Source organism: Mustela lutreola, chromosome 4, assembly GCF_030435805.1.
Source record: "Mustela lutreola isolate mMusLut2 chromosome 4, mMusLut2.pri, whole genome shotgun sequence".
NCBI lineage: Eukaryota > Metazoa > Chordata > Mammalia > Carnivora > Mustelidae > Mustela > Mustela lutreola.
In genome coordinates this window covers 179,115,921-179,186,221 of record NC_081293.1, presented here as the reverse complement: position 1 = coordinate 179,186,221, position 70,301 = coordinate 179,115,921, and the positions used below count along the sequence as shown (strand labels likewise).

General features: G+C 49.7%; 1 protein-coding gene and 2 long non-coding RNA genes across 5 annotated transcripts; all 3 read right to left on the bottom strand.

Moving 5' to 3' along the window:
* Nucleotides 1–25,834: 25,834 nt before the first annotated feature.
* Nucleotides 25,835–30,598, bottom strand: LEP (leptin). The gene is made up of 2 exons (XM_059171773.1): nucleotides 30,440–30,598; nucleotides 25,835–28,577 (listed from the first exon to the last, which is right to left on the bottom strand). The coding sequence occupies exons 1-2, from the start codon at nucleotides 30,581–30,583 to the stop codon at nucleotides 28,221–28,223; spliced, it is 501 nt and encodes a 166-aa protein (XP_059027756.1). The 5' UTR covers nucleotides 30,584–30,598; the 3' UTR covers nucleotides 25,835–28,220.
* Nucleotides 30,599–43,554: 12,956 nt separating this feature from the next.
* On the bottom strand, nucleotides 43,555–45,629 carry LOC131830441 (uncharacterized). The gene is made up of 4 exons (XR_009353168.1): nucleotides 45,446–45,629; nucleotides 45,099–45,358; nucleotides 44,509–44,655; nucleotides 43,555–43,699 (listed from the first exon to the last, which is right to left on the bottom strand). It is a non-coding gene; the product is annotated as an uncharacterized LOC131830441 (long non-coding RNA).
* Nucleotides 45,630–47,138: 1,509 nt separating this feature from the next.
* LOC131830440 (uncharacterized) lies at nucleotides 47,139–51,139 on the bottom strand. Of its 3 annotated transcripts, none has more exons than XR_009353166.1 (5): nucleotides 51,057–51,125; nucleotides 48,999–49,184; nucleotides 48,308–48,388; nucleotides 47,723–47,912; nucleotides 47,139–47,250 (listed from the first exon to the last, which is right to left on the bottom strand). It is a non-coding gene; the product is annotated as an uncharacterized LOC131830440 (long non-coding RNA). The 3 variants fall into 3 exon arrangements; XR_009353167.1 differs by lacking the exon at nucleotides 47,139–47,250 and adding an exon at nucleotides 47,324–47,546 and having other exon boundaries at nucleotides 48,999–49,125; nucleotides 51,057–51,139; XR_009353165.1 differs by lacking the exon at nucleotides 47,139–47,250 and adding an exon at nucleotides 47,324–47,546.
* Nucleotides 51,140–70,301: the final 19,162 nt, after the last annotated feature.

Sequence of the window (70,301 nt, the reverse complement as noted above, 5' to 3'; positions counted from 1 at the left end):
CTCCCAGCTGATTCTCTGCTCAGGAATCCCTTCTTTCTGGAAAGCGTTCTCCTCTCCACCCTCGGCATCCACCACACGTGCTGGACTGGGCACCCCTCCTTCCTTGTCTGTTCCTTCAAGTGGACCGTGACCTCCTGGGAGGCAGGCAGTAGCAAAATCTTCTTTGTGCTTCCAGCATGATACCAATTAAAAATAATACTGATAATAAAATTACTAACAACAGCTAACACTCTCTGAGTCCCAAGCCAGACACTGTTCTTTTTTTTTTTTTTTTTTTTTTTTAAGATTTATTGTATTTATTGTAGAGCGAGAGCACAAGAAAAGGTGGGGGTAGAGCATAGGGAGAGAATCTACAAGCAGACTCCGCACCGAGCACAGAGTCTGCAGGGGGGAGTGGAAGGGGTGAGGGGGAGTGGGGGGTGTGTGCTCCTCACAGGGTTTGATCTCACCACACTGAGATCACGACCTGAGCTGAAACCAAGAGTCGGATGCTTAACTGACAGTGCCCCCAACATGCTCCAACCAGACCCTGCTTTAAATCCTTTCCACACATTCACTCATTGAATCCTCACCCTAAGAGATGAATGATATCCCCCACGCTGGGCTTACAGATGAGGAAAGGGAAGCAGGGCGTTACGTCACCTACCCGAGCCCTCTCAACTGATCACGGGCAGAGCCAAGACCTGGGCCCAGAGTTTGCTGCAGAGTCTGGGTCCTTAGCTGTATACCACGGGCACTCAGTGCTTCGTTTTGTTTTGTTGTTGTTGTTGCTTGTTTTTTATTTTAATTCCAGTGTGGTCAGCATACCATGTTGCGTTAATCTCAGGTGTACAATACAGCGATTCTACAATTCTACGTATCACTCAGTACTCACTGTGGTGAGGGCACCCTTAACCCCATCACCTCTTTCAGCCACCCCCTCCCCTCTGGTAACTCTCTGTTTGTTCTCTGTAGTTAAGAGTCTGTTTTTTGGTTTGTCTCTCTCTTTTCCCCTTTGTTTCAATGCCTCATTTTGAACAAATACATGGGTAGATATATGATACAGCTTTTACCTTAGTTGGGGTTCTCCAGAGAAGAGAGTGATTGATTGATCGATCGATCTTCTGTCTATTGAGACTTATGAAGAATCAGTTCATTTGATTATGGAGGCTGAGATGTCCCACAGTCTGCCATCGGTGAGCTGGACACCCAGAAAAGCCAGTTGTCTCCTTCAGTCTGAGTGCAGAGGCCTGAGGACCAGTGGGGCCCATTGTGTAAGCTGAGGCTAGGAGAAGTCTGAGGCTAGGAGAAGATGGGGTAGGTCTCCTCCTTTGGGGAGGCAGAGAGAGGGGCCCTCAGTGGACTGGATGAGGCCCAGGCACCTTCTGGAGGACAGTTGACCCGACAGAGTCCACTGATTCGGATGCCAGTCTCATCTGGAAACCCCCTCACTGATACACCCAGGAGTAACATTTAATCTGGGCGACCCATGGCCCAGCCGGGTGACCTGTGGCCCAGCCAAGCGGACACATAAAATTAAGTCGACCATCCCATACAGGCTTTAAAACAACATCCTGAAGGGTTTGAACCCCTAGGGAACAGCTTATCCCCTACTGTTAAGGGAAACAAGCTACGTGAAGGAAGCGAGCCAAGAAGGCAGTCAACGAAGTGTGACTAGTGTTTGCTTCTGCATTATGGACCACGAGTCATTGTTTTTATAGTTCTTTCTATTTTTCTGCACTTTTCATATTTTTGGCAATGCACACGAATCACTGTGACAAGGAAAAGACTTAAGGAAGCAAACCCTAAGGGCTCAGAAGTAGTGGCATCTCTTCGCTGCCCAGAAGATTCATTTTGGGGTGGGTGTGCTCCCCACCTTGTGGCCATGACCTTGTGGCTGGCCTCTTCCTGTAAACCCTCAGCTGGGCCGGGGGCCGCACCCTGTCCTCCTTGTGGAGCAACCCCCTAAGAGGAGAATCCAACTGCTGCATGGCGGGAATTCTGTCTGGGACTAGGGTGCTGGGGGGTCCTCTTGTGGGTGAGACCAAATGGAGGGATGTGGGGGAAAGGGCAGGCACAAGAGCACTGGGTCTTGTGTCCCTCGGTGCCACTTCTTTTCTGCTCTTCTCCATACACAGCCCGAGGAAACTGCCAGGAGCTGCCAGGTCCCCTCTGTGAAAGCACCTGAGGACACAGGGAGGGAACACCCCTGTCCTGTCCTCCTGGGGTGGGCCGGGGAAGAGCAGAGAGAGAGGCCTGGAGACTGGGGTGCAGGGGTGGGGCAGAAAGTATTGCTGACCCCACAGGAGAACCACAGGCAGCAAGGGAGGCTCTGCCAAGGTCTCTTCTGCTTGCAGGTGGTTTTCAGAGAGGCCCTTGACTGTGGCAGGTACCTGTGACCGTGGCCACTGCACCAAGGTCCACGCTTCTTCCATCTCCTGGAGTCTCCCTGGGTAGCCAAGATGAGCTGCCAAGGGAAAACCACAGGCCACAGGACTTCCTGGCTGCCCAGGAGAAAGCCCAACAGATAAACTCTAAATAAAACAGAACTCCACACTCTCTCCTTTCCAAATCCCCAAACAGAGCTAAAAACCAAATAGCTGAGAGGGCCTGGCCGGCTCAATCGGTGGAGCACGCGAGTCTTGGCGTCGGGGTTGTGGGTTCGAGATGACTTAAATACAACGCTAAAAACCAAAACCAAAACCAAAACCAAATACCCCTTGGCTGCAAACATCCACCATGACCAAAAATATGCATGGGCAATTTTAATGTTACCTGGTCCCCGGGCTCTTATCAGTGATTAAGAGTAGAGATGGTTTTCTAGCCAAAGGGCCGGTCAGATCGGAAAGATCACTGCCCAGGTCTTCTCTTGGCCCAGTTCTGGCCCTGAGGCTGGTGAGAGTGAGCTGGCTTCCAGGCCTGGAAGAAGGATTCACACTCAGACAGAGCTTTGCTGTCCCTGCCCTAGATCCAAGAGGCACAGAGAGGCCTCTGGCCTCCCAGGGAAGTGAAACAATACTTCTCTCCCTTTCCCTTCCAAACTGCCATCTGTCTAATGTCCTTCTCCAGGGGCTACTCAGACAATGGGCCTGCGGCCTCAAGACTGCTGTTCTTTTTACAAACATTACTGGTTTTCTTTAGGCCTAAATCTGTTGGAGTAATAATACCAGAATTTTCTGTCTGCAGTTCAGGCTTCGGTTACTATAGTATTTCGTGGCCATAGTCCGCAGTGGCCCTCGTATTTGGTATCTATCCCAGATAGCGGTCACATTATTGAGTGGCTACAGAATCCGGTGACCTCCTGGAATCCAGTGATGAAGAATGTGCTCCGAGTTCCCTCTGCCGCCCCCGGACAAACCGCGTTCCCAGCAGTTCTTCTGTCTGCCCTGTCAGTTCAGCTGCTCCCTGGGCCCATGTCCTCTGCTCATAAGCAATTTTTCAGTCCCCTGGCACAGCTTCATGGAAAAATGCACTCCTCTGCAGCGCCCGAGAGATTTTTCTGCTGTTTTTCAAAGTTCAGCTGTTTCTGAATCATTTCCTAGCCTTTCTCCTTCCATTTCTCCCTTGCCCCCGTATTGAAGTTCTTTTCCAAGTGGAGTCTGGATTTTTCCGTCCCTTGCCTCTACCTGCGGAGCAAGAATGTGATTTGGCACAGTCTTTGGGACCACACTGAGCAGGTGTCTGTCCCAAGGGGTCACGGAGCTGGTGAGAAGAGGGCTACTTGCCCTGACCTCAGTCGCAGGGTCTGCGGGGGAGGGGCGCGGCTGTGGGCTCAGGCTGGGAGGGCAGGTGGAGGTTCCTGGCCCAGACCCGCCCTGCGGCCAGTCAGCCAGGGCTCTCATAGAACAAGAGGGTCCTGACCGCCACAGTGGACGGAACAACTGTCCCTTCCACGGGATCGGCTCCTTGGAAAGTCCTCAGGTCCGTGGCCCGGACTCAATCGCTGCGGATGAGAGCCGTGACCACAAGCAAGGTTACCTGACCTGGAACAGCAGTGTCCCTTGGGACAATTTGAGGAGCAAAGGGAAGGCTCTTCCCACCTTTTCTTCCCCAGCAAGAAAACCTTCCACTGAGAGCCGGCAGTCCACCATCGGAGAGCTAACTGTGCTCGTATTTCCTTTCCTCTCCTATCTTAAATTTAAAATCCCGCTGGAAGGGAAACGTAGCAGGCTCAACCCTTCCACTGAAACTCTCTCTCTCTCTTCAAGTAAATTCTGTTTAATTCTATAAACACTTGCTGAGCACCCACTAACCTACTGTATGCTTGACACTGGGCTCAGTAGCACAAATACATACGTGAGTAAGAAAGACATGGTTTCTGCAATTTGAAAATCCCCACCATCCTTACACTCCTAGGGATGTGAACAGGGGTTTTCCTGGGTCCCCATTTGGGTCCTTGCAGGAATCAAACTTGCTCAGCTCAGATCTGGTCCCACCTCCTGCCTTCGGGTTGATGCACGCTCCTTTGCCTTTGAAGCCTCCTCCCTTGGACTAGCCCAGGAGGCAGCCACTCTGGCCTGGGAGCGGCTGTCTGGGCTGGAGGGGTGGTCCAATGGACTGACAGGAGACTTTCGTTTTCTTGGTGACAGTTTGTCCTGTGCTTTGGGTTACACTCTGAAGCATCTGATAAATTCAGACTCTTCTGACAATTTTAAGAATCGCAGAGGCAGGAGTTTAGTCTGGCCCCTGGGGCAACTGAGATTCTTAGCCCAACCCCTTTAGCCCTTTTGATTAAAATGCAGGCATTTGGGTGCCTGGGTGGCTCAGGGGGTTAAGCTGCTGCCTTCGGCTCAGGTCATGATCTCAGGGTCCTGGGATCGAGTCCCGTATCGGGCTCTCTGCTCAGCAGGGAGCCGGCTTCCTCCTCTCTCTCTGCCTGCCTCTCTGCCTACTTGTGATCTCTCTCTGTCAAATAAATAAATAAAATCTTTAAAAAAAAAATAAAATAAAATGCAGGCATTTAATATCATTAAACGGTGCTCCTAAACAGCCTCCAGCTTTACAAGTTAATTCCTCCTTCTTGTCTCTGCTAAGAAGGCTTTTCTTTTTTTCTCTCTTGGTCCTTTTCTCCCTCCCTGATATCCCCTGATTCTCCCAGTCCTCCCCCAACCCCCACTCCAAGCCTTCTGCCGTCCCTGGAGACACCAGCCTCCGTGGAAATGGCCAGCTTCTGGCCTTTCACATCCTGGGCTCCTCGTGCTCAGGGCCCTGCCCTCCATTCCAGCCCATACCTGTGGCCAGGCTGTGTCCTGGAACCCACTGGGTCTAGACTGTGGATCTCTGCCCCCCATGACCGTGCCCGCGGAGGTTGTGCCCCCTGACGGCAGCCGCCACAGTTGCCCTGAGTCCCTTGTAACAACCCTGCTCCTCAGGCGTCTGGGGACCCCTGGCTTACAGATGCCTCCACACCGTCCCCATCAACCAGTCTCCGCTGCCTGCACATAGCTCCCTTCCCAGCTCAGGGTCCACGTTCCAGCTTCAAGCACCGATGGTCTCTATCCTAGACTCCTTCTCTCCCTCCTGCCCTGGCAGAACCCCTGGCAAAATCCCGTCCTCAATAAAAGCAGGTAGCAGCTTTCCACAGTTCTAGGAAGACTGGGCCACCTTGAAGTTCTGGTCTCCACCTCAATTGAGCACACAGCAGCATCCAGCAACCCAGCGACCCTGTGTCTCTAGACAACTTTTGATTATGGGCCCTGGAAAGACAGCTCCACTTGCTCAGACTCCCAACAAGCTGACCGGCCTGTGGTGGTGAGCTGGTGGTTTTAACAGTTTATCTGGCTGAGTCGCCAAGGCATCCCTTTAATGTATTTTTATTTTTTTTTTAAAAGATTTTATTTACTTGTTAGAGAGAGAGAGAGAGAACACAGGCAGACAGAGTGGAAGGCAGAGGCAGAGGGAGAAGCAGGCTCCCTGCTGAGCAAGGAGCCCAATGTGGGACTCGATCCCAGTACGCTGGGATCATGACCTGAGCCAAAGGCAGCCGCTTAACCAACCGAGCCACCCAGGCGTCCCTTTTTTTTTTTTTTTTAAGATTTTATTTATTTATTTGACAGACGGAGATCATAGAGAAGCAGGCAGAGAGAGAGGAGGAAGCAGGCTCCCCGCTGAGCAGAGAGCCCGATGTGGGGCTCAATCCCAGAACCCTGGGATCATGACCCGAGCTGAAGGCAGAGGCTTTAACCCACTAAGCCACCCAGGCGCCCCCAGGCGTCCCTTTAATGTATTTTTAAAGTAAACTTTATTTTGAGATCATTATAAATTCACACGGAGTTCTAATGATACAGATATCTGTACCTCTATCCACTTTCGCTCAGGTGCGATAGTATAACGTCACAGCCAGGACACTAATGTCGACACAGTCAAGATACAAAACACCTCCATTACCACAAGGATCACTTCTGTCATCCTTTCACAGAGACCCGCGTTCTTCCTCATTCCATCCCTGATACCTGGCAACCCTCATCTGTTCTCTACTTCTATCATTTTGTCATTTTGAGAGTGTTCTATAAGAGGACTCATAAAGGGAGGCTGGGTTGGCTCAGTTGGTTGGGCATCTGCCTTCGGCTCAGGTCATGATCCAGGGTCCATGATCCATGATCAAGCCCTGCATCCGGCTCCCTGCTCAGCGGGGAGCCTGCTTCTCCCTCTGCCTGCCACTCTCCCTGCTTATGCTCTCCTTCTCTCTGACAAATAAATAAATAAAACCACTAAAAAAATAAATGGATGCCTAGAGTACAATATCTTTTGGAATGGGATTTTTTTCTTCCCCTACACAGGACATTATGTTGAGTAAATTAAAAAAAATACGGTTCCAAAAGAGCCTATACTGTGTGATCCAAGTTGCTATACATATCAAGGGTTTGTTCCTTTTTCTTGTTGGTTAGCATTTCATGGTAGGGATGCACCATTCACCCATTCACCCACTGAAGGATATCTGGGCTGTCTCTAGGTTTTTTACCGTGACAAGCCGCTATGAACATTGCTGTGCAGATTTTTGTATGAATGTCAGTTTTCATTTCTCTGGGATAAATGCCCAAGAGCACAACTGCTGGGTTGGATTGTAGGCACATGTTTCGTTTTGTAAGAAACTTCCCATGATCTTGTCCAAGGTGACTTTACCAGTTTGCATTCTCAGAAGGAATGTATAAGTGATTCAGTCTCTCCATAACCTTACCAGCATTTGCTGTTATTATAACTTTTAGTTTCAGCCATTCTGGTAGGTGTGCCATGTTATCTTATTGTGGTTTGAATTTGATTTCCCAAGATGTTTAATGATCTTGAACGTGTTTTCACGTGCTATTCACCATCTGTATCTCCTTTTCAGTGAAACTTCCATTCATACCTTTTGCCCATTTTTCTAACTGAATTGTTTGTTTTTTGCACAGCTGAGTTTTGAGAGTTCTTTATGTATTTTAGATATTGGTCCTTCGTCAGATATGTAGTTTGCAAGTATTTTCTCCCAGTCTGTAGCTTGTCTTCTGATTCTCACAGAGCAAAAGCTTTTCATTCTGATGTGGTCCAATTGCAACCACTCATTGAAAAAGCAAAGTGCTTTTGCATATTTTTAAAAATATTTTATTTATTTATTTGAGAGAGAGAGTGAGAGAGAGAAAGCAGGAGAATGGGGAGTGTCAGAGGGAGAAACGGACTCCCTGCTGAGCAAGGAGCCCAAGGATGGTCTTGATCCCGGGACCCTGGGATCATGACCTGAGCTGAAGGCAGATGCTTAACCAACTGAGCCACCCAGGTGCCCTGCTTTTGCATCTTTATAAAAAAAATAGTTGAGCATTTTTGTGTGGATTTACTACAATTTAATTTTAATAATAGCTCTGTTTAATAATTGGCTCACAAAATCCTTGGAAACTTCACAGTAGGTTCTCTGAGCCATTACAGGCATATGCCAGGCCAGCCCCCCACCCCCCATTTTGCCTACAGCCTCAGTATTTGACCTTGATCCCTACTTCAGTGACTAAAAAGAAGTTGTGTGCAAATTCCCTTCCCTCATCTCTAGACTTACAAACCCTGGTACTGCCCAACTCAGCCCTGCCCATTCTTCTTTCTCCTCCTAAGAAGAAAGGGGTCTATCCCTCCTCCCATGGGGCCAGGTCTCCTGGCTGCTAATTCTGGCTCCACCCACTTCTTTAGAACCTCCCCCCCACACACAACATTTAGCCCCTCCTGCCTGGGCTCTCCGAATTAAAACAAATTGCTTCCCTCTCAGCCTTGAGCCCTCCCAGCCTGCCAGCCTAACCCCCCTACTGCTTCTCCCTGAACGAACTTGTTCCAAGAATCAGTTTCTGCTTCTTCCTCCTCCTTTTCTCTTCCTCCTCCTCAATCTACCCCAGTATCCCTTCAGTCAAGCCCTATCCCCTCAGGGTCACTAGTGACTGACCTGTCCCTGAATCCGGGGGACACCTGTGTGTCCCCACCTGCCTGACTCCCTATGGCATTCCACATGGTGGATCACACCATTTTGCTCAAGACACATCCAGTCATCCCCAGTTCTGTCATTCAGCCTGTCTGTCCCCTGAATCCTGCCTTTCTCTTCCCCCGTTGCCTGGTTCTGGTCCCTGTGATCCCTCATCCAGATATGGCAGCAGCCTCCTAACTGGTCTGTCCCATCCTCCTTTTGATGCATCCTTCCCACTGCAGCCAGAGAGATCTTTCTAGTAATCTTTTAAAAAATTATTTCTCTATTTGACAGAGAGAGAGATCACAAGTAGGCAGAAAGGTAGGCAGCGAGAGGGGGGAATCAGGCTCCTTGCCGAGCAGAGAGCCCAATGTGGGGCTCCATCCCAGGACACTGAGATCACGACCTGAGCCAAAGGCAGAGGCTTTAACCCACTGAGCCACCCAGGTGCCCTGAGAGATCTTTCTAAAGTGCCAGTCAGGGTATCTGGGTGGCTCAGGGGGTTAAGCCTCTGCCTTCGGCTCAGGTCGTGATCTCAGGGTCCTGGGATCGAGTCCCACATCAGGCTCTCTGCTCGGCAGGGAGCCTGATTCCCCTCTCTCTCTCTCTCTCTGCCTGACTCTCAGCCTACTTGTGATCTCTGTCTGTGTGTCAAATAAATAAATAAAATCTTAAAAAAAAAAAAATAAAGTGCCAATCGGACCATGGGGCTCAGCTTCAAAGCTCCCCCTGGTTTTCACAGCTCCCAGGTCCAGTCCATCTGAGGTGGTCCAGCATGAACTGGCCTGGCTGACTCTCTTTTTTGTCCCATATGCTCTGGGCTTCATTCAGGTGCTCATTGGGCCTCCCACCCCCCCACCCCCCCCTTTGTAAAAAATGGAGATGTCGTTCACAGACCATACAATTCACTATTTTAAGGCGTAAAAGGAAAATTCGTCAGTTTTAGGGTATTCGCAAGGTTGTGCAACCATCACCACTAGCTAACATTTTTATCCCCAAAAGAAACGCAGTCCCTTTAGCAGTCACTCTTTATTTGTCCCCTCCCAGCCCTGACAACCTTAATCTCCTTTCTTTATGCACTGACAGATTCTGAACGTTTTGTATAAATAGAATCATACCACATAGGGCCTTTTGTGTCTGGCTGTTTTCCCTTGGCATCACGTTTCCAAGGTTCCAAAGCCTCTCTCTTGCTTTGGGGACTTCAGAAACACTGTTACTCTCACCCCAAGCCACCTCCTGCGTCCCCTCTACCTGGAGAACTTCTGCTCAGCCTCTGGGTTTTTAGCTCACCTCTTCTTTTGGGGGTCCTTTCCTGCTGTAGTCCTCTGGCCACTGGGCGCTGCTGGGACCCCTGCTGTAGGTTTTCTCCCAGCAGAAACCCCCATCACAAGATGTAACTTCCCTAGTAATTTGTTTTCCTGCTAGACATAATGCTCCATCAGGACAAGGCCCCATGCTTGACTCTCCTTCACTCCAGTCCCTAGCTGGGGCCTGGTGCCTAAGCACGTGCAGCTTGAAAAAAATCAGTCCACTGGCCTTCTGGCAGGGTCCCCTGGTAATTCAGCAGAAACATCTCAAAGCCTCGTTGCTTGTCCTCCTGTTCTTTTCTGCCTTTCTCCTCTCTGGCATCAGGATGGCATTAGGGGTGTGTAGGGAAGGGTTCTGGACAAGGCCCTCTATCCTTCTGTAGCATGTGAGGGGGCTAGCTATGGGGCAATCTGCTTCCCCTGGCAAGGGTGGGGTGAGGCCTTGTGAATTTGGGAAGAGACTGTAGAGCTGGGGAGAGAGGGAAGAAGAGATCCTGGTGAGTGTAATCAGCAGAAGGGAAAGGAAATAGGAGTGACCTGGGCTCCCCACCCCCACCCACAGCTGGGGTCCTGGCATTTCTAGGTAGGTGAAGCCTCTGTGCAGGCTTGGGGCAGGGTCCATAAGGCTAGGATTGCCAAACTTAGCAAAGAAAAATACAGGGCACTAGTTAAATCTGAATTGTAGCAGCGATGAATCCTTTTTTTAGTACAAGTATATCCCAGACGAGCAACAGAGCAATTCTGCATGGGACACGCTTCTCCTAAATACATACACTGGTAAGCTTCGGGACCTGAGTGTGGGGTGATATTTCTGTGGGTAGGGACCTTTCGAATATCCCTTCAAATCTTCATGCAAAGACGAAAAATTGCTGGTTTGCTCTACTCTGATTATTATATTATGATTGCTCGGTTTGGCTGCTGACAGCAACAGTGTGGGATAATAACAGATCAGGCACAGACTGGTGGTGAGATTGAAATGAGCTCAAGGTAAAGCACTAATTAAAGGGTCTGGACTCTCCGAGGTTCGCAGAGCTGAGGAGAAAGGAGGAGCCTTTGCGGGGGAAGGAGCTGCAGGCAGGCAGGGTTCTGACCCGGACAACGCAGGTGACTGGCGCCCGCCTTCCCGGCCAGTACCCTCCGACCGGTCCTGGAGTTGGCGGACATTTGAGTTCCTCCCGCATCCGCAGCGCGGAGCCGGCCCGCTTGGACTAGGTGGGACCCGGGGGCGCCGGGGCGCCTCTAGCCCCCTTCACCCCATCTGCTTCGCTGGACTCCGTGTTGCTGACTCCAGGGAAGAAAAGATGAAGAGAAAGAAGGGGAAAAGCCAACAGACAAAACCAACAATAAAGGCAAATTTGCTGAGCCGGTGGAATTCTCTCCCCAGACGCAGCAAGTGAGCGCGCGTCTGGGAATCAGCCGGCCAGGCGGCGGCGCGCTTCTCACCCGCGCCGCACCCGCGCCTCCCCAGGCCAGGAGCGGGGATCGGCATGGGGATCGGGAGGAAGACCTGTACCGGAAGAGGACTGAGTCCCTCGGGGACCGGCTCAGCGGGCGGGCAACTGCCACCCGCTTCCCGCCATCTGGCCCGAGAAAGGGGTAGAGGGTGCGGGCAGCAAAGGCATTTCTGGAAATGATAAATCTCCAGGATAAAAAGACGAGGGAAGGAGCAACTTAGCTGTTCCACGAGGATTTGGGGGTGGGCTGTCTCCTCTCACTCGCTTCTATCCTGTTGAGATTCCTAATCACTTTTCCGGGGAGAAACAGAGAAAACAGCCAGCGTGATCACTGGGTTGAGAAGGAGATAATGTAACAGGGCAGGTGCCTGTGCTAGCATATCTCCTTCCAGGACCCTCCCAGACCCACCAAAGACAGCTCTGGCCATCTTCCTGGAGCATTGGTTATGTGCCTGATCCCGCGCAAAGATTTTGGGGGCATTATCTCATCCATCATCACAAATAGCCCAGAGCTGGGAGAGATTAAGTAATTTGCCCAAATCATGCAGCTCATAAATGGAGGGCTGTCTGCGTCTGAGCCCATTTTTTTTTTTTAAGATTTTATTTATTTATTTGACAGAGAGAGAGAGTGCACAGGAACAGGGGGAGCAGCAGGCGGAGGGGGACTGGAGAAACAGGCTCCCTGCTGAGCAGAGAACCAGGATGTATGCGGGACTGGATCCTGGGATCATGACCTGAGCCCAAGGCAGACACTTAACTGACTGAGCCACCCAGGTACCCCCTGAACCTAGCTTTTAACCCTAAACCATCCTGTCTCTTGCTGTACTGAGAGAAGACTTCAGATTCCTTCTCAACACAGCACTCCAGATAGCCACTGGTCACAGACCCAAGTTGGTGCATGAAATAAAACTTGTTTTCCAAATGCCTTATGTTGGTGTGTGGGCTCAAGCAAATAATTGTGGCTGTTGGATGACTTGACTGGGTGTCTTCCCACCTGATACATTTATTTACAGGATTGCATAATAGTAAATCTAGAACAGACGTAAGAAATGGAGTCCATGGGGCGCCTGGGTGGCTCAGTGGGTTAAAGCCTCTGCCTTCAACTCAGGTCATGATCCTGGGGTCCTGGGATCGAGCCCCACATCGGGCTCTCTGCTCGGCAGGGAGCCTGCTTCCCCCCTCTCTCTCTGCTTGCCTCTCTGCCTACTTGTGATCTCTGTCAAATAAATAAATAAAATCTTAAAAAAAAAAAAAAAGAAAAGAAAAAAAGAAATGGAGTCCAGGATGCAGATATGCAGATAAGGAATCTGAGGCCCAGAGAAGTGAACACACGTGCCCAGGGCTACCCAGCTTCAGGATTAGAATCCCTGTGTCTGCGTCCCAGCACAAGACCCTTGTTAGCCCTCCTACATGGCTTTGTTTCTCTCCCTAAGACCAGGCTGCGTACCTGAACCCCAGACTTAGGCTACTGCCTGACCTCCCCCTTCAGATGGGCTTGGAAGCCCAGAGGCCGACCAGGTCCCCGGGGCAACTCAGTTCCCATCTCACCTGTTTTAGATGGCCCCGAGGCTGTTTTTTCAGATGCTTGATGCATGGTCACGAAATGTAGCAATCACAAAGATATCCCACTTACACACACACACACACACACACACACACACACACACCCCTTTTTGTTTACCCTCATTAAATATTGTATTATTTCAACAACTATTTGTATATAAATGAGTGTGAACAGTGCTGAGTATAAAACTCAGCAGCAGGGCACCTGGGGGATTCATTTGGAAGAGCTCAGGTTCCTAAGTTTGAGCCCCATGTTGGGTATAGAGAGCACTTAGAATAAATAAATAACATTTAAAAGCCAACAGGAAGGGCTCCCCCAGGTGGGACCTGCCGGGGCTGCCCCAGGTTCTGTGCGTCTCCCTTTCCTCTCCCACCTGTCTTACCATCTAAACAGCACAGAGACTCGAGAGGGTTGACTAGAGAGCTTCGGTGACTTGTCCCACTCACCCTGCTGGAGTGACAAGACATGGATCAAACCCCAGGTGTCCTGACTCAGGCCAGTGTGTGATTTATTGAAGACGATCCCCCAAATTCCTCCCCCTCTACAGATCTGTCAGGATTCCTGAAAAATTGCCATTAGAGTTCCCCAACCCCCTTACTATTGGAGGGTTTGCGGAGGGGGGGGCTTCAAGAACATCCCTTTAAAGAAATCATGGTGGAAGGAGCCTTTCATTAGCACTGTGACTGGACAAGGATTTGGGCTCCTACAGAGGTGAAGGCGTCAGGGAAGGCATGGCAGGGCATCAAGGACCTCAACGGCCACCTCTGCGTGCTTCCCACAGCTCCGGGAACCCCTGTTCCTTGGTGCAGCTGTCTGCTCCACTCGCTTCTCTTTTTGCTCCTTTTCGCTTTCTCCAGAGTCCGGCATATAGTAGGCACTCAAGAAATGTTTCCAGCTATCTTTACCCCAGCTCCGCCTATGCCCGGTTTTAAAGGGCCTGATCAGAACCTGCCAGGAGTAGCCAAAGGGCCGCCCTTTGCGCTCCTCCTCCAACCCTCCCACCCACACGCAGCCTGAAGATGAGCACAGCGACTAGGAGGCCACAGGATTCCTCTAGAAATGTTTTTCATAATCGAGGCTCCAGCAAGGGACTTGGGAATTCCTTAAACAGCCAGTGTGCATTTGGGCATAAACACTTGGCCTGCCAGCTCCCCAGCATGTCTATTAAAGGCATCAATCAACCAGCCCTCCTGGGCAGGCAGCGCTGAGCAGGGCAGCTCCAGACCTCCAGGATGATGCTGCCCCAAGCCCCCTGGGGCTGCCGGTTCTGGGCCAGTGCCTCCTTCTTCGCCCTGGGCCCCCTGCAGCCCACAGCTGGCCCCAGAGACAGCAGCTGCTCATCCTCCCTCCCAGGCTGGGGACACATCTGCGCTTGGCAGCGCCCAGATTAATCCCTATTACCTTCCCCGCTGACTGTGCAGGAGCAGAGCCGTGCCTCGCATTCCCACCCCTGTCTCCTGGGAAAACAAAGCCGAATGTTCCCGCAGCCAATGTCCTCGCTAACCAAGGAGATTATGACTGCATCCTGTTCTCGGAAGAGCGAGGCCAGAGTGTGTTCTGGGCAGGCAGGCACCGAGGGATCTCGGAGCTCCCCAAACAGGGCAAGTGGAGCTAGGCTGCGAGACTGAGTGATGCAACACTGGCGAGTGGAGACGGGAGAAAATTCAAGAGAGAAAGGGGTGAGGGAGGAGGAGGAAAGGCTCTTTTGTGGGAGATTTTATTTATTTTAATTATCTTGGAAGTCAGATTGCAAGTAGCATCAGGAGTGGAAAAGCAATAGAGAAGCAGGGAATGGAAAAAGTTGAGATCTCGGGCAGCTGGTGCGTGCCTTGGGGAACCTGTGGGGTTGGGGGGGTTTGCTGCGTGTCCAACCCCATACCAAAGGCAGAATGCCAGGAGTCACCCACCCTGGACACAGACAGGTGACCATGAGAGAGGAACTTCCTGCCCGCATTTTGCTAGGAGACAATAATGTCCTGGAGAGGAAGGATCACGGCACTCTGGTTCATTTCTATAGCTAATACGCCAGCTACAGAGCCTGGTATAGAGTAATTGCTCAATAAATAAGAGCTACGTGCTAGGAGCTCCTTGAAGCGCTTTGCACAGGTTAACCCATTTTATCCTTTCACAAAGTTATGAGATAAATACTATCATCTTCATTTTTCAGAAGTGGAAGGACAGAAAGGTTAAGTTACTTGCTCAAGGTCACAGAGTTAGAAAACAGCAGAGCTTGGATGTGAACCCAGATCGGTTTGAGAGATGGTGCTTTTACTGTGCTCTACAGACTCTTGAAAGGAAGAGAGCAGAAAGAAAGAAAAATATCTTTGCCGTGGAGCTGAAAGAGACCTGGATGTCATTTAGAGGCAACTCTTTGCTTTATCAGCTAAGAATTAAAGAGGAGAAGAGACTGGTCCAAGAGCCTTGGCACCAGCCAGCAACTGGCAGAGCTCTGATTAAAACCCACATCTCCCTGGGCCTCCTTTCTATCCCACCTGCTTGTCTTGGAAAAGAACAACCAGCGCCCTCTAGTGTTCTTGCAAACTGGCCTTTTAATAGCTTTCGTGCTGGGCACCTGGGTGGCTCAGTTGGTTAGGTGTTTGCCTTTGTCTGAGGTCATGATCCCAGGGTCCTGGGATTGAGTCTTGCATCAGGATCCCTGCTCAGTGGAGAGTCTGCTTCTCCTTTTCCCTCTGCTCCTCCTTTCTGCTTTGTGCTCTCTCCCTCTCTCAAATAAATAAAATCTTAAAAAAAATAAAAAATAGCATTGGTGTCCACCAGGCTTGGGCCTCTTTCCTCTCTCCCCAACCCCCCACCCCCACCCCGCTCCAGGCTGTTTTCATGTGAGGTCTTCAGGCCTCGGCAGCCCAGCTGAGCAAGAAGACAGCGATGCCAGGGAGGTGAGCATGAGGAGTCGCTGTGGGAAGCCAGCCAGGCTGGTCCACAGCAACCAGGGCTCTAAGCTGTCTGAGGTGCCTGGCCTTCTTTGGCCGGGCCTGGGGCGTGTGGGTGTCCAGGGTGGACGTTCTGTTCTCACGCTGAGGCATCAATTACCAGTTCTTTGGCCACCTGAATACTTAAAATTTTCAGGGTAATTTTTCTCCCAAGGCATTTGTTCTGGATCGCTAATGTCTGATATGGAGGATATCATTTTTGATTTAACATGTTTAAAACTCATTTTTCCCCTAGACAAGACAAATTGAATTTGTATCTTCCCATATGGAGCTTTTCAAAAAGATCAGTGCTGGGATGCACTGGGTTCCCAGAGTGATGTCATTTGATTAGTCCTGACATTCTTTTTCCACTTATGGGGGGGTGAGTAATTGCAGACGTTCCAACTGGGAGAAGTGTGATTGGGTTTTTTTCTCCTATGGTGGAAATCCTTTCAGATGGATAAGTTTCTGGCATCTGATATTTTCCTCTGCCACCTGGCGGAAACTTCTAGAATAGAAGCGTCCCAACATCACATAACCTGATCATCTAGGGAAGGCTTCAGCTAGGTCAGGGAAGGCATAGTTAGCTGTCTAGACTCCTTCTCTTCTGGCCCATGCAGGTTTTGATAAGTCCTGTCCCATTCACCTCAGACAATGCCAGAAAAGGGCTCTGATCTACTAACCGCCCATCTTTGTGGGGCCTGGGGCCAACACAGTAGGTTTTCCAGAGTGCTCTTGGGCTGGGTCATTTCCTCTCTGGCCTGTTTGTCCTGCTGAGTGGAGGGACAGGACTGGAAGGGTGGGGACAGCGCCTACTTTTGTAGGGGGCACCATTTACCTCTTCACTCTGGCTTTCTCTGGATACTGGCAGAATGTTGGGATGAGAGGATGGCATGGAAGTTTCCAGGGACAGGACAAGGAATGGAAGGCTCCCCAGAAGCTTTCCTCCTGTGAAAGGGACTCTATCTCTTCTAGTTCCTCTGGATCCATTCTTCGTTTGGTAGCGAGCAGAATTTGTGAGTTGTGTGGAAACCAAACCAACGAGGACCGCCAGGCAGCTCTCTGACTGGGCATTTCAGTACAGAGGACAGGCCCAGAGGGGAAAGGCAAGGAGGTGGGTAAGGAAGAGCTGAGTCCTCAGAAGGGAAGCCCTCAGCCTCTCAGGGTGGGGTTTCTACCCAGGCCTGCAATTTCCCCAGCATTCCAGGCCCTTCCAGACTTGTCACTTCCCTGTCTGTAGGCCAAAGTCTCAATTCCATGCGGCCCAGCCGCCAGCTTCTCTGAGGAGAGAAGGAGCTAGGGAGGAGTGCAGGGCTTCCCCAGCACTCCTGAAGCATAGACGTGGGCTCCTGGGTGCTTGTCCTGTACCTAGAATTGCTCTCCAGGGGACCGGGCTGGGACTGCCTCTCTTGGACTTGCTCATGGGTGAGTCCAAGGGCAGACAGGCTGGGCTGGGCTCCAGTCATACCTGTTGGTGCCTCTGTGACCCTGTGTTCATGTTTGGGTCCTTCTGACCTACCATGGTTTACATACTGCAAAATAGCTCTTTTGGGAATTTAGCTCTGATTAGCTTTGCAGCAATAAAGTCTAATCTTGGTTAAATAGACGAAACCTAGAATAAATGTCTGTCTAATCCTTGCCAATATTTTCCTTCTACCCAAGGCAGCATAGCTCTGTGACCTTCAGTCAGTCACTTAACTTCTTGAGTCTATTTCTATATCTAAAGAAAATGAGGGTAATACCATACTCCTCCAGCCTGGTTATTGGGGGGATCAAATACAGTAATGTGTGCGAACAGCCTTTCTAGATGGCAAGGTGTTAGTCCATTGTAAGGGGTCATTATGGTCGTCATACTTATTGCAAAGCCCACAGAACAGCCATGCCTTCTAAGATAAAGTCTTGGCTGCATGACCTCCATTGTAAGGGAGGAAAAAAAGGAACCAATTTTCTCAATGGAAAAGAGTGACCCTGGACAGAGCAGAGAGACCAATCCAATAACTCGAACGAAAGCAATGACAATTTGGCTGATTTCATAGCAAGGCCCAGTCCAGTATAACCAATAACGAAAATGGTCTCCATTCTTATCAGAAATTCTCAGAGCCAAGGACGATTGCTTCACCTTCTTCAAAGCCGAAGGTCAAACATCATTTTTTATTTGATGCCGTGTGGTTGAAGTTAAGAGCCAACTGAAATTGGTTCTGGTTCTCCAGACAAGAAAGTATAGGATCAAAGTGAGAGCCTCCTGTCTTCACTCTCCTTGAAAGAGATCATATGGGAACAAGGCTCTGGAAGGCTGTCAAGAATCAGAGAAGCAGGGTGCCTGGGTGTCTCAGTGGGTTAAAGCCTCTGCCTTCAGCTCAGGTCATGATCCCATGGTCCTGGGGTGGAGCCCCGCATCGGGCTCTCTGCTCTGCGGGGAGCCTGCTTCCCCCTCTCTCTCTGCCTGCCTCTCTGCCTACTTGTGATCTCTGTCTGTCAAATAAATAAATAAAATCTTTAAAAAAAAAAAAAAGAATCAGAGAGGCAGAACGGAGAGGCTCAGAGCATTGCTAGAGACATTGTCTGTTGTTTCTGCCTCCCCAGAATAAACTCCTTTTTCTTTTTGGTAATGGAACCCTTTTTTCCTTTGGAAAATTACCCCTTACACTTCTCATTCCAACTGGGACTGAGCCCTTCCCCAGTTTCTGGGATGACTCAAACCTCTCCCAGCAGAGGCCACTGTGACCGGCTCAGCGAGAGGCATGTGATCCAAACTAGGCCAGTGAGAGCCAGCCCTGAGACTTTGGCTGGAACAATCAGCAATCCAGTGTCCACAGTCCCCCAAATGGCAAAGCATCAGACAGTCCAGATAATTTAAAACGTGCTTCATACAGTGGGGATGGTTGCAGCTCCTCTCCACTTGGTTGCTCATCCTCTGGGAGGCTAGTCTGGGCTGGCTCTGGGATGGCTGAAGGCTTTCCAGCAATGAGAGAGGACAAGCCTCAGAGTGCAAGCACTTTTCCAGTCTCGTATAAAGCATGCCATTGTGCCATTGGACAAAACAGGTCACATGGTCAAGCCCCGAGTCACGTGACAAGAGACTGCCTAAGGAGATGGAAACCAGAAGGACTCATGGGAGTCATCACTGCCATAGTCCACCCAGACCCCTATGGTAGGACAGCTCCCCCTGTGAGATTAAGCCCAAGTTTGCCTTCTGCAGAATTCTACCTGTTGATCTCCAAACTTCCTCCAGTCTTGTCCACATGGCAAGGCTTCAGCAACTGTATCTGGCTTGGGATCATCTAAGCAGACAGACTGCCCAGAATTCTGCCTCCCCTCATGGGACTTCTTTTGCTTCTACACTTAACGGCCCAGATGCAAATATCTATGGGTGGCTCAGCTCTTGAAGTCAGGTGCTTATTCAGCCAACAAATAGCTCTTTTGTAGTACTCTGTGCCAGGATCTGGTCAAGGTGCTAGCGATATGGTAGAAAATAAAACAGACCCGGAGACCATCCTTGCCTATGAGGAGCTGACACATGTTGACTGGGGGCGGTGGGCAGTAGAGAGGGAAATGTGAATGAAAAAATGTCCAGTAGGGGCGCCTGGGTGGCTCAGTGGATTAAGCCTCTGCCTTCCGCTCAGATCATGATTCCAGGGTCCTGGGATAAGCCCCACATCGGGCTATCTGCTCAGCAGGGAGCCTGCTTCCCTTCCTCTCTCTCTGCCTGCCTCTCTGCCTATTTGTGGTCTCTGTCTGTCAAATAAATAAATTTTTAAAAATCTAAAAAAAATGTCCAGTAAAATATAGGCAAGCAAGAGAAGCTGGATGGGTGAGGGTTGGTTTCCTGATCTGTGATTTAAAGAGTTCCTCACCCAAGAAAAGTAGCAGGAGAGTTGACTAATTCAGGGATCTTCAAGAGTGCTGATGGGGAAGGTAAGCAGACCTATGAGTGAACCCTGGAGTCAGCTGTGTAGGCATCTGTTTCCATGACACGTGTGTGTATGTGTGTGTGTCTGTGTGTGTGTGTGTGTAAAAACAGCCCACACCACAAGCTCCTCAGCACCAGGACAGTGACACGGCCAGCCAGCTTTTCCAAACGGCTGTCTCGCTGATGGAGAGAGGTGGTGACGGGACAAACTGGAAATCCATATGTGTGTTCCATATGTATCCAGCCTGGCCATATATACCCAGCCTGGGTATTGCAAAGCTGAAGGCTCAGGTTCTAATCCTCAGATAGGAGTCTCGAGCAAGTCTTGTTGAGATCTCTAGGCCATCATCCAATGCATGGGTAAGTCACAAACACCCCGACTTGCTCCTCCAAGGGGCAAAGGGAGGGGACTGGTTCTGGGCCCTTACCGTGAGCTCCAAATCATTACAGGGCTGTGAAGACCACTTCCAGATTTTGAGGCAGGTGCAAGGTCCAAGCCCAAGTGTGGAAGGGAAGGAAGCAGAGGTTTCCCCTGCCGTCAGGGTCTCAGGCCTGGCAGGGTGGGGGTGGGGAGCTCCACTCCGGCTACACCGGCCAGTGTTCCCTCAGGTAAATCCACACATTTTATGAACAGAGAAAGGGAAGCCGTGACAGTTGGTATTTCCTCAGGAATGATGGCCAAAAAGAGGGTAGGAGGGTGAAGGCAACTTCAGGGTTGGTTTTCTGGTCTGTGAATCTCCCTGGGGACAGCCGCCTCAGATGAAACCCTGGCCATTGACAGGAAGGCCCCGTCTGAGGTTCCACAGTGTTCTGTGCCAAGGGAAGCCTCGCTGACCTCTGAGTCGGTCCGTTGGCTCGCCCTCCTCTGCACTCTCAGGTGTACTGAAGTGTGTGGAGGGGGTGTGCGGGGCTAGGTAGAGGTGCACCATGATTTGCTCCTGCACTCGGCGGGCTCTGACGTAAGCCAGCAGAGAAATGGGAGAGCCCGCTGTGGGTTGCAGCCCGAGGCAGAGCCCAGGGACAAGGTTTTGAAGGTCAGGATGAAGTACCTTTTTATTACAATGTCTGAAGTGGGAAAATGAGACAGGAATCCCATTTTCCTTCACAAGTGGTCCCAGGGCTCCTCACCCTGTAGAGTCTATTTAATATGGAGGGATAACCATGGAGACGCTGGACACCACGACGCCCCCCTTGCAGAGGGAGAAGGGGAGTTCTGTGGCCTCCACAGGGCACCCCGCGGCCCAGCAGGGCTAAGACAATGCCAGAGGCTCTCATTTCCACTCTTTTGGCTTTTTCTTCTAAGCATCAGGACTCGCCTTTCCAGTATCTCGCAGCTGGTTCTTACCACTGTCTCCTTGTTTGATTTGTCAAATCTGTCTTAGTTCAGTTTCACACCCACTGTGACAGGCTGTCGCCCCCTCCCCTCCTCCCTGCCCCGGGACATCTGCCAGGCAGTAAGAGCAAATGTGAAGTTAAACACAAGTCGGTCCCACATCCTGTTCTCCTTCTTTCTCTTCCCTGCACCGCTCCCCCCTCCCCTACCCTGAACACACAACACCCAGGTGGCCGGGGGGCTGGGGTAGACTGCACTTTACCCCAAAATGTTTCTTCTGGAAATTCAGCCCCAAAGTAGAGGGTTTGCTGTAATAAAATCTTATGTCCCTGTCACCCCATTTTAACAATTACCAACATTTTACTTTATTTTTTAAGATTTTATTTATTTATTTGAGAAAGAGAGAGAGAGAGCATAGGGAGAAGCAGACTCCCCGCTGAGCAGGCAGTCCAACCTTGGCTTCCGTTCCAGGACCCTGTGATCATGACCTGAGCTGAGGGCAGACACTTAATTGACTGCGCCACCCAGGTGCCCAATTACCAACATTTTACTGAGCTTGTTTATCTACCCTCTTACATATATATTTTTTTTTCTGAAATATTTTAAGGTAAATCCAAGACATCATTGCATTTCATCCTAAGTGAGTTCAGTTTGAATTTCTAATAAGGAAGCATTTAAAAATAGAGGTACCTGGCTGGCTCAGTTGGTAGAGCATGTGACTCTTGATCTCTGTGTTGTGGGTTTGAGCCCCAAATTGGGTGGAGAGGCTAAAGACAAAATCTTTAAAAATAAAAAAAATAAATAAATAGGGGCACCTGAGTGGCTGAATCTGTTAAGAGTCCGACTTTGGCTCAGGTCATGATCTCGGGATCCTGGGATCAAGCCCTGGGGCTCCCGGCTCAGTGTGGAGTCTGCTCTCACCCTCTCCCTCTGCCCCTCCCCGCACTTGTGCAATCTCTGTGTCAAATAAAATCTTTTTTAAAATTCTTTTTTTTTTTTAAGATTTTTTTTTTTTTTTTTGTCTGTTTGACAAAGAGAGCACAAGCTGAGGGAGCGACAGGCAGAAGGATAGGGAGTGGCAGGCTCCCGGCTGAACAGAGAGCCAGATTCTGGGGCTGGGCTCAATCCCGGGACCCTGAGATCATGACCGGAGCTGAAGGCAGCCACTTTAACTGACTGAGTCACCCAGGTGCCCCCTAAATAAAATCTTTTTTAAAAATAAAATTAAAAAAAATTAAAATAATGACCATGCCATCACCCCAGCTAACACAATTAGTAACAACTCCTTTCATCATCTAACACAGAATCCATACTCAACTTTCCATCACTGTCTCAACGCCGTCTTTTACAGTTGGTTTGGGCATATATCTTTGAACTAAAAAGGAAGAGGTTTGCTGAGCAAGTTAAGAGTGACCAGAATTTTAAGAAGTTTAACCTTTAATGGTCTGGACAGCGTTCAGGCTTTTGACTGAATTAGCAGACATGATAAAATGGGCTTGGTAATGATACAGGAGTCTCCCTTCCTTTGGTCACCCTGCGACAGTGGAAGGGCTGCGCTGGGCGGGACACAGCAGCCAGGCGCTCGGAGAGGGGTGGGGAGGCGGGGTGGGGGAGGGGGGTTGTTGGTGGGGGCGGGGCGAGGGCAGGGCGATTCTGCCCGCACAGTGTCCCAGCCGTGCAGGGAAGGGTACAGTGCTCAGTGACCAGGGGCCCTGGGAGTTCAGTGGAAGGAAGAAATGCTAATAGAGGTCCCTTTCTTGTAAAAAGACATCTGAGGTAGGTAGTAGTCAGTGATCGAGACTCCCTTGATTTGGCCTCATCTTTCCTCTAATCGGTGATCATAGAGTGATGCCCTAGAGTGAATGTGTTACCCCAAAATTCATATGTTAAATCTTAACCTCCAAGGTTACGTATTCAGAGGTGGGGCCTTTGGGAGGTGATTACTGTTATTTTAAGTAATAATTGTATATATAATAATAATCAACGATGAGATTAGTGCCCTTGTAAAAAAGACCCCAGACAGCTCACCTGCCCCTTTTGCCAGGTGAGGACATAGTGACACATGTGGTCTATGTACCAGGAAGCAGGTGCTCACCAGACAGGGGATCTGCTGGCCCCTTGATCTTGGATTTCGAGCCTCCAAAAGTGTGAGAAATAAATTTCTGTTGTCTATAAGCGCCCAAGACCTCTTTATTCAGTAATAGCAACCCAAGGCAGTAAGGCGATATTAAATTTATATGTATGTCTTCTCTTTCCATCGACCCCTCCTTCCTTCCTCCCTCCTTCCGCTTTCCTCCGTCCCTCCCTTCCTTATTAATCTTGTCATTATTACAATTCGTAGACTCCTCGTCCTGTCCTGTTGTCATTCCCATGTCAAGCTTTCCTGTAGTGGATTCCCCCTCAGGAGGCCTCTCTTCTTTTCTTTTCTTTCTTTTTTTTTTTTTTTTTAAGATTTTATTTATTTATTTGACAGACAGAGATCACAAGTAGGCAGAGTAGCAGGCAGAGAGAGAGAGGGGAAGCAGGCTCCCCGTAGAGCAGAGAGCCCGATGCGGGGCTCGATCCCAGGACCCTGGAATCATGACCTGAGCTGAAGGCAGAGGCTTTAACCCACTGAGCCACCCAGGTGCCCCTCTCTTCTTTTCTATTAGGCCTGCCTCTTGGGGACGGTTGTGAGTTTTGCTGTGTGGTGCCTACCCCTCTCAGGAATCTGGCTTCACAGTTCTCCCCGAATCCAAGCCCATCTCCGCTTGCCTTGCCGTTTTCTTACTCTGTGTTCCTCCATGAGCAGCACCAGAGACAAGGGTTCAAGTGCAGTAGGTGTATTTGGGACGTGACCCCAGGAAGCAGGAGTGAGGAGCAGGGAGAGTGGGAACGAGGAGGAGGAGACCCAGTCAGGAGTGCCCCCACGGACATGATGCCTGTGGGCACCCAGGGCTCAGACCTACAAAATGCACCTTTGAATTGCTCCTGTGGGGAGGATGGGAGGCAAAAGCATTTATCCACAGACCTTTATTCTCCGCTGGTTGAGATTTGCCCCTCTGGGAACTTCTCCCTCCTCCTCCCCTTCTGCCCTGTGTGGGCTGAGAGGCTCTCTAAGGAGCCAAGGGGAGCAGTGCAGGGAGTCCAGTTCCCCGGGCGTCCACACCACAGCTGTGGCTATCTCATGGAGGACTGTCCGGTACAGCAAGTCTCACTCCTTTGGCTCCTCTGACACTTTAGTACCAATAACAACATCATTTATTGACTGCTTTTTTGTATATCAGTCATTGGGCGAACAGCTTTCCAAATATTTTATCTTCTAATCTTCTAAAGACTTGAGATGAAGAGGGCTATTATATGCCCATTGTACAGATGACAAAACAAGGCTCCGAGTGGTTAAATAACTCAATTAAGGGTTCAGCCTCCTCTTCGCTGGGAGCTGGGTTGAGATGAGGGCTGGGCACGGAGGCTCCCTTACGATATTAACATCCTTGACTCTACCATCTTCAGGTCTGAGAGGGTGTGTTCCCGGGGTAAGGACACCGGAGGGCTGAGGACGTCAGTGTGCCCGTGAGCTTCACCCAGGTGGATGTGTTTGTCAGACAGCACCAGACTCAGATCCTGTTGGTAAAAGCCTGGAATTACTTCTCCCTGTTCTTTTTGGGAAAGTGGGGTCTAACATTTTGGTCATGTGCTATTGTGCAGAAATCTGGGATGGGTTCTTTGGAAATAACCTGCTGGACTGACCTGACTTCTTTCTCCCTAGACTCTGCAGAAGTCCTGCCTTCGGAGGTTGGACATGGTCAGAAGCTGCCCCCAGGGTCTACCCGCTGTTTGGGAGATGTGAGCTCTGCCTCAGGGGAGAGCAAGAGAATGCCCAAGGATGGAAAAGTTTCTGGAAGGATAACTTAGAGAACATGCACTTCCACTGTGACCCTGGCAGTCACCTCCCAGAGCGGGCTGACTTCTGGAGCCACCTGGGGATTGTGGGGGAGGGGGAGCTTCCTCGTGCCTGCTCAAAACAAGGCATCTCCTGCAGTCCCAGTCCCGGACAGCTGAGGGGCAAACACATTGTCCCCAAGCCCTCTTCCCCATCTTAGGCTGGCAGAGACTGGGGTGGGTCATGGCACGGGTACCTTTCTAGGTCCTTGGGGATGTGTGCAGAGAAAGTCTTCTAAGGGACGGACCATGACCTAGACTTCTCAGCAATGTGGGCCAAAAATTCTTTATTATTTAAGTTGGTTTGCATTGGATTTCTGTCGTTTGCAGCTGAAGAATCCTTGACTGGTACAGAGGCCAGCCACTTCCCTGAGCTGCCAAGTGGCCCACTTAGGCGGTTCCAGCCAGATCTGAAAAACCCCCACCCCCACCCCAGCCTGCTGCGGATTCCCCTTCTTCAGGAGTTCTGCCTCCCTGTCCTCCACCACTTAAACGAGTGCTCAGGAAAGGGTTGGCAACTGTTAACTATCCTTCAAGATCACCCATGGAAGTGACTGCTTGATGGGTCAGCCCCGCCACCCCCACCCCCCACCCTGCCCCCAGTCCTCTCCAGAACTTGGGTTGAAACTGTCAGGTTCTAATTGCACTGCAGAGATGACTGTCTCTGCTCTGCGCCTGCAATGAGATAAGTCTTGTCTTTTCGAGAATCTATGGCCCTGGTTAGGTCTGCTATTGGGCTGCATGTTGTTGTTTGTGGGTTTTTGTTGTTGTTCTTTTTTGTTTGAAAAATTATTTGGTGTTTCTCAAGGCTGATTTGCAGACCCGCACAGACTCTGGTGCAGAATGTGCTCGTTTTGCCAGCTCTGTGCTTTGGGGGAATCCTTTAGCCTGGATAACTGGTGGCCGGCTGTGGCCAAGCCTGGGCAGAGCTGATGCCAGTGAGGGATGGAGGCCAGCCAGGCCTTGCCCTGTCACACACAAATAGCTCTTCTAAAGTCCCTCCAGAAAGGGTGACAAAACAAAGACCAGGCGGCAAAGTTAATTTATTTGGATTTTTTTTTTAACAATAACAAATTTTTTTTTTTAAGTTACAAAAGAAGATAATCATTTACATTTTAGAACTTTCACACTCTGAGAATAAGCCCTGGTACCAGGTTTTGGAAAGTGAGAGGCTTAAAAAATCCCAGCCTGACTGGGTGGTCATGATTGATGGTAATCATTACCTAGGTCCTAGTCTCCAGAAGGGGTCTGACTCGGCCCATCTCATGAATCTCTGTTCTGGAACTAACGACATTAATACTTTTGATATCAAACTTCTTTGCACCCGAAAGCCTCTTCAACACATCCCTTTCCCTCCTGTCTTGTCTTTCCTTTGTCTGACTTTCTTTGTAACCACATACCTTCACCCCGGTCTCAGCACAAACAAAACAACCCCCTCCCTCCAGACAATTCACATCCCTTGCCTCCTGCAAAGTCGCAAAGTCACCTCCAACTCCTTTCTCACGGTAAGCAATCCTGGTCCACCCTGCCCAACGCTGTTGGCACCTCCCGGGAGCATAACCTCGCTCCAGAACACTCTGGGAGTCAGAGGACCTGAACTCTAATCTGAGCCCTGCCACCTGTCGGAGGTTATGGTCTTAGGTTATGTTCTTATTTTTTAAATTGTCAGCTGCGCTGCTTCAAAGGGAGGTGGCTGCGCAGGAGGAAAAGCTGGTGTGCCCTGCAAAGCAAAAATGCTACCACAGGCAAGCAGGGCTGGCCTGGGGGCCCCTGATCACTGGCATCCTCAGCTCCGTGTTTCCTGCCTGCTGAACAGGATGCTGGTTCACCTGCTCTGTTGCCATGGTGAAAAGACCAGCCTTTGCATCCTGGTGTGTAAACTTTTTACCATCTGGAATTCAAGGTCCCTGAGGGTAAGACTATTTTAACGTTTACTTGGTGAGCTTCTCTAGCCCATAGCACCCATCGGGCCGAGCGCCAAAGAGGTGCTCAGTCTCCAAGCTGATAGCTTTGATTCAAATCTCCTTGGACAGATCCACCGCCGAGAGTGTGATGGCCTTATCACAGCGGCAGGATGGTGGAAAACCCAAGCCTCGTAGTTTGTCACCCCCAGACATGATCTCCAGTGGGAAGGGCACTCCTGGAGGCCTGGCCTGGCAGTCTGGCACCAAGTGGTGTTGGCCCAGGTCCTGGGACTGCCCACAAAGGCCCACAGACCTTCCCACTGGAATCAAAATCCACTCTGAAGGAGTGGGAAACACGGTCTTGCTTTAGGGGAGCCAGTCAGATGAGAGCCACAAGTCAGTAGGTACATCCCAAGTAGGGCTCCTGCCGTGTAACAAGTCCAGTGTGGGATCATCTCTAGACCATTCCAAGGCCCCTACCAAGGACCCCTGCTCCGGGGATCGCCGTCTCCGGGGATCGCCGTCTCCAGAGAGTGAGCGTCACCCCAGTAAGAAAGACCTCCCTCCAGTAATGGGAGAAGACCGGAGCTCACAACTGCCCCAAGAGACAGTCTTCAGTGCCACTCCCTCCATGCGTGGCTGGCAAAGCCCCCAATGACCTCCCTGAAGGAGTCATCTTTTCATGAAAACCACACCAAGTGGTTGCAGAGATGAGAAATGACCCCCCCAATCCCAAGAGCCCATTGCACAAATGTGATTCAGAAAACACACTCCCGCTAACATGTGCACATTATCTATATATCACAGATGACAAAATTCATCTTCTTTTTGAAATGACCTGGTCCTTGGAAATCCGCTCAGGGCAATGCCATTGCAAAATACTGTAATTTCACATCTGTCACGGTAGAAACAAAGCCAGGTACCAAAGAACTAACTCGAGAGCCCTCAAGTCACTAGGAATGGGTTTGCTTTAGTCAGGCCCATTGGTGGGATTGGAACCAGCATCCTTAGCTCCGGCTGGCCCCAGAGAGCCTAGAAAAGCTGATGTTTTGCTTCCAATCCTTCCAGAATAAAAGGCATAATAAATAATGCATTGCCAGGGAGTTGGCAGCTCTGTGGACGTAGCCTTCACCAGAATTCTCAGACAGAACCTTGCTCGATGGTCCAAAGGCTCGGTGGGCGCCTCCTGAAATCACCCCAGGTCACGCTAAAGCATGCAGTGAGGGGGAAGGTGGCACAGAAGGGAAGGTTCTCTTTGGCGAGAATCCCAGATCCAGTTCACTCTTTGCCGGCTGGGCCCCCTTTCCGGTGAGCATGGAATCATGCATTCTGTCTCCGGAGGTTTCATGCCTCCAGAGGCTTAGGCCTTTGGAAGAGGGGCACAAAGGTGTGAGAGAGCAATGGCCCGGGGTCTAGAGAAGGGACAGCCACACGGACTCTCTCTTGGAGACACCTGGGAGCCCAGGGCTCTCTCCTCGACTTTGGGAAGAGAGGCCTTTGAGGGCTCAGCACCCAGGGCTGAGGTCCAGCCGCCCAAGCATGTCCTGGAGGGCCGCCTGCAGCCTACTCAGGGCCACCACCTCCGTGGAGTAGAGTGAGGCTTCTAGGATACCACCCAGGCTCTCAAAGCTCTCCAGGCCCCTGGCCCGGGGCAAGGGGCAGCTCTTGGAAGAGGCCAGCAGGCGGAGAAGATCTCGGAGGTTCTCCAGGTCATTAGATATTTGGATCACATTTCTGGAATGTAGACTGGTGAGGATCTGTTGGTAGATGGCCAATGTCTGGTCCATCCTGGACAGACTCAGGACAGGGTGGAGCCCAGGAATGAAGTCTAGACCAGCGACCCTCTGTTTGGAGGACACAGCCTGCCAGGAGAGAGGAAAAGGGAGAGCAGGATCTCAGAGAAGTTGGTGCTGCAAGGACTCGGCCTCTCCCATGGGTGTGGAGGTCTGCTCTCTTGCTTGTCTCTCTCCGCCTTCCTCACCGCCCTGACCCAGGCCCTTGTTGCTTGGGCCCGGGGGTGCTGCCAAGATTGCAAGTTGGTCTCTTGGACTTCTGTCTTCCTGCCCTTCCCAAATTCCCTCCTCTAAATGGTTTCTGCTGGAGAACTGGCCATGAGGCCCAATTCCTAGGGTTTTTTTTTTTTTTTTTTTAAGATTTTTAAAATCCATTTATTTATCTCAGACAGAGAGACAGGGAGAAAGGGAACACAAGCCGGGAGAGTGGGAGAGGGAGAAGCAGGCTTCCCGCTGGACAGGGAGCCTGATGTAGTGCTCGATCCCAGGATCATGACCTGAGCCACAAGCAGACGCCCAGCGACTGAGCCACCCAGGTGGCCCGGATTCCTACTTAGTTAGTTAAGTCTCTTCCCCAGGCGCTGAGGTCCTCCTGAAGCGTCCCTCCCCCAGCCATCTTACCCCCTTCCACTCCCAGAGGACTCCTTCCTCCCAGTCAGGTTCTCCAAGGCCTCCCACCCCCACAGGAATCAAGGTGGGGATGCCCTCCCGCAAAGTGTCCCACCTCCCTCCTCTGCTTCAGTAACACACTGGTTACCAGGAGGGCTTCCCCTCTTCCCCACTGCCTGTGGCCTTCACTCTCGGCACCACCCAAGCTGGAACATTCTGGATCTACCACGCGTGGCCTCATGAAAGCCAGGAGAGTCCTGGGTTTCTCTCTATAAAATGCCCAAGGCTCTATCTAGTTCTGAGCTGTCCCTCCTTTGGCCACCTAACTCCTCCCTGGCTACCCAAGGCCTCTGTCACATGCATAGCAAGCAGAAGATGTGGAAGTTTCTAGATGGTTCCATGCTGGGGGAGCAAGCAGGCTTTTAAGACTAGGAGCTACCAAAAACCACTGCTAAAAACCTTTAATGAGAGCATGCTCTGTTCTGGTTCTTTCAGGGGTGGAGCGGGGGGGATCACTTGCTTTATCTAACTGAATCTCGTAACAACCTTGCAAAGTCCCTTATGATAGTCCCAATATCTAGCTCCAGAAATCCAGGCTTCAAGACGCTGAGGAACTAGCTTCAGATTTTATAGATAGAGAACAGAAGTGTGAAGATTCCCATTCGGTCTTCCTAATTCCAAATACAGTCCTCATCTGGGAAATGGCTGAAGGTCTAGGCCTGTGGACCTCAGGACTCGCAGTAACAGGGAGAAGCTTCCTAGGGCCAGAATTCAGCTAGCAAGACTGCCCAATGTGGGGCACCGGGGTCACTGAGTTGATTAAGTGTCTGCCTTCGGCTCAGGTCAGGATCCCAGAGCCCTGGGATCAACCCCGGCGTCGGGCTCCCTGTCCAGTGGGGAGCCTATTTCTCTCTCTGCCCTTCTGCCTCCCCCTCGTGCTCTCTGTCTAGCTCTGCTCTCTCTCTCAAGTAAATAAATGACATCCTTAAAAAAAAAAAAAAAAGAATGCCCAATGATAAGCACATTCTAGCACATTCTGAGGCCCAGAGGGGATGCAACTGAGAATTTGGTCTCCTGCCAGTGGGACATGAAGACCTTTATGGCTCCCTATGGTCCTAGGCACTAGGATTCCCAGCAGAGAAAAAGGAGTGGGCGGAGGTGAGAGGTGGAGGGGAGAGCAAGAGGAAAGGCAGCTGTCCTTGAAGTGGGGGGGCGTCAAGACCACCACTGTCCCTACATGGGCCTGCATAGGCCTCCGCTAGCGTAGGAAGTCCTGGTTTCTCCAGGGCCAGTCACTGTTCTGTTTTGTCTTCCCTCCCTACCGTGTGTGAAATGTCACTGATCCTGGTGACAATCGTCTTGATGAGGGTTTTGGTATCATCCTGGACTTTTCGGATGGGCACAGCTTCAACATAGGACAGATAGGGCCAAAGCCACAGGAATCGGCACAGGGGTCCGCAACGCATCTTCCTTCCCAGGATGTGCTTCTCGGGCCTGAAAACGAAGGAACCACACATGGCAGGTCGCTGGTATCTCAGAACACACCCAGATGCCCCATTACCAACCACATTATCAGATGTGGATAAAAATGAAACTTGCTTTCTGCCATGGCAATCATCCCCTCAGTGCCAAAGGCAATTCATTATCTAGAATTACATTAATGAAATGCATTTCCTCGCAGAGGCAAGGCCTGAGCAATTATCTACGAAGTGGTATGAGATGGACCACGGAACATGAAGCCAGGGCAGGAGCAAATGGGCGATGTGGTGGTGATATGACTTTATCGCACGCCACGAGGAAGAGAACAGGCTTTTAGGGTCTGGTCTGAATCCAGCCATTTAATAGTTGCCTGACTCTAAGCATATCACATAACCACTAAAAACTCCACCTGCATCTCCTGCAATATACCTATCTCTAGGCTTTTGTGAGGCTCAAACGAGACAATCGTGTGCAAGAGCTTTAAAGGTGTTGTGAAATGTACTCTATTATTATCTTCATTACTAGAGGTGATGCTTTTTGTCCTCTCCGTTACTGTCCCATGGCGGCCTGCTTATGCCTCTGTGAGGGCATTCGTCACTGGCTTAATTACGTCCTTTCTCTCCCACCGGGAGCCTCAACGCAACCAGCGCTGCTGGAAGGTCTTCTAATGCGCCCCACACAGAGCTGGGCACAAGGATACAATCATGAACAACAGATGTTCTCGACCCTCGGGTTGCTTATGCATTAGTAGGAGAGATAAGCAGGTCATCAGGCCATTCCAACAGAGAGAGAATAAATTCACAAGAAGGATGAGTGCAGGAGATCACAGGAGTACAAACGGGGCTCCCTGCGAGAGGTGAGTATTAAAGGCCCAGTAGGGGTTAGTAAGGATGGAAAGTGGTTGCCACCAGTGTCCAGCTGGTTTAAAGGCATGGAGACAGGGAAGCCAGGGTGGCTCAGTCTGTTAAGTGTCTGCCTTCAGCTCAGGTCACAATCTCAGGGTCCTGGGATCGAGTCTCCTATCGGGCTCCTTGCTCAGCAGGGAGCCTGCTTCTCCTTCTGCCTGCTGCTCCCCCTGCCTGTACTCCCTCTCTCTGACAAATAAATAAATAAAATCTTAAGACAAAATAAAATAAAATAAAGGCATGGAGGCAGAAGAGATTATATAACATGTTCATCCAAAATGACTGACACTTTCAAAGTCATGGAACAATGAATTCTCAGATTAATGATATGCAGATCCTTGAGTAAGCAGCAAAGTTTTAATGAGATACATAAGACAAAAGGTAATAAAGTTAAAGGTATGCGAGTCTGTGATCCGTGCTAAGGGTGTGCGCATGAACCTGCAATGATAATCAAATGTAAGTAAGTGTTAGCAGGAAGGTTCCGGAGAAGGCAAAAAAGTTAATCCTCTGCTTTTTATGTTCTGCCTCATCTGGGTCTTGAAAAAAACAGATAATATACTTTCTGTCCACAGGTGGCAATATTAGTATGATTCATGTTCTGGCAATATAATAGAAATAAGTAATCTGTATCATGCTTGATCAAGGTATGCTTTTTTTCCCCAAAGGTATCCTTTTAATCTGAATTTTATAGAAGGGGGAAAATGAGGGTCAGGAAGGCACGTTAACTTGCTCAAAGCCAAACAAGTGAGGGGCAGAGTCAGGCTGGGGTGCCTTCTCCATAGCTGGGGTGCTACCCCATAGTTTCCCCAGCCTTCGAGGAGAGCCCCAAATTACAAACCACCCCAATGCTCAACCAAGGTCCCTCCTGGAACGATGGTCCTTAGAAAGAAATACCCAGCTCTAGCAGTAAGCTAGGAAACTGAACCCCCATACCAGCTTTGAATATGAAAAATCCCAAGTAATGCAGGAGGGGCTATACTTCGAGGGTTTCTGTGCTTGCTTTCTCTCTTAAAAACTCAAAGCTCGGGGCGCCTGGGTGGTTCAGTGGGTTAAAGCCTCTGCCTTCGGCTCAAGTCATGATCCCAGGGTCCTTCGGGCTCTCTGCTCAGCAGGGAGCCTGCTTCCTCCTCTCTCTCTCTCTCTCTGCCTGCCTCTCTGCCTACTTGTGATCTGTCAAATAAATAAATAAAATCTTAAAAAAAAAATCAAAGCTCCCTCTATTAACTACTGATTGCGTGAGTAAATATTCCCACCAAATGTTTGTGGAATGGAGTTAAAAAGCGCCAATCCCCAGTTTGGCTCCACGAAAGCCTAGCAAAGGTGGAAAGTACAATGGTTAGATCCCAAGGTGTCAGGAGTCCCTGGGCAAATACTTAACTTCCTTACAGCATCCTTTCCTGTGAGTAAAACGGAACCAATAACAGCACCTGGCTAAAAGGATAAATGAGATGAACCTGTCAAGCCCCCGAGTACAGGGCGTGTAGGTGCCCAAGGGTGGGGGTGGGGGTGAGAAGTCAGCCGTTCCAGCATTGTGTGATTACTGGGCAAGGCTTGAAACACTGAGGTAACACTGCTGCAGCAAACCCCAAATCTAGCATTTGGCCCCCTGCCTTCCCCCCGGCCATCTCCACAGGGTGCCTGGCATTTCTGGGCAGCACAAGATAGAACGGTACCCTTTTCTAGTATTCTAGTGTAAGGATACCCTCCTTCCCAAGAGAATTTATTACCAGATTAGGTCTGGTCACAGTCGCTGTCGCATAATGGCCACCCTGTAGCACCTGAGTGGGAAAACAGTTTTACAAGCCCCTCTATCAGCACTGATAACACGCTTCAGCGAACGCAGAAAATACACTGTAGTTCCTTGAGAGGTGGAATTGAGAGGCTGTTGTTGAATCTGCCCAAGAGAAGGAGGCCAGATGTAGGGGAGTTCCGTGGAGAGCCCATAACAAGTCCATCTGAGGTCAACGTGGGGGAGGGAACATGCCCCACCAACACGCGCAACCGAACACGTGTGTTCACGTATGTCGCACCCAACAAAGGCACACACGCAAACACATCAACACCCCAAACCCTTTTAGTAGAGGCTGTTAGTTGTCTCCAATATCTCTCCTTCCCTTCTTCCCAAGTGATATCCAAGTTTAGATGGTGACGTGCCATCCAGAACAAATACTACCTTTCTCAGCTCCCCCCGACTAGGTTTGGCTCTGCGACGGAAGCCTGGCCAATTCAGTACCAGCACGGCAGCCCTGGGGGTGCGTGTCTTTGCCTCTTCCTCTTTCATCCCTCCCTCCATCCCATGCCCGGACTGCAGATGGGGTGGCCCCGGTTCTGGAGCCATCTTGAATCACAAGGAAGAGAGCCTCACCTTACAAGCGGTACGGTGGGAACCTGGAGGTCAGGTCTCTGAGGACTTTGTGGAGCTGAGGTGACCTACTGGCCTCAGACTGCCCATCCCTGGACTTATGCTGTGCGTGGGAGAGAGACATAACCTCTGTCTTGGTTAAGCCACTGTTATGTTGGGTCTCTGCTAAGTGCAGCCCAACCTGATGCTAGCTGCTTTATACACCTGGACATGGGCATCAGGACAGAGTGGATGCCAAGTGCTTCTGGGTTCCCTGCAGTGTCAATACATAGGTGGGGCCTGGCTGTGGCCCAAGAAGGTGGTGCACAGGGCCGGTCAGAGCAGCGTTCAGGGGCTAGAGAGGGGAGGGATCATTGAAGACAGCGGTTGCAACTTCACTAAGCGCCACGCCTGACACTTGGTGGTTACCCTTGTTCGCCCCCTGGGGGCCAGGTACAAAGACGGAACAGACCCGGGACCGCAGGAAGGCGGGAATCAGGACTAGGGAGGGTTGGGGCTGAAGAAGGCTGAGGTTCCCTGAAGCCCAGGGAATATACCACAGTATTTAATGCGGTCGATTGTTAACGTATATTATTTGCTAGAAATAAAAGTAAAGAGCAAAACTGGGCTCTTGAACAGCCAGCTTGCCTAATTAGCTGTAAGTCCAGGAAGAACGTTTAAAGAGACAGCATGCCCAGAGTGATTCAGGGGAGGGAGACGTGTGTAAAATTATGGACTCTGGGAGTCTAGCAGAATTCTGGGTTGGGGTACAGGACCTTGGACAAGCTGGCCAAACTTTCTCAGACTCATTGTTCTTAGCTATAAAAAAATAGGAATGATACAAACTGTAATTCCCACCTGAAGTTGTTCCGGGGATGAAATGAGGTAATACATGTAATGTGCTAGGTGCTGGCCTGTCCTAATACACATTAGCTGTTATCACCACTGTTTCCAGGAAGGAATCAAGGGGGTGTCCTGGAGGTGATGGCATTTGATACAGGCTGTAAGAGTCAGGAGGAACTGGGTTTGTGAAGTGGAGGAGCAGCCCCGCTGAGGGCCCAGAGGCTGAAGATCACCTGTGAACTCAGGACACGGGGGCTCCCAGCCAGCACGGGAGGTGTGATGGGCCAGAAGGACCCTGAGGACAGCATAGGGAGGCTAGGTTTCTGTCACAGAAGCTCTGACTATTCCCAGGCTAATGCTTCCAGTCCAGGTGGCAAGAAGGATGGAGATGAAAATTGGCAGAGGCACAGGGAGGGAGTTGAACTGCCGTTGATTTGCTGGTTGAAACTTGGGCGGACCCATCCAGCTGACGGTTGGGATTGGGGGTCACATAAAAAAAAGCGGGGGCAGGGGGGCGCCTGGGTGGCTCAGTGAGTTAAAGCCTCTGTCTTTGGCCCAGGTCATGATCTCAGGGTCCTGGGATCGAGCCCCACATGGGCTCTCTGCTCAGCAGGGAGCCTGCTTCCTCCTCTCTCTCTGCCTGCCTCTCTGCCTACTTGTGATCTCTCTCTCTGTGTCAAATAAATAAATAAAAATCTTAAAAAAAAAAAAAAAAGTGGGGCCGCAGATGCAGACCCAGGAGAGCCCAGGTGGAGAGAGCTGAGGTGGGAGGAACGGACAGGAGAGGATATGGTCAGCCAGCCGCCGGACTGCAAAACCGCTCATCGTGAGAAGTTTCCAAAAATGGTTTTGAACATTTAGGAGCTGTCATTTTTTTGAGAGTTAAGAAATGAATCACTGGGACGCCTGGGTGGCTCAGTTGGTTAAGCAGCTGCCTTCGGCTCAGGTCATGATCCCAGCGTCCTGGGATCGAGTCCCACATCGGGCTCCTTGCTCAGCGGGGAGCCTGCTTCTCCCTCTGCCTCTGCCTGCCATTCTGTCTGCCTGTGCTCACTCTCTCTCTGATAAATAAATAAAATCTTTAAAAAAAAAAAAAAAAAAGAAATGAATCACTGAAATGTGGATACAACATCTTGTCTTTTTTGTTTCTCTCTGCCCGTTATTTAAGCAGAGCCTGGGGAGGGAGATGGGCACGGCTGGAGGAGCTGTGGGCAACGAGCCTCTGAGCCTCACTCATACAGGCCACGGCCTCCCCCTCACTCTGCTGGATCGCTGCCGCCATCCTCTGCTCACCCTCTGGACCTCCCGGTCACCAGCTTTTGCCTCCTGCTGCCTTCCGTCTCCTTCAGTTAAGACTGTGACACTCCCCATCATCTCTACGACCATCCCTGCCATCCTCTCCAGGCACTGGGGAAGAAAAGGAATACCAGAAAATGGAGCCTCCTAGGGCAGCACCAGAAAAGGCAATGGCACCACAGAAAACAGTTCCAAGGCCAGCAGGAGAGGCTCATATAACTACACCTTCCATCCATCCACAATTTCCTACTCTCTGAGTTCACCTAGGCCCTGGGTGCTGGTCCCAGCTCCATTCATCCTTAGCTGACCCCCCGGCCCCAACCCTGCCCCCACTTCTATGCAGGCCCCACACCTCTGCCTTCTCTGTGGACAAGCTCCCCTCCTATTTCCCTAGGAAGCTGGTGGCCTCCAGATGTGACCTTCACATCCACTCTGGTCCTAGGGGATGAGGCCAACCACGTGGGGCCTCTCTCTCAAGACAGGGGGATGCTTCTCTAGATCCTAGCCGGAAGGATTGCTGGGCCTGCCTATAGTCTTCTGATGGTAGCCGTGGGGGTAGAGGGCCTGGGGAGAGCTTAGGGTCACAGAGGCATTTACTGGTGGAGGCTGCTAGCCTTGAGCTCTCCAAAGTCCCATGTCGTCTCCTGGTTGGAAGTGCCAGAGGTTAGCAGGAATCCAGCACACACTTCTCTTTTCTTTCTTCTCTTCTCCAGCCATTGGGATTTCTATACCCTTCTCTTCAATAATCCTCCGTGTGCTAATATGATCTGATCCCCATCATGGATAACAAATAGGTTTCAATTCCAATGTCAAAGCCAAATGGGGTATTTGCTGTTAATTATGAGGGAAAAGCTTTGGAAGGTCTAAGATTCTTCCTGCAGAAATTCATCCTGTGGGCTCCCTCCTATCCTTTCCTTCCTTTCTCCGTAATTCCAAGTTGGAAGGGACATGGGGACAGGGAAAAAAACAAAAGATGAATAGAGACAAGGAAGACCGGATCTTGGTCATGAAAGGTACTCAGAATCCAGTGGAACAAACAGACGCTAAAATAACTCATTTCAACACAACTTCATGAGGAGGGGAAGAGCCGAGAATCTGGGGAACACAGAGGAAGGTGGGGACTCTGGGGAGGGGAGGACAACTTTGTAAATGAGGCAGTATTTGAACTGAAACCTTAAAGACACTAGCTCCCCAGGCAGGAGAGGGCAAGCAGGACATTCCAGACAGAGGTGCAAGTGTGGAGTTGGGGAAAACTGTGGTAGGCTTAGAAGAATTCAGTATGGCAGAAGGGTAGAGTGTGTAAGGGTAGAGAGCTAGAATGTCCAGGCTTGATTCCATCTCGTGGGGAATCTGCCCTATTCAGAGCACACACACACACACGTCCTGGAGGCCATGGTTTCATGACCAGTGGTAGACAAGAGCCTGAGAATACACTTCTCTCCCTTTCCTCATCTCTTTCTCCTCCAAACCCTGATGAGGTCAATTAGCATCCTTCCCAGGAATTGAAGTAAGGCTTCAGAGGGCCCAGTTTGTCCCAGTTGAGGGCTCCAAAGCTCCGCGGAAGCCGTGGTTGCCCTCCTGTGTACGGAGTAGCTGAGAAAGACCAGAGGTCATCCTGTAACAGGCTGGGGACCGTCGGTGCCCGTGCTCCTTCCTGAACTCCTTTCTGGTTCCTGATCTCGTCGGTTCCGAGCCCTCCCTGTCCTTAGCCTCCACAGTGAGATACTCTTCCACATATACTCACTTGAGTTGCTTTCCACTCTCTGAATATATTTTTAAATCCAGGGGAGAGGGGCACCTGGGTGGCTCAGGGGGTTAAGCCTCTGCCTTCGGCTCAGGTCATGATCTCAGGGTCATGGGATCGAGTCCCGCATCGGGCTCTCTGCTGGGCAGGGAGCCTGCTTCCTCCTCTCTCTCTCTGTCTGCCTCTCTGCCTACTTGTGATTTCTGTCTGTCAAATAAATAAATAATCTTAAAAAAAAAAATAAATCCAGGGGAGATACACATAAACACATGGAAGAGGAACAAGGGTCAAAAAATCAAATTCGCCCTTACTATGAGTGATGTACTCTGAAGAGTTCTGTTTTTTCAATGTTGGTTGCAGTGTCTTGTTGGAAACACGGAGCTAGCATGAGTGGTTTTCTCTTCTTTGTAACCAAGAACCTCATTTGAAAAATGTTAACACACTTAACTGGCAGCCAGAGTGTGGGATGGGGGTTACATTCTTCCTACTCATCACAAACCACCCTCAGATCTGATCCCCATCATGGATAACAAATAGGTTTCAATTCCAATGTCAAAGTCAATCAATTTTCCGCGGCTCCCTGGAGCTCTGTGCGGAGGAAGACCGGAAGCCCCATCCAGCCTCAGAGGGAGAGAGTGCCTCCATCAATTAGTGCTCTCTGCCAGGCGCAGGAGGCATGGATATGCTATTTGTTCCAGCATCTTCCAAGGGCCTAGTGCAGAGCAGGCACTCATGAATATTTGTTGAGAGAATTAAAAAAAAAATTTCTTATCTCTGATTCTCCTTGTCTAACCAGGTTAACCTACCTCCACCATGGTTCACCTGCCCTGATCTCAAAAACACTGTTGCCCAGCAGGCACCCCTAGGAAACTTTCTTAATGAAGGCAGAAAACACTTGCGCTTCCAGGTTTCCTTTTAACAGGGACCTTGGTCAGCTTCCTGCCCCTCCAGGAGTGTCCTCCAGCACCCTGTGGGTCCTCATTCCTTTCAGCTTCCCTAGCTCTGCTCCTTCCTGACGGTGGTCCCAGGTGCTACTTAGTCCCTTTCATCAGCCTGGCTCCAGCTTCTCTGGGCCTCCCACACTTCTTCTCCCCCACACACTTCTTAAAGACCTCTTCCACTCCTTTTTTCTCTGTGGCTTCCTCCCCCTGCCTTTGCACTCCTCCCCAGCCCGTGCAACCCAGAGTACAAACACCATGCACACACAGATGAGGATGAGATCTTCAGGGAAATCAGTGAGATGTCAGCATGGACACCAATCACGCCTCCAGTTCTAGGGAGCTGACAAACGGGGCAGGAAAGACTGTAAAACGCAGTTTGCGGAGAAGGAAGTCACATCTGTCGTCACCGTGGAAATGAGCATAAAGAATTCCCTGAGCCCAGGTATCAGGTCTGTTGTTTTTCAGCAAAAACAACCTCTTTCTATTTCTCTGAGACAACTGTGTGGACAAGGAAGAATTTCAGGGCTCCGGGCTGCCAGGCCCGAATGGAGCTGCTGCCACAGAATCTTACTGCCCGAGAGGACAAGGTCTCCCGACTGACGGATTGCACGACAGTTTGGCTCGATATTCCTTGAAATCACATGCATGCTCTTCAAGGATGCACACCCCACAAGGACTCTACTTCCCTGAAGCTCCTTCTTTCTCCCCCAATCCCGCGTTCGTTCCTTCGGGTGGCATCTGGGCTGCAGCAGGGGACAATGACCTGGGTTCTGTGAGGAGAGCTCTCCCAAGCGGCCACCTCCACACCCTGCACAGGCTACTCAGTCACGAGAGGCATCTGCCTGGGGCTGAAAGGCAGGAATTCACTGCAATCTCCCTGGCTCTGTCCTTGGCGCTTGGAGCCATTTCCTGGAATGGAGAGGGGGGGAAATACTTCCCCCAAATACCGAGAAGAGTTATTTTGGGCATAAGATGTGCAAAATATGAGAAGGACGCTCCTTTGGCCAACATGGACATGTTCCCCTCAGCCCAATGTCCTCAATTGCTAGAAAAGGGAAGAACCTAAAAACATCCGCTGTTTTTCTCTTGCCCTCTCCCCCTACCTAAATGAGGGAAATGATCCGCTTGGCATCTCTGCTCCTGGGGACATGGGAATGACAGCAACTATGGTTTTGCAGACCAGCCTGGTGGGAAAGAGATTGGGTACCCTCTCTCCCACTGGCCCCAGCTGACTGCTGCCCACCTCAGCACTCGGCAGAGCAAACATCCCCATTCCTACAATGGGCGATCACAGAGCTGGTGGTGGGTCCTGGGGCGATGCCTGAAAAAACCTACCCTCTGCCCCATCCATTCTTAAGACCCACCCCACCCCCAACAGAAGAAATCAAACATCTCGGTCCCCTCCAAAACTTCTTTCTCAAATGACAAGCAGGCCACTCGTCTTGGATCTAGCTGTATGTAAGGATTCACAATTCCAAAATGCCACCGTCTTGCAGCTATAGAAACGGGAAGATAAAGGCAACCACATCCACAGTGAAATGGAAACCAGGCTGGGAGGCAAGGCGGACTCTGCCCAGGGCCCACCTGCCCACATACATGAGAAACATGCAGTAGGCCTTTCCGGGACCGCTGCTCTGTCACCTCAGAAAACCCCAATTTCATCCATGGTCCAGAAGGCAATATGCTTGGCTTTGAGGCCTGCATTTCGGCAGAATTTCTCCAAGATATTCAGTTCTTCTGAACGGTTTTCTCTCCACCTCTACCCCACAGTGGTCCTGTTCCTAGGCTCTGGCCTTACACAGATCCTTGAATTCACACATCAGAGATGAACACCCCACTGGAAAATGATGTCGGAATTCTTAGCCGCATTGCAAAGCTAGTCCCCAGAAACTGAATGTTCCTACCTGAATCCCCAGCACCCCAGACTCTATCCCCTCCAGAGGGGGACAGGGTACCCTAATCTTTGGGGGTGTGCTCAAGGCAATTTCTAAAGCATCTCACCAGCTAGGCTGGCGGCTCTGCCAGTCTCCCGGGACCCTGGCTGGCTCCGTGGCACAGATTCCTGCTCCATGGGCACTGGCACAGCTCGGTCCCGAAGCCAGACCTCCCCAGCCGCCTTCCCTCCGGTTAGAACTCTGGTACAAAGCCGCCATAGTCCAGAACCAAGCCGTCTACCCCGGTTTCCGTCTGCCCTTAGTTTCCCTGGTGTTCAGGGTGGGGTGAGGTGGGGTGGCTGGCCAAGAAAGACCGGCGGAGAAGGAAAAAGGAGAGCGCCCAGGGCCTTACCTCGCAGCTGCTGGCGCCGCGATTCCTCCGGGGCTCCATGCCTGCCCGTCCCTCTTATAGCCAAAGAGCACCACTTGCGCAACTGGCCGGCAGGCCCGGACGCACCCCAAGCGCCAGCTCCCGCCCCGCCCTGCCGGGCAGCGTGGGACAGAGTCCGGCCCGCAGGCTGCGGGGCACGGGCCTCGAGGGAGGGCCTCCGCCGCGCGCGGACCCTTGCGCGCACCCTCCGGGACGACCCGAAAGCCCAGGGACAGGGGACGGGGGTGGGAGCCGCAAGTCCTCGAGGTCCCGTCCGAGGCTTGGCGCGGCGGTGATGCCAGGATCTGCCTCTCGGGGCCAGAGTGGCGGCGAGGGGCTCCTCGGAGCCGGCGGGGAGCTCGGACAGCGCGCCCTCCACGGAAGCCGAGGCGCACGGACGCCGAGGCCCGCGCGGCCGGCCCGACGGCCCCGGGCTAGGGGAGCTTCCCGCCCTGCTGCCTGCGCCCGCAGCCAGGATGGGGGTCTGCTCTGGTGCGCCCAGAACCCGGCTCCCAGTGCTCAGGCACGCGGCACTGGGTCGTGCGGAGTCTGCCCCTAGTCTCCACTGGGTGCGCTGCTCCGGAGGGCTGTGAGGAGGACCGCGCACTGCCTTTGGGGGATACTCTGGACCCACCGCGAGTCCATCTTCTACCCAGTATTTCCCACGTACATAGGAGAGTGTGCGAAACTGTATTTTCTCCTCCCCGCCTGGAAGTAGGAGCCTTAGCCTCCCTCGGGCTTCAAGGACGAGCAAACTTAAGTCCAAGGAGGTTTAAGTGACTTTCCTCAGAACCCCCAGCTGGGAAAGAATAGAGATGGGCCACGAAAGCAGGTGCCAACAGCTAGATCAGGCCCATTCCCGTCCCCACAGCAAACAGCAGCCCTGAAAACAAACCGTGGCATTAAGAACGGACCCATCTTGGGGCACCTGGGTGGCTCAGTGGGTTAAAGCCTCTAACTTCAGCTCGGGTCATGGTCCCAGGGTCCTGGGATGGAGCCCCGCATTGGGCTCCCTGCTCGGCAGAGAGCCTGCTTCCTCCTCTCTCTCTCTCTGCCTGCCTCTGTGCCTACTTGTAATCTGTCTGTCAAACAAATAAACAAAATTAAAAAAAAAAAAAAGAAAGAAAGAAAGAACGGACCCATCTTGTGCGGGAGCAGTTGGCAAGTTATGTGGGTGGGCCAAATCCCACCACCACCTGTTCTGGGATGGCCCTGAGCTAGGAATGGTTTTTGCGTTTTTAAATAGTTGAAAAAAAATTAAAAAGAATAGTTATGGCGCGTGAACATGAGATGAAATTTACATTTTGGTGTCCAAACATAAAGTTTTGAATTTTGGGCAAAAAATGTGTGTGTGGGGGAACTTATCTCTGATGTTGCCCCTTGGTCTGAAAGCCTAAAATGTTTATTATCCAGCCCTTTGGAAAGTTTGCCAGCAGGGGAACTAAAGGATACACGGCACATCAGCTCCTCTAGGTCTTCACTCCTGCCAGCTGTGGGTGGGCGTGCAGGGCTGCTCAACCAGCCTTTTTCCCAGCAGACTCTCCCCATCGCACTGGGGTCTCTTACTTTCTCATTGAAGAAGCTTGTCCTGGTCACCTTTCCAGCCACTCCCCTCCTTCCAGCTGGCTTGGATGACCTCTTCCACCTCCTCCCACAGGCCGTAAGTGGAAGGCAGGGGTCGGGCCATCCCCTTTTTAAGTCCTGCTGCCTTGCAGTGTCAGGCGCACGTGGGTGCCCAGAAGTTTCCTGAATGGAATCCCAGGGGCACCATGAGCCACAGAACTGATTTCCAACATGCAGTATTAGTGACCACAGTGTGGTCAAGGTCACTGGGAGGTACAGATATTAAAAGGTGGGAAAACAGACCTGCATTGATGACAGTGTGGAGGGGACAAAGAATGCTAGTCTGACACAGGTCCTCCTATCATCCTTAGATTGCATTGGAGACATTCTGGTGGAAACGTGTTCCCCAAAGGCTGTGCCCCACGGTCTATTTTGTTCACCACTACATCTCCAGCTCATAGTACAGGACCGAGCATGATGTATTTCACTTCTAAGACATATTTTTTAATGAAAATTTCAAATATACAGCAAAGGAGGCACTATATCCCTCACCTAGATTGAATAGTGATTATTTTCCCGTATTTGCTTCATTTATTTTTTGGCTAAAGTATTTTAAGGCAAATTACAAGCATCATGACATTTCATCCTTAAATACTTCAGTGTGGGTCTCTAAAAATTAAGGACATATTTCCCCATAGCCACAAGACCACTGTCACACAATTATAATTCCTTAGCATCACAAAAGAGCCACTCTACATTCAGATTCCCCCAAATATCTCAAAAATGGCCCCTTGTAGCTGCTTTGTTTGAGGCTGGTTGTTTCACACTTATTTAGTAATTAATTATTGAAGGAAGGAAGAAAGGAAGTTGAGCTAATATTTGTGGAAGTCAGAGAGTGTTAGCACTGCCTGTGATTTGTAACTTTACTACCACAGAAAATGTCCAACGTTAAGAAGTTGGTAAGACTATTAAAAACCACATAAGAGGAACATGCACACATTAAAAATTATGTTGTAAAATATAATATTTAATGATGCAGGAAGATAATTCTATTTTGTGAACTAGAAAAAGTCCAATTACAGGGCATCTGCCTGCTTGGTCAGTGGAGCATGTGACTCTTGATCTCTAGGTTCTGAGTTTGAGCCCCAGGCCAGATGCAGAGGTTGCTTAAATAAATAAATAAATAAATAAATAAATAAATAAATAAAGAATCCTGTTACAAAGTGGTGTTTTCGGATCACACACATTCACACCATAATATACGGTATTGCTTCTAGGAGTGGGACTAGAAATGATGTTTAATCTCTTTTGTTGTGCTTTTCTGCTTTTAGAAAGTGTCTATAACAGAATTACATTATTTTTACATTATATAGTGTCTATAATGGAAAATATAAAGTGTCTATAATGGAATTACATTATTATTATGAGAAATACGTTATGATGCTGTGTTGTTTTCCTACAGTGGCTGATGCACTCGTTGCAGTCAAGTTTTCCTTGTCCTCAGCATCTTTATAACAGCTCTAAGTATGGGCTTAGCTTATTTGCAGGAACCTGTAACAGCCTGGTGTTATTCATCTCAACAGTGTCATCTTCAGGGTCGCAGGCGGGATGTGAACAGATCTCTTGGGTGAACATCAAGCAGCACTTGAGTCCGCATTGCAAAGATACAGACTGGCTATCTGTCTATTGCTCACCTACACTTGGTTGATTAATAAATCTTTATGTTGTTTTGGGGCACCTGAGTAGCTCAGTCAGTTAAGTGTCTGCCTTCAGTTCAGGTTATGATCCCAAGGTCCTGGGATTGAGTCCCTCATTGGGATCCCTGTTCAGCAGAGGGTCTGCTTCTCCCTCTCCCTTTGCCCTTCCCCTGGCTTGTTCTCTCTCTCTCTCTCAAATAAATACATAAAATCTTTTAATAAATAAATAAATCTTTGTTATTTTATTTTTAATAAAATACTATATTATAAAATCTTACTTTATTTTTTTTATTCAAAGGAGACAAAGGGACAGGCAAACTCAGTCTCTTCGCAGTCCTCTCTCTTTTCCTAGTAGTAACTGTTGTTACCAAATTCTGCTGTGTCTTTCCATGGATATTCATGTTCTATCCTTTATCCCTATATTGCTTAAAAAAAAAAAAACCCACACAAATGATGTCATAGTAAACATACTACTCTTCCTGCCCCTTGTCTTGAAATTTTTTTATTTTGGTGAATTTCAAATCTCCATCATACATTTATAAGAAAACATGACCTAACAAATCCCCATGTATCCATCATCCAGCTTTAACCACTATTAATCTCACTTTTTCCATTAACTATATCCAGAATATCACTACTTGCCAGTGTATATATATCTTAATGATCTTGAATATAATTTCTTACCAGTATACATAGAGCTGTGCTAATCTTTTTAAAATCATATGTTTCATATTATGGATGCACGGTCATTAATCTAACCATATTGTTGCATACATGACATTTAAATTAATCTATTTAATTAAGTTAATCAATATTTAATGTAATTACATTTCAGTATGAATAAATATAGTGATATAAGTATACTTACCTGTGTGTGAGTTTATCTGTGGGCCAGATTCTGATAATTCCATGGAAGAATTGAGTCAAAGGGTAGGTACATTCAAATAGAAATATATTACAAAGTTACATCTGTAGAGATGCACCAATTTACATATGCAAATGGAGGCAAGTAACAGTGACTTCAGCATTAGCAGCATCTAGTTATCTCTTATAACCAGAAGCCTGGAGGCAGGCAGGTGCAGAAGAGCTCAGTGGCATCATCAAGGATCCTACTCCTTCTAAACATGCCTGGAACAAAGGCACACGGATGTATGTATGAACAAATTCTGTTGGTTCAGATAGAATTTTTCACACGTAAATGTTCTGGCTACTCACCTGGCTGGGCTTTGTGTTTGACTCTATAATCAAATGAGATGCAAAACTCGAAGGAGAAGGAGAAGAAGGAGAAGGAGGAGAGGGTAGAGGAGGGGGAGAAGAAGCAGGGGGGAGGGGGAGGAAGAGGAAGAAAAGGAAGAGGAAGGGGAGGGGAAGGAAGAGGAGGAGGGGGAGGAGGAGGAGAGGGAGGGGGGAGGAGAGGTGTGGGGGAGGGGGAGGAAGAGAAAAATCCTCCTCTTTCTGATCTTCTGTTCTTCCATTGTGTCCTTGTGCTTATTGCTCCATAGTTGCAAGATCTATCCTACTCATTCAGGCATCATGTCCTCACATGATTGCCCAGTAAGACAGAGGCAAAAGGTTTTATTTTCTTGAAATTCTGTTTCAAGTTGGGGCAGGGAAGTCACATTTTCCCTTATTTGTCATTGACCAGAACTGGGACTTAAGCCCACCCCTAGGCAAAGTAGATGTGAATGCCAAGACTGATCTAGACCAATCATAAGTCTCCCCTTGGGGCTGGGGCAGATCAAGGTGGGTGAAGGAAAGCTCTGGTCTTACCTGAAAGAAGCAGAATTCCTTGAGCTTGGAAGGAGAGGAGAAAAGGCTCTTGGGTACCCAACAAATAGTGCTTACAGTGTTATCGAGCTTCTGATAGACTTATTATTAAATAGTAAAACTTAAAAGTCCTTTTTGTTTCTGCCCTGACAACCTTCAAAGTCAAAAAAAATTAAAAAAAAGATAATCTAGCACTTTATATTTGAATATTGCTTTTTCATTTCCAAAGCACTTGCATGATCTCATTTGATTTTGATGGTGACCCCCAGAAAGAGGTAGGGGGGTCTCATTCTCATATTACAGCGGGAGCCTGAGCTTCAGAACGGGTCAAAGAACTGGCCCGGCATGTGGTGTCATTGGATGCCACAGCTGTCAGTCAACGCGGACCCCGGGATTCCGCACTGACGTCAGCCCTGAGCTGCAGGCTGACGAGGGTGCGTTGGGGTCTGGAGGTGGCCTCACAGAGCCCTGTGCTGGTGGTGCCCTGTCCGGGAAGAAGAAAGGCAGGCAATGGTTAAATCTTGGTTCTGACTTGAGATAACCATGAGAAGCCTCACTCGTATGAAATAGGCCTTTCCAACTACACTGAGGAGTCGTCTCAGCAGGCCTATAAATTGAACTAAAAAAGCAACTGGATACTTGAGCCAAATAATAGGTTTTTGAAATAAAATTAATATTAAATGTATGTATGGAGGGCGGACTGGATTAGATCTTTTGGTATGTACGTGGTCCCTTACAGGTGAGCTCCCCAAGGGCAAAGACCATATCTTATTCACCTCATTGTTCCCAGCCCCTGACACAGGACCTGATCTGTGGAAGGTGCTCCCTAAATGCCTCTAGGCGTGTGAGTGCTGTACGTTATTTCTGCCGATGACTGACACTCCCCCTGCTATCATGTCAGAGGACCCTGCTTATGTCTACATAGAACCAATCAAAAAGTATAATCAATCAATCAATCAATTAATCATGAATTTGTCTATATTTCTGTCTGCATCATGAGAACGTAAGTTCCATGAGTTCCAAGACTGAGCAAATGTTTGTCTCCCTAGTTTTTAGCAGTGGGCTCATGGTGGGCCCTCAATAAATACCCATGGATTATGCTACCTCTGAACAACAGTGACTTTGTGAAAACATACCTCTTACAGGTTGGGGTGAAGTGGAGTAGGGTCAGGAAACCAGACAGTGTCCCAGGTAGACAGACAGCTACCTTCTGTGGGATCCCATCTGAAGGGTCAGGTCAGCTAGAGGAGAGACTCAGGGAGAGAGAGATCAAATCCTTTACAAAGGAAGGTAAAGAGGGGCTGGCTTTTGGAGGACCTTGATAGAGAGTGGGAACCATTAAAGGCACCATGTGAAGAATTCCCAGGGCCAAGTCACCATTTGGGGAGATTCAACTGACAGAGAAATATGGGAAGGGCTGCAAGGAAAAAACTAAAATCTAGGAGACAAATTATAAAAGATCCATTTTTTTTGGCCCATTTGTTCATTTATTCATTCAACCAGGAAGCATACATGGAGAGCATACATGGACTGGGCCCTGTGCTAGATCCTGGAGACAAAAAAAATGAGTAAGATTTACTCGTGGACCTCTGTAACAGTTCCAGAGCCTGAGTGAGGGGCATGGGGAGACCCAAGAGACATTTTGAAGACCAGAACACCAGCCCTCCCTGTTCCCTGAAGGACCAACCCTAGGAGGGGCAAGCAGCCATGATTCCGTAAGCCTACCGTTGACCGTGCTGCTGTCAGAGACGAGGAAAGTGGGAAGTGCCCGGGCGTGGAGGGGAGACAGTAGGCTGGGGCCATGATGCTTGTGACCGTGACTGTTTGGAACATCCCGTTGCAGATGTCCAATGGTGAACTGGGGGATGAAGTCCGTGGGAGGGGCCAAGGATGGGGACGTGGTTCCAGGCATCCCCTTCAAAGACAGAAAAGACGACTTCTCGTGGCATTGGGGTTGTGGAGAGCAGCAGACTCAGAACAGTGATATGCTGTGTGATCTGTACAATTCCAGTACAGTCGTGTACAGAAAAGGGGTGTGAAAGAAGTGGGGTTGCCGGGGTAAAGGTGAGGAGGTGCTCGGAGGAAGCTCCACAAAGTAGAGGGTACCCAGGAGCTCAGCAGTCTCCAGAAGGTTGGAGGAAGAGCCCTGGGAAGAAGGCAGCAAGAGCAGTACCGCCACCGTCCCCTGCCTTTAATTATTTAATTGCCCAAATAATCATGTTCATTGCAGAAAATTAGAAAATGCTAAAAAGCAAAGCCACAGGGGGAAAAAAAAAAAAGCCATCCCTAATCCCCCCACGCTGAGATAACCTCTGTTAATATGGTTGTGCTGATTTGCCCAGACTCGGTAACAGCCTCTTCCATCCTGGGTTGGAACCCAGCCTGGAAACTCTGAAAAGAAAGGACAGCCAAGAGGTCGCCTCCAGCAGGCTCACGCTCCGGGCTGCACGCTCTTTCCCTCACTGAATCTCTCCTCCCAGCTGGAGTGGGAGGACTCGGGCCATGATCCTGGGTAGAGCTGGACCCTTCCCAGAAACCTGGGGACTGAACAGGTGTTGGGGGAGACGCTGCGGAGAGACAGCAAGAAACCTTTGGTCCTACAAGAAGCCTGAGCCCTGATGCATCCTGCAGCCTACAGAGTCTCTGGCGCAGGGTCTGTCCCCAAAGGAGGGGTTTTACCAGGCTCCTTACATAACTGTCTGTGGACATGTCTCTAGCAGCTAGGGACCAGCTCAGGAGGACACACCCGCTTCTCCTGCAGTTAGAGTAGCAAACATGCCTGGTGTGCAGCTCCTCCTTTGGGACCCTTCAGGAATTCAGTCTTCCAGGAACGGTCTGGGAACAATTCAAAATCACCATGGAAACATGACTGGCGACATCGATTGTCTCAGAGGGCCTGCATGGCTCGGTGTCTCTGAGGGCTGGCCTTAAGGCCACACTGCCTGGGGTTGAATCCTGACTCTGCCATTTATTAGCATGAGCTTTGGGGTAAGATACTCACCCTCCGTCAGCCTCTGCTTCTTCATCTGTGATGAGAGCATCACAGGGCCAGCTCAGAGGGTTACTGCAAGGGTGGCTTGTGGTCATTCGGAGAAAGCACTTGGCAACCACTCCACAAATGGGACTTCCTACTGAGAACAGGGACATTCAGAGCACACAGCATGGTGGAATCCATCTGGAAGGCTTCCTGGAGAAGGCATTGAGTTTGTAGGGGCTGAGCAGTCAGTGAGGGAAGGAGTTCAAATGGACCTGCTCAGCTGAATGCATTACAGTGACCAGAAAAATCCATCCATTCTGTCTTTATGCGACTCTCGGGCCTGAGTCCTTGTTTGTTCTATCGTGGCCTGTAGTGGGGCTGATGAGTGGGAAGATCTGCATGCCCAGGGCTGAGGCCAGGCTGTCAAGCACCTTTCTGGAGGACATCTCGTGAGTAGGGTTGGTGCGTGGCTAAGCAGCATGGTCTAGTATCCCGGAGCTCCTGGGCTAGGCCCACTCTCAGAAATGTGGCTCCCTAGCACCCAGCCCCTGCCTGGGCATGCCTTGTGCTGTGCCCAGGGAGATGTCACTTTATTACACTTTAAAAAATAGAGTATCTTTCACCCAGATTATACAAGTGATGAACGTGTCTTGTAGAGAACATCCAGAGATGATATTTTAAATTCCTTCTAATTCCCCTACCCTGAAGTCACCAACGTTTTCTATTTTCTAGGCATAACTTCCCTCTTTCTTGTGTCTTGCTATATGTGAATATATACTTTTTTCCTCTCATAGATAGGATCCACCAGTGCATATTGTTTTGCAATGTTATGTCTTCAATTGTCTTCGACGTTCTTTTCATGGTGGTAAGCATCCCTCCCTGATGTAATTTATAATGCTAGCATTGTGCAACTATGCCGTAAATTATTTAACCTATCTCTTATGGTTGAAAATTTAGATCCTTTTTGATTATTTTTTTTTCCTGTCTCATAAACAATGCTCTCGTGCGTAATCTTGTAGATAAATCTATCACATATTCACGCTTGCTTCCTTAGGATGATTCCGAAAGGCAGGGCTAACAATTATGCCTAATTTAAGGCCTTGGATGCCTACTGTGAGGCTCCCAGATGAGACCCCCTGCCCCCCGAGATGGATTTCCTACCCGTGGACCTGAGAAGGCCCGGCTATACCATTTGCAGGGAGCTAGGGAGATAACCACCAAGCACCTTCGAAATTCCCCCATGGCTGAAGGAATGTGGCTGGGACAAGGGATATGGCAGAATGTTGTGTCAGCTGATGTGTAACCAAAAAACACAGTTGTCCCTTGAGAGCCAGGTAAGCTGAAGACAACCGGTGGAATCTGAGGGCTCTGTGGAGGAGAGGGCGGTGCCTCAAAGAGGAAAGGACTCAGGAGGGACAGACTTTCCAGCTCAGAAACCTGCTCATAACTTTCAAGGGAGTCCCAGTTTTGCTCCTGCCTCTCGACCGCAGCTGTCTGTCCCACCAGATGGAGCTCGCCAAGGGCAGGGATGTGTCTGTCCCCCTCTACAAGCCCACACCTGGGGCTGGGAAGGATTTGTTGAACAGAGGGGACAAACTGCACCCCCACTCACAGCCTCTGTACCTGCTTGTCCTGCATTTTTTAGGTCAAGGTGGAGGCTGCTGGCACCCACCTTACTGCCAGCAGGGTGGTACATTACAGCAGCTTTTGTGGGGGCTGCTTGAGTCATGTGTCCCAATGGTCTTAAAATAGGCACACCTTTCAACCGCAGTTTCACCTGTAGGAACACCCCAAGAACTGCCTGCCTGCCTTTCCCTTCTATTTCCCAACGATTCTCTTTATACCCTCTCCGCTGACATGGAGGAAGACACTTCCGGCCCCATGACCTCCACTCCACTCCTTCTCTAAGCACAGTTAAAAATACGACCTCCACGAGCGCACCTGCCTTGACCCCAGCTGGCCGGCTTGCCCACTGTGTGAGAGTCACTTACGTGCGTGACTTATTTGAACTTCCAAACCCTAATCTATTTGAGGGCAGGCAGGCAGAATGCACATCTACTTTATCTTCAGCCTCCTCTGTACCTGGCAGAGCACAGTCCCAACAGCAACTTCAGGGTGCCCTTGGGAGGCAGAGGCGGTCCGCATTCCGGCAGCGCCGCCAGCCGCGCCCTTCTGCCTGCTGACGTGGGCACGCTGGCGTCGGGCGCGAGCACGCTGGCGTCGGGCGCGAGCTGCGCCAAGCGCGCACCCTTGCTAGGATTTGCCCCATTTTCAACCCCAGCCTTCAGGTTTTCCATCTAAAATTTAGTTGAGCAAACGGGGGCTGGAAGAGGTGAGGGGCATTGGCCAAAGGCACACAGATTGGGTGAAATCCACGTGATCGGAACTCAAGTTTGAGGCTCATTTCCTGAGGCAAGCTGTTTCATATTTATTCTGGGATACAAATATGATTATTTCTGATAGAAAAGAATTCCTTCCTTTACAATAAGATCAAGGACAAAGGACTTTAAATAGGCGCAAAGAGTTCCCTGGTGAATTACAGGGAGGGTTTAATGAACTGATATTTGATTCAAAAGTGCCAACACCATGAAATGGCTTTTTTTTTTTATTTAAGATTTTGTTTATTTGACAGAAATCGCAAGTAGGCAGAGAGGCAGACAGAGAGAGAGAGAGAGAGAGAGAGAGGAGGAAGCAGGCTCCCTGCTAAACAGAGAGCCCAATGCAGGGCTCCATCCCAGGATGCTGGGATCATGACCTGAGCTGAAGGCAGAGGCCTCCACTCACTGAGCCACCCAGAAGCCCCATGAAATGGGGTTTTTGAGATAAGGAGCCACTGTCATGGCCTTCCCAAAGACTGTGAGGACAGGAGGTCCTGGCATCCTCTCTTAACTCATCTCAAAAACCAGTGCCTTTTTACTAATAAAAACTGAATTTGTATTGGTAGTACAGTTAATTACTGATAGTAAATCTCCAAGAGGGAGAGTTACTGAGATACTTAATCCAATGTTATGCCGATGTTCCAGTGTTGAAAATGAGAAAGTCAAGGCTCAGAGAGGTTAATTAACTTGCTCAAAGTCACCCAGCAGAGCCCCAATTCCAGTCCCAGTCAGTTTGACGGAATAGTTAGGGTTCGTTCCCCGGTGCAGGTGGTTCTCGCCCCAGCTGTGTATCATTGGCTCCTGGTGCCCAGATCACAACTGAACCTAATAAAATCAGAATCGCTAGGCTTGGTGCTGGCCATTAGTGCTTTTTAAAAGTTCCCAAGGAGCTTTAATGAACAGCCTGGTAGAGACAGCCTGACCCTTGTGTTGCGTGCCATGCAGCATCTCAGCCCTCACCCCGGGGTCTCTTTGCTCCCAGGGAGAGCCTGGACAGAAGAGACAGAGGTCCCCACACCTCTCACCTCAGAACCCTACAGGAGCTTTTTAAGACTGACGATGGCTGGGGGTACCAGCACACATCACTGAAGGCAGGACCTCTGGGGTAGGATATATGCATTAAGCAGATGTATTTTTAAAGCTCCCAAGTCGGTAGAGAAAAGGGCAGCCAGTGTTGAGAATTAGTCCAGAAGCTTGAACCAAATGGCCTCTCCAGGGCCATGCCCTCCGGCAGCCAAGGAGCCCCACTGACCAGGGCGGACACCAGGTGAGGGCATCTACCCTTCATAGGATTCCTGGCCAGCTGCGGGCAGGAAGGACAAAGGACAAAAGGATCAACATCCCTCAACCCAGTGTGCAAAGACATCATTCAATGCTCAGGAAAAGTCTTAACTCTCCAGTCAATTAAATGCTTCCCCACAAAATTGTTGACAAATTTACTTGACATAATCTTTCTTCACAGAAAAAGCAACATGCACTTGAGTCTTGGCTTAGAAAAGTGATTAAAAAAATTTGTCATGAATGAGGTCCAGATGAATGGGGTTCACTGTGGGAACAAAAGGAACTCGGCAGAAAGAGAGGGACAGGATCTTCAGCCTCCTTGGATCTATTGTGTGCGGGCTTTGTATGCAAAGCAGGGAGAGAACTGCTGAATAGGATTGGGATTCTGGGGGTGGGGTGGGGGGGGACAAAAGAAGATTACCAGTCAATGCATGAAAGGGAGCAAGGCGCACCCAGGGCACAGAGCCCGGGAAGGAGGGCAGGCTGCAGGCCGCAGGACCAGGGCCAGCTGCCGAGGACTTGAGCCTGATCCCTCCAGGTGACTCCCTCCTCCTGATGGGCCCAAGCTGGGCCTTGCCCTGAACTCTCTTTAAGAAGAATATGGGACAAAATCTCTTCCCAACTTAATCAACCTTTCCACAAAGGTAGAAGAGAAAGAAAACCAATTTTCTTATTCAATCAGCATTGAACCCGATTAGGTTGCACATCAGAGGCAATCTGCTAAAAGATTGCAAAGACAGAGAGAGACGGTTCCCTTTGATAGAAACAGCTACAACCCGACAGGTAAGAAAACATCACAGCATCATTGTCACGGTCAGCTCATCCTGGATTCCCCTGGTTTGGGGGATGGCCATCTGTGCCTGCTCATAGTTTTTATTCAAAGAAAAATAAACTTCTCTCTTTATGACAGGAGCTAGTTTTGCAACTTGAAGCTGAAGTTAGGGTCCCCCCCTCCTACAGAAAGTAGGAGGTGGGGGGGCTATCTGTCCAGATGATTGTATTTCAAAGGAATGGTTCCTGGGTCCTTGAGAAAGGCAGGCCTGGGTCATAAAGCTGGCAAGAAGCTTCTATAGCTTTTGAAAAGATTTACATACATTTCAGAGAGATGGAGAAAGCATTTCCAATCACAAATTTTCTTAAGTAAATGTTCTAAGACCAGGGAAAGGGGTGGGAGTGGGGAAGCCTCGTCCATTTTCTCTACAAGGAGAATAAAGCCTCTTTTTTTTTTTTTTAAATTTCTATCTGCCCTGCAGATCTCTGCTTTGCCCTCCAGGGGTGCCTGATGGGGAAAGGATGTGTCAGACCCCAGCGTGGACTTCCCAGACCCGGGAAAATCTGAGAAATGGTATTTATCTTGCAACTGGGGTGGGAACAGGGTGGACGCGCTTGGGGTTTTTGGATTTGTCTAAGGTGTTAGCCATGATGGGTAGTCGCAGGAACCACAGATCCCCAGGCCCCTCTGCCTTTCTGGACTCATTCTGTGCCCTGGGTCACTCTTCCCCACCCCCACCCCTATCCCCAACATGGTCCGGGTGACTCTCAGCTCCCTGCTGGGGAGGAAGGTGGCTGGGGGACCGTGGCTGGTGTGGCTCCCCGGCTGTGATTCTCCCCTCCCCGCCTTCCCCAGCATGGCTCCTGCCTTCGGCTCCACTCCAGTGTGACTCTAACCCACTAGAAGCTGCAGCCAACTCTGCGGAAAGTTCAAATCTTTAGGGACTTCATAAATTAGCTTTACTGCTAAGTATTCTCCAAAAAAAAAAAAAAAAGAAAAAAGAAAAAATGGAGAGTTGAGGGGGTGGCAAGGCCCTGCAGAGCTGTGGCTGACTCTTCTCCAGCGGCTACCGTTCACTTTGCCGGTCAACTGGCAGAACCGTCCCCAGAAGGGGCCGTGGGGCAGTGGGGTCCATGGAATGCGGGGATTGCTGACTGGCTGAGGGGGCGGGGGGAGTGCAGTGGGGAGGAAAGGGCTATTCTGAGGGGCAGGGGCTGTGACAGCACTTTTTTGTGTTGGCAAATTCTGAACAGGACCTCGTATATTTTGTGTGTGTGAGTGTGCGCCTTTTTGTATATATGGTAGGAAAGTCAGGTCAGGATCCTCCATTTCTGCACCCAGGTGTGTCTCTGAGCATGTTTTGCTGTGTCTGAGCGTCGCGTGTGTGTGTGTATTCTTACACTGGACGCGGAGGGGTCTCCATGAGATCCCACCATGAGATCCCACCATGGATACGGGGCAGGCCAGCGGTTTCTTGGTCCTAGCCAGTGTCAGCAGAGAGGATCACTGACAGTGGGATGATAGGGTCTCGTCCTCATGAGACCGGGAAGCAGCCCTCTAGGCTATACCCTTGTCCTCTGTTCCTCCTGTTTCTGGCCCAAAACTTGGCTGCTGGGGGCTGGGACCATAACTGTCAATGTGTCAACTTTCTCATGCCTCCATCCATGCCTTTGCTCCTACAGGTCCCTCTGCCTGGAACAACCTCCCCCTTTTTTCTCATCTGGTTAAATTCTGTCCATCCTTCAGGAAGGTCACCTCCTCCAGGAAGCCCTCCTCTACCTCTCTGGGATGAGGAAGGAGTCCCTTTCCTTGGACCAGGAGCACCTCACCCAGGACGTGCCTCTGTTATAACACCCACCACACCCTGTTAGACTCCCGTCTGTGGGTCTGTCTCACGCCCTGCCCAGAGAGCTCCTTGAGAATAGATTGCCACTTTCATCACTGGCTTTCTGTCCCCAGCACAGCTCTGGGCAGAAAGTGGACTTGTGAAATGAGTGGCTCTGGGGTGACAGCACTTTCACTGCACCATTCACCCAGCACTTCACATCCTTTGTTCTCTGCTCACCCTCCTGGCACCCCAGGGTGCAGGGGAGGCAGACCTTGTCGTTCCTGATCCTGAGGCCAGACTGGTTAACAACTCATCATATCCCCGCACCACCCAAGTCCCTGCTTTCCAGCCCAAGAACAGTCCTTCCCTTCAGGCAGAGCCCACAGAGAGAAGGTGGCTGTGACCTGTGGCAAGCAGGCTTCAGGCAGCTTTGCCCTAAAACCCCAAGCCACTAACACACTGGTTGCTAAAAGATATGTGTGTGGGGGGAAGGAGCTGGAGGCTCCTGGTCCCTTTGAGATGTCCCTGGCTTGGCTCCCTTCCTTTCTCCACATTCAGGCCCAGGGACCCCTCTACTTTTCCCTGAGCAAGTGTATTCATCAAGGCCTTCCAGAGAAACACAACCAAAAGGATCATATAAGGAATTGGCTCGTGTGGTTATGGAGGCCGACAAGCTCAGAATCTGCAGGGTGGATGGCAGGCTGGAGGCCCGGAAGGGCAGATATTCCAGTTGGAGTCTGAAGGCTGTCCACTGGAAAAAAATCTCTCATACTTGGAAGATGGTTGGTCTTTTTGTGCTACCCAGACCTTCGACTGATTAGATGAGGCCCACCTACATTACAGCGGGCAGTCTCTTTTTCTCAAAGTTTGCTGATTTAAATGTTAATCTCATCCAAAACACTCTCTCAGAACCCCCTGCCCCTCCCTGAATAAGGTGTGACCAACTCTCTGGGCACCTTGGCGCAGCCTGGGTGACACGTGAAATTAACAATCACAGCAACAGGCAGCTGGGGTCCCAGGGGTGCAGGGAAGGGGAGGCAAACTGCTGAGTGCCAGCACCATTCCACCTGTCCCAGCCCCTTTATAATGATATAGGAGTCCCATGCGAGAGTGGATGGATCGCTGGATAGCTGGAGGGATGGAGAGGCAGAGAGGTAGGTAGATCGATAGGGAAAGACAGATACTAGTACTGGTACCTAGTACCTTCCCAGTCAGGATTAGACTGACATTTTCAAAAATACACAAGTAGAGAAGGACAGAGCAGAAATGTCAGCTTACCCCACTCTAAGTTTCCACGTGAGGAAATGATGCCCAGAAAAGAAGAGCGATTTCCTCAAGGTCCTGTCCGACGCATTGGTATGGGGTTCTGCGTCCTCCTAGTCGGACTACTGAGACTGACACAGGAATGAGGCGTGTGGGATGTGTAGACCAGGAGGGGCGACCCCGCAGGAACTCCCAGGCTTGTTGTGGTGTGATGTGGGCTGGTGGAGGAGCTCTACTCCACGTCCCCGCGTGTGGCCTCTGCAGCCACCGAGGGGAGAAACGAGAGCTGGTATGTCAGAGGCCACTCCGCGGGCTTCAGTCCAGAAATAACACCTGTCACGTCTGCTCTCAGCCACACAGCCCCTTGCGGAAAAGAGGGCTAGCCACGTGGGGGAGCACATGGGTATTTGGCGAGAAATCCGTGTTTCTGACACAGGATACTTTGCGATCTCTTTGTCGGGACCCCCAAGGTTTCCTCGTCCACATCTCGGAACCAGAGGAGTTGCCCCAGGATATCCCAGCTCCCAGAGCATCTCGCTCCAAGGGGTCTGACTTCACTTGGCACAGAGCATCTCTGCCTTCTGCAGAAGGTATAGAGCTTTGTGTAGGTGAGGATTTGAGGGAACCTTCCCGTCATCCCTTCCATCTAAACAGATGGAGCCCGAGGAGCAGGGTCTGCCAGAAGCCCTGGGCCTCCCTCGGGCCACATGGCCTGGACCATTTACTCCTGTTTTTGCCCAGGGCTCAGTAACATCGCCCGAGTAGCCCTGTGTCTGATCCCCCTCACTGTTCATTCACTCATCCCTAGAACATTGGCTCTCAGTAATTTCAGGCGTTTAAATCTAGTCCCTTCCAGGGTTTCTTAATAAGTCTTGGTCAAGCATATGGCATTTACCAGAACTCTGTGGGTTCACGTCACTCGCACCTCATGGATCATCTGGGTCCTCCGAAATTCCTAGCTTGTGCGCAAAACAAAGTGCCACCGGAGAGTGGGGCCGGAATTGCTTGGTTTCCTGAAAGCATTCGGAACTGAAGCGTGCTTTTCTTTTTCTTTTTAAAAAGATTTTATCTAGGGGCACCTGAGTGGCTCAGTGGGTTAAAGTCTCTGCCTTCGGCTCAGGTCATGATCCCAGGGTCCTGGGATGGAGCCCCACATCAGGCTCTCTGCTCAGCAGGGAGCCTGCTTCCCCCGCCCTCTCTCTGCCTGCCTCTCTGCTTAAAAATATTTTATCTATTTATTTGAGAAAGAGAGAGTGAAATAGAGCATGAATCAGGGGAGAGGCAGAGAGAGAAGAAGACTCCCCACTGAGCAGGGAGCCCCACGCGGGGCTCCATCCCAGGACCCTGAGATCATGACTTGAGACGAAGGCAGACACTTAACTGGCTGAGCCACCCAGGTGCCCCTGAAATGTGTTTTTCTCGTGGCATTGGTGTTCTCTCAATAAATTAAAATAGAGCTTTTTGTTAAAATAACCAAGAATAAAGAAGAAAATATATTATTGTAAAATAGGATTTGCAGTTGGAATTAGATCCAAAGAAACACCGGCACCAAGGCATAAACCGGCATCTTCGTTACCAAGACTGCTGTCCTTTGTTTAGTGTAATCCTGGTCGGCCTTAGGCTTGGGGAGAATTCATCGACCCCAAATCTTTTAACTCTCTTAGCTGTGTGCCAAATCTGATTGGATCTGTCAAGAGTCCTGGTTGGGAGATTTTCTCCTGCCTTGATCTCCGATGTTTAATTAAGGACCTCTCCCAACCTCTTATAACTTCTCAGAAGAAGGCTTTGGTTTCCTGTGTTTTTGTTTGTGTCTTAGCCCTGTTTCCTTGTGATCTGCAGAGAGAGAGAGAGAATTATAGTAAGGTGTGTTATTTCCAGAATATTTGACTCTTGAGACTGCCTTTTTCTGAATCAGCAGGAAGATTTTCCTTACCTGAGTTCCTTTCTCAGTCTCAGCTCTTTGTTGAGTTCATTACCTCTAACCTCCCTCGAGAGGTCCCTTGGCAACCAGGTCCCTGAGAAGGTTAGATGGTAAACTGACCCGTCACGTCGTCTGACTCTGCAAAGCCCACTCTTCCGTAGGCACAAAGCAGGCCATCCCAGAACACGGCTTTTAAAGTACTTGTAACCGGAAGGTGACACAGAACAAAAAGTGAATTCTATCTGAGCATCTCCGTGCACTCAGCATGATCCTGGGGACGCAAAAACAGAAGAGTGCTTACAGGCATTTTTCAGCCTGACCACAGAGTCAGACACGAGGCAACAGGGCCCGAAGGTGGCAACTCATCGAGTTTGACTCGGTGAAGCAAACACCGCTGGGTCCAGACCGCGGGTCAGTGGAGCCTGTTCCTGCTGCAAATCTACCTCTCGTGCCCTGATCAGGGCACACTTCGTTTCCTAGTCCCTCCCAGGCCACAAGTCTCATGGTGAAGGACTTGAGAGCCGTGTGGCAAGCCCGTTGGAGGTCAGTAAAGCCGCAAAGCTGAGTTGTCTGAGAGCCGGCGTGGTGAGGAAGATCAGGATGTCAGGAAGGACAGCTGCTGGGCTTTGCTACACCCTGATGACTGGGGCTGGGGGTGGAGTGTGTGTGGGGGGGACGGTCTCTGCCTGTATAATCCCAGATGTTTTGGGAAGGCTTGGAGAAGCCTTTGGCATGAACAGAATCTACATAGCTTACAACTCAGATGGCTTGTTTTCTGTTTTTGTCTGCTTACTGCTCAATTTTGCAGTGTGAGACACCTTTCCGTAATTCCCCTTAGAGAAGCTGAAACAGGGGTGCCTGAGTGGCTCAGTCGGTTGAGCGTCCGACTCTTGATTTTGGTACAGGTTGTGGTCTCAGGGTTCTGGGGTCTAGCCTGCCTGGGGCTCTGGCACTCAGCAGGAGTCTACTTAGGATTCTCCCTCCTTCTCTGCTTCTACCCCTGCTCCAAAAGTTCTCACTCTCTCTCTCAAATAAGTGAATAAATATTTTAAAAAATATATTTTGTTTATTTATTTGACAGAGAAACAGGTTTCCCACTGAGCAAGGATCCTGAGGTGGGGCTTGATCTCAGGACCCTGGGATCACCCCTGAGCTGAAAGCAGACGCTCAACAGCTGAGCTACCCCAGCGCCCCTAAATAAATAAATCTTAAAAAGAAAGGAAAAGAAAAGAAAGAGAAAGGAAGGAAGGAAAGCTGAACTAGGTTGACTAGTAAAGTCACTCAGTGCCATTCTTGTCAAAAGGTCTAAATTACTCTTCAGTCCTGTGGCCACAGCCACAGCTGCTCTGAGGGGTGATGTGAAAACGGCTTCTGGGAGGTGAGTAGATAGATATCATTCATGTTTATTGAGTGCTTGCTGAGAACCAGGCTCTCTGTGAAACCTTTGCTTCGTTATCTAATTTATTAAGATACACAGTGTTGGGGCGCCTGGGTGGCTCAGTGGGTTAAAGCCTCTGCCTTTGGCTCAGGTCATGATCCCAGAGTCCTGGGATCGAGCCCCGCATCGGGCTCTCTGCTCGGCAGGGAGCCTGCTTCCTCCTCCCTTTCTCTCTGCCTGACTCTCCCTACTTGTAATCTCTGTCTGTCAAATAAATAAATAAAATCTTAAAAAAAAAAAAAAAAAAAAAAGATACACAGTGTTCTCCGGAAGAGAAGTTCTAATCCTGTTTGGGAACAATCAGGAGAGAGAAGTCAACTGGGGGCAGGCCTTGGTGTCAAGACGGGCGGTTCCAGCCAGATAACTCACTCCTCCACAGTGCAGGTCCCCTGGAGAGGAAAGAGGCTACCCTCCCATGTACATCCCCACGTACATACCTCGGTCACACCCCAGATGAGACAAAAAGGAAAGCATCAGGGGCGCTACGCCTTCCCACCACCGCAGGAGACCCGGCTCCCCTCCAGGCTGCACCCAAGCCTGCCTGGGCCTTAGGAAAGAGGGCTCGCAGATCATTATGCTGTGGGCTCACTGTTCCATTATCTTGTTTTCTCCTGACTATAATCATGTAAGGGAAGATGGTATTTTTGCCCCCATCTGACAGATGAAGACACGGCGACACAGAGGGGAGGAAAGTTTGCCCACAATCCTACAACTAGAGGCTGACAGAGCAGGGTTTTCCCATGTTCAACCTTGGTCTCCCCACTACAGTAATCTGCCCACGTTCTGACTCAGCCTCATGGGTTCTACCCTTTGGCATCATAGCTAGGTCACTGGGACCATTGAGAATCTCAGGCAGGGTTAAGAGAATCTGAAGAATTATGGGAAGGGGTCTTACACTGCAAAATTGACCAATAAGCAGATAAAACCAGAAAGCAAGGGATGTGCATTGTGGATTGTTCTAGTTGGCTAGGCCTCCTGTAACAGAACACCATAGGCTGGGTGGCTTATATAACAGAAATTCATGTTCTCACAGCTCTCACAGCTCTGGATGCTGGAAGTCTAAGCCCAAGGTGCCAGCAGGGTCAACGTCTGGTGAGAAGTGCCGCCTACTCGCTGTGTCCTCACATGGCCTTTCCTCCGGGTGTGCACACCCCTGGTGTCTCTCTCACGTCTTGTGAGGACACCCGTCCTATTGGATCCGGGCCCCACCCTTATGACCTTATTTCACTTTACCCTCTTAAAGGCCTTATCTACAAAGAGTCACATCAGGGGTTGGTGCACCACTGTGGGAATTTTGAGGGGACCCAATGCAATCTGACCATAGATGCTTCAAAGCTCTGTGTCCCTCCTGGCGCAGCCCCCACAGCCTGGGTCCATCAGGCGAGTCCCAGGTGTCAGCGCCTCTCTGCAAGACTTGGCAGCTGAAGACGGCTCCTTGCAATCCACAGTCATGAAAGACCACTGCTCCACTGAGAATTCTGGAAGGCTTTCCACAGCACTTCTGCAGACTCCTGCAACTTTATAAAACCCAATATTTGCATGTAAGTGTTTTCACGTCAGCCAAAGCTTTTCCATTTACTGTCTCAGCAGAGGGCCTAAAGCCATAGCCCTTTATCTGGTCAAAGTTTTTATCATTATTACTTTTTGTTTTTTAGTCTCCATTTCTTTTGAGTTCTCATTTAGTCCTCATAGGTTCTAGAGGGCTATGTTCTTCCGATGTGCAAAGCTGATTTCCTTATTCCTTCCCTGCAAGAGCTTTTCCAATGACTATTCGTTTTTATAAAAGATTTATGTGCTTGAGAGGGAAAGCATGAGAGTGAGAATGGGGGGAGGGGCAGAGTGAGAGGAAAGAGTCTCATGCAGACTCTGCCTTGCGTGTGGATCCTGATGTGGGGCTTGATCTCGCAACCCTGAGATCACAACTGAGCTGAGACCAAAAGTCGGACTCATCCAGCTGAACCACAAAGGTGCCCCACTGCTTTTCCAGTGAAAGAAATGCCTTTTTAAGAAGCTGTTTTTGCATACCGGGATGCTGGGTGGCTCAGGCGGTTAGGTGCCCGCCTTCAGCTTAGGTCATGATCCCAGGGTCCTGGGATCTAGTCCCCGCATAGGGCTCTCTGCTCAGCAGGGGCCTGCCTCTCCCTCTGCCTGCCACTCCCCTGGCTTGTGTTTGCTTGTGCTCTCTCTCTCCCTCTGATAAATAAATAAAATCTTTTTTTAAAAAGCCATGCAGACCTTGGTGCACTAGCTCTAGAAAGAAAGAAAGAGAGAAAGGGAAGGAGCAAGGAAGGAAGGGAGGAAAGAAGAGCCAGCGGACCCCGATTTCTAGTTTCCTAATTTTCATGCTGTGAAGACTTCACCATGAAAGATTTCAAACTATCAATGGTTTAAAAATTAGCCTACAAAGTTCCTGAATTTTTATACTCGACTCCCATAAGCCAGTGCTCCCAAGTCGCCACCGCTCATGGTCACGGAAGGCATTTCCTGGATTTTAATTTGGATCAGCGTGCAATCTGAGATCTTGACCACAATGAGGTTGGCTGGCCCCTCCAGGACCCAATCTCACAATCCTATTTAAATTCTTTTGTTGCTATGATCCTCTGAGCGCAGGTCCACATGCATCTAATACATTCTAACTTAAAAGAATCACCCACGTGCTGGAGATCAGTCACTCCACTGGCTGTGGGAATTCTCAAAAGGCCTTGGTCTTCATGGGAAAAGTCAAAAGCTAATCAGGAACAAGTCAGGAGAAGATGGCTGGCAGGTGTGGAAGCTGCCCAAACATGTTGTGCTTTGTTGGAACTGAGCATTTCTTTATTTTTCATTCAATGAGGACCGTGGGGCATCTGCCACTACTTCCTGTCTGACCTACTGCTGATGATAGGGTGATCGAGTCTTCGTTGGGGCCCTGAATAACTGCATACCATGTAGGTAAATATGTCCAGGAAGCTTTCATCTCAGAGTCAGAAGGGGCTCCATAGTAACTATGTCACTATGTTATATAAAACATTACACAAGTCATAATACCAAGTTTGTGGCCATGGTGTGACATCTCAAGGAAAAGAGATCTAGGAGCAGACCTTGGAGATAACAGGGCTTGAAGGCATCATAGTCCACTGAGTGAAATATAAGTGGGAGTTTTAGCAAGTTTTGGCTCAGGAACGGGTTGGTTTTCAGAGTGACCGGCGTGGAGAGGGAAGGGTTGATTCCCCCACCTCCTCCCCAGACCATGCCCCTGCTGCTGTATCAGGCCAGGCTTGGTGGGGATCGGAAGGAGGCAAATGGCCCCTTAATCTCCCTTCTTGGTCCCTTGTACGTTCTCCTCCTCTCTGTCCCTCTGCATTCTGCTCTTCCAATTTTTCCTGGGTCCTGGGTCCTGGGTGAGCTGGGGAAGTGCACATGATGCTACTAATAAGCCTATTTAAAGAAAGAGTTTTTTTAGCTCGAGAGTTTTTAGTTTTAGTTTTAGCATTGGACCTTTGGGGAAAGATCTTGTCTGGCACCTTGCTTGGTAGGCTAACAAGCTTCAGTGAAGCTAGCAGTGATACTAGCTTACATCTCTGCCATACTCCTGATCAAGAATCACTTCTGTAGATGAAATCTGCCCTTCTTTTGGCAATAGAAAGGCTAAATTGGAAATTTAGGTATCTTGGGGGCCTCCTCTCCATTCTAGAGCGGCTCTGAGCTCAGGGGAGGGTGGGCACAGACAACTTCACATAGTCACAGCGTTCTCCATAACTTATTATGGCATTTGAAACAGCAATAATGAATTTTCTTTTCTCTTCTACTCCTGGGGGTCTCTGTTTACACATAGGCCTCTCTTGAGGAATTAAGGAAATTAAAACAATTTACAATTGAACATCTACTCTGTGCCAAATCCTGTGCTAGGTATTTTATAAATACTATTTCCAAGCTTAATAACATCATTAGATAGGAATCATCACTACTATTTTATAGATGAAGAAGCTGAGACTCAGAGAAGTTATGATTTGTTCAAGGTCATTGAGTGTTAAGCCAAGTCTTTTTAACTCAAAAGCTCACATTTTCTTACTATGTTACTAGGTAATATAAAACACTGCATTAGTCAGCATAAAGTTGGGTTGTGCTACAGTAATAAGCAATCCCAAAATATTGGTGGTTTATAAAAACCAAGTTTTATTTATTTATTTTTATTTTTAAAGATTTTATTTATTTGAGAGACAGAGAGTGTGCATTAGTGCAGAGGTGGGGAGAGGGAGAACCAGGCTTCTCACTGAGCAGGGAGCCTGATGATATGGGGTTCGATGCCAGGACCTGGGATCATAACCTGAGATCAAGGCAGATGCTTAACCATGTGAGCCACTCAGGCACCCCTCACCCAAGTTTTATGATATCCTCTCATGTGATATGTAATTCACATGCATCTCAGTTGGCTGGGAGCTTTGCTCCATAGTCCCCCAGGACTCGGGCTAATGACGGAACAGCCACCATCTGCTGCCAGCCCCCATGGTAGAGGGAGTGGAAGCTCTGGAGGGTCTAAAACTAGCACTTAAATGCCCCAGCATTGAACTGACACACATTGCTTGTACTCACAACTCACTGGCCTGAATATTACATGAATATCGCAAACCACAACGGGGAGGAAGTGCAAATCCCACTGGACAGCTGAGAACAGAAAGTTACATGGCAGGTAGCAGTGAAACCTGCCATAATTGTCTGACACAGGACTTGGCACCTACATGCTCAATAAACATTTTTTAACACCCTTTCCTTTCCCCCAACTATGGACAGCTTATGGTGAAATAGTGCTATTTTGGATCAAGAGACAGGCCTTTCATTTTGTACTCTGTTCAACACTTTCTTTCCCCATTGGCTTGCAGCTGGGTCATGGGATATGGGCAGCAGTCCACATCTGGATTAGATTGTTCCAGGACCTGGGTCTCCAGTGACTTAATGTCTAACTATATATCAGGGGGCTCTATCAGTCGTCCTCAAACGCCACATTGAAAGTGACGGATGACACTCACATGCACGACCCATGACAGCCTCCCATGGGCATCCCGGATTGGCTTGGGGCTGCAAGGCCATCCCTGGATAGAAGCTTTAAGTCTGCCCCCTTTTCCTTCCTTATAGGGCAGGACGTCAGAGCGCAAGTAAGTGAGAGGGGCATTACCATAGGGATACATCGAATCTGTTCTAACCGGTAAAAAAATTCACCCATCACTTCAAAACCTCTGTAGTTCATGAGTAATAGCGAATTGCCTGGGACACACCTTATAACTGCCCCAGACAGGCAGTGAGTCAGGAAAGCCCCACGGAGGAACTGCTAGTCAACAATACGTCGGAGCAACCAGTTGTGAAATGAAAAATTATGTCAATTAACAGGTTGTTCCATCGACACGGTGCCAAAGAATTGATCGGAGAGGACATTTTGTCCACGCTAACTGAATTGACTTGTGGTCTTGGCACTGTGCACACCCAGCCTGAGTATCAAGAATGTGAGCGTAATACCAAATCACAGAGTGCTGGGCTGGAAGGAATCTCCAGAGACATTCTTCACGAATTGCCCTCATATTACAGATGAGAAAAGTGAGAAGAGCCAGCCTTAAAGATTTGCTGAGGGGCACCCAGCACAATTGTTAACTATTGTGTGTGTTAGTGCACCCACAGCATTTTTAACATTTTCTGTAGCTATTTCAGAATCAAGACGCTCACTGAATGGTATTGCATATTTTCTAAAAGTAGACAAGAATTTGAGAAACACCCCATGGTGCAATTGTTCATTGCTTAAACTTGCTGCTGATTCATTTGTCTTACACCACTTCTTTACCAACATCGGTCATGGCATCCGTCACTTACATTGGCTCTTTTCCTCAGCTGGTCCCATCCTCTCAGGCTGGGCTGGGAACAGGATGTAGTGATGTCACCTCCGTTCATCTTCATTGGCTGGTGGACCAGGGCTCAGAGGTGAGGTCTCCGCTGGGAACTTCTTGGTGCACAGATGTCCTCCAGCCTGAAGTAAGCCCACCTGTTGCTCATGAGGACAAGTCGCTAAGACCCAAAAGAGTCTGTGGAACAAGGAAGCTAAGGGTTTCAGGCGTCATATTTTTGGAAAGGGATAAACACAGTACTCCCTACAAACAAACACGGTTTGAAGTGTTGAGGGAAAAAAAATCCCATTCGAAAGTAGTCCTTACTTCCACTGAACTGCGGCGCTCCATACCTCCACTGAATTGTGACTCGAAATTCCTCCCTCACCTTGGGTTCCTGCCTCTTGAAGTGTTTTTAGTGTGAGACAGGGGATTCTGTGGTCGTCCCTTCAATCTATCCCCCTCTTCTCTAGTCTATGTCAGACGTCTTGAAGACTCCCTGCTTCAGGGCCCAGGAGGGAAGGCATCCAGACTGGTTCAGTATGGCCCTGGGCTGAGGGTCAGGATCAGTGGCCAGGATCTAAGCTGTCCACTGTCACTGCCCAGTCTAGGCTTTGGGCAGCTCTCCCAACCCTACAGGCCCAGATGCAGGAGGCAGCCCTTGGCATGGACAGAGAGCTGTTAGACTCGGGCCAAAAAGTCAGCCCTTTCCCCCAGATGGAGCCCATGGGACTGCCCCTCCCCCATACAGCACCCCTCTTTCCCTCTCCCATGTGTTTCCATGGCTTAAGAAGTATTTGGAGGTTGGTGGGGATCAGACAGCAGGGAAGATGGAGCAGTAGAGTGACATCTTGGGACAAGTCTTTCCCTAACCCACATGAAAGAAGTGAGGGGGAAGAGGAAAGGACCTAAAGCATGAGAGTAGATTCTAGGTCACACTGGGTACCCTTCTCTCCTGGTTTTATGCATTGTTGAGAAGACATCGTGAATGACTTGCCCTTCCCAGTCCATCTTCTTGTTGGCTTTGGTACAGAGCTACACACACAGACACAGAGAGTCACACACATGAACGAACGCTCGACTGAATGGTATTGCATATTTTCTAAAAGTAGACAAGAATTTGAAGTGACTCAAATTCTTGAAGTCACTCAAGGTGACTTCACCTTACAACGCACATGCCAGTCATCTTTTCTGGGCCAAGGGGTTCAGGTTCTAGAAAACCCTGGAGGTGGAAAAATCCAAGTCTGCAAAACTTAACCCTTGAAGGGAAAGTAGAGCTAGGAGGAGAAAGGTCAGAAATGAGCTAGAGAAAATCTTTATCATTGCTTTTACATTCAGGAAAGAATACAAACCAAGAGCGCATGGAAGAAGGAACCCCTTAGGACGTATCCTGTCCACACTGGTGGAGGTGTGAACTGGTTCGGCCAAGCTTGTGAGGAATTTGGCAACGTGCATATAACTGGGAATGTGTCCTCCCAAGGGCAGACAGCAGCACTCCTAGGGACATACTCTAAAGAAACAGGTTCAAGCATGCTCACTGCAGAATCATTTATGACAAGTGAAGAGTTAGAAATAACTTCAATGTCCGTCAGCAGGTTAATGGATGAATTGTGGTCTCTTTGTACACAGTTTAGTGTTATTCATCCACTAAAATGAATGAACTAGACCTTCACCCAGTGACACAAGCAGACCTTAGAAGCATCATGTTAGGTGAAAAAAAAGCAAGTTCCAGAATGATAGGTTCAATGCGACACCACTTACGTAAATTAAGAAGCACTTAAAACATTGGTAGGTATAATTTATGAGTAATTCATATGTGATAAAGTATGAACACATTATGAGAACAGTATCCATCAACTTCAGGATAGCTCCTGCATCTTTGGAGGAAGGAAAATGGAGGCAAAGGGGACTTTGTCATGTTTGTAAGGTTGTATTATTATTATTATTATTTTAAAGAATCTGACATGAAGGGCACCTGAGTGGCTCAATCAGTGAAGTGACCAACTCCTGGTTTCTGCTCAGTCATGATCCCAGGGTTGTGAGATCAAGTCCCACTTTGGGCTCTACACTCAGCTCGAGTCGGCTTGAGATTCTCTCACTCCTCCCTCTTCCCCTCCCCCTGCTCACATGTGTTCTAAACAAACAAACAAATAAATAAAACCTAAAAAAAAAAAAAAAAAAAAGGAATCCAACATGAATGTGGCAATACCTTAATATTTATTATTTCCGATGGTGGGTGCAAGGATTTTGTTATTATTGCTTCTTATATTTTTCTGTGTGTTTGAAATATTTCAACATTGGAAAAAGGAAAGAAGTCTCCCGTGGCATTTTGCACACATTTACACGAGCGGTAATGGATCCGGTGCCCTGATTTTGCATTTTCATCCCTTCTGTGAAAGACACTTTTCAGAATCTCCCTTCTTCGTATCTGCAATGAGCTGCTTGTCAATGCCTTTTTCTGAGTTGCAGAAATATCATCCGGAGGGGCGTTTTTCCAGCCAATTATTCCACGCCCTCCTGATCTTGTGACTCAGAGTGATTGACTTCATCTCCCTCACCCAGCTATCTGAAAAAACCAGAGCATTCCAAATAGGCTACATCCAAACCGCCTCAGGTCCTCTTCCCAGTGCTGGGGCTGGAGGACTCAGCTCTGTCCAGGAAGGCTTCCTGTCACATGCCTGGTGGCCCTTCTGCTGGAGGGAAGGCCCAGTATCTGGCTGATTTTCTTTCTTTACCTTCCTCAGTTTCCCTGAAAGACATCACTCTTTGGCTAACCCTCTTTGGCTACCCAACATCTCCCTTTTTTTTTTTTTTTTTTGATCCCCAACCCCTAGTTTCCTCCTGTCTCTCTTAGAATTCCACCATTGATAACCAACTAGAACAGTGGTTCTCAAACTTGACTATGCATCAGAATCACCTGGAAAGCTTATTAAGAGGCAGACTGCTGGGCCCCGCCCCCAGAGTTTCTGATTCAGCGGGTGTGGATGGGGCCCAATGGGTTGCTGAAAACTCTTCTTGGAAAGAAAAGTAAGCACGGGTTTGTGGTGTCTGCCAATTCCCCTGGTGTAAATTGTTCCCACAATGGCTGATTTCAAGCCCCCAGTGTGACCGTCACTAAATGTGGAGCTGGGGAGGGAACACACTCAACTGAGAAGATACCTTTCTGCTAAGATCCCAGGTGGTGCTGAAACCGCTGGTACAGGGACCCCACTTCCAGAACTGCTGTTCTACAAAGCCTGAGCCACGGCAAGTATGGGGTTTGGGAAGGGATTCCTGGAGTGTGTGAATTGTACAACCTTGACCTTAAAAAATTCCACCTCCTTAAAAGGAGCCCAGGAGATTTCCTGCTCTAACAGCAAAGGTGGCTTTAAGTCCTGGGGACTGGCATGGGCTACACTGTAGATAAAACAAGTCCAGGGTGCACCCCGAGGTGGTGCAGGGGCCTGGATGTTCTGTGCTCCACCCTGCCCACCAACCCCTGACTGTGCTGCTCCCACTTCGTGCAACAGTCCCTTCCCCTTCCCAGCCCCAAACCCTCTAGCCAAGGAGCGTAGCCAGCAAGATTAGTATCCATTAACCCCAAAGGGCTCCCGAAGGAGAGAATTGTGTCTGAGGGCACCCCTGGCAGAACAAGACCTAGATGCTAGGAAAGAGGGGAAGGAGATGGGGAAGGAGGAATGAAAGAAGGAAAGGCTCGAGAGGGAGAGTGCAGGAGAAGGGAGAAGCTGGTGGGCTCAGCCGCTTCCAGGGGACTTAAGTCACACCCCAGATTAGACAAAAAGGAAAGCACCAGGGGCACTAAGCCTCCATCTTCATCTGGGCTGCAGGTTCTGATCTCAGGGTCTTGCGATCGAGCCCTGCTTCAGGCTCCCTGCTCGGTGGGGAGTCTGCTTCTCCCTCTCCCTCTGCCCTTCCCCCCTCATTCATGCTCACTCTCTCTCTCTCAGATAAATAAATAAAATCTTAAAGAAAGAAAGAAAGTGTCAAATGACAACTGTCCATAACCTTACTCGTGACCCAAAAGCTCCATTCTGGGAGCATATTGGTCCTCCCACTATGACCATGGGGCCCCCTCTGGGAGGAACAAAGGAGGCTCTGTAGGTGCTGGGAGATGAGCAAGCCTGTGGGGGAGAAAGAAAGGCAGGATTCATGTGCAGCAGTATCGCCCTGCACACTCCGGATGTCATCAAGTTGGTATATAGGACTGTATGTCATTAGGATTACAGGGTGTAATAACTCCAGATGCGCTTGGCATTTCTATTCAAATTGTACTTTGGGGAAACCTACAGATCTTCATCACTGGTAATTTCTCTGACTCCTTCCTCCCAGAGCCCTCCTGTCCTCATCATCGGCTGGTACACACTCCGGCACCCTCCCAGCTCTCCCCCTAAGGACAGCTGGTAGGACTCCCATCCTTGCCCTGGGAGGTGGGGCAGAGAGGAACGGAGATGGCTGGGAAAGAGAATTCAGCACATTCTTCTCCTTTTACAGGTGCAGAAATTGCAGCACAGAGAAGGAAGGAGATGCACGCGAGGATACTCCAGCAGTGTGGCTCAGCGGGGATCAGCAGGGATGCCGGGCTGCTGCTGGCACCCTG

What these genes read in the sequence shown, in the direction of transcription:
- LEP (XM_059171773.1), bottom strand. Translation starts at nt 30,583, where the DNA reads ATGCGTTGCGGACCCCTGTGCCGATTCCTGTGGCTTTGGCCCTATCTG. An exon ending in TCAGTGACATTTCACACACG is followed by an intron (nt 28,578 to 30,439) that starts GTAGGGAGGGAA and finishes CTCTCCTGGCAG; the next exon opens with GCTGTGTCCTCCAAACAGAG.